The following is a 72,089-nucleotide window of genomic DNA, read 5'->3' on the forward strand; positions in this document are numbered from 1 at the left end:
TGACATAATTTCATTATTATTTTGAGTAGACTATATATACGATTTTAAATTTGAATATGCAAAAGTTCTTCACAAGGTACATTAAATCCAAATCAACAAAAACTTTTTTTTGGTGTTTGAAAACTGCATCTAGTTTTCGGTATATTCAATTATTTGATTTCATTGAATTAAAAGGTCTAAATCAGAAATGAACTGAGTTGTTGCTCAGTTGATCTGAGTCTCTTATACAGCTTGGGATCTATTTCATGTATTAGGGTCCTACAGCTATCGCTCATCATGCCTTCGATAGAAAATCCTTGTTAACTTGCCTTTCAATTTTCGCTGTATATTGGTGTCTTCTTGGTGTCCCTCCAGAAAAAATCAAGATATTAATACAAAATATGTATTTTGCGAGACATTAGAGCCCCACTATTGTGATAATTTTGCATCATATTGTTTATTACCTGCTGTTAATCGAGTGATTTGAGGCTTTGAAAGTTGTGAACAACATTTTGTAACGAAATTTTCGTCAGCCATTTGTTTTCGAATATTAAGTCAAACAAATATTTGTTCTTTGATTTTTGTGGATCACAAATTCAAAGATCACGGGTTTCGACTGATGATACGTCAAGATATTTATATTGTTCTATTTTTTTGCATTTATACCGACGACATTCACCGAGCAAAACTAGGAATCGTCTGCGTAATTTTTCGTTTGTCTCCATAATGTTGACACATAAAATGAAAAGTATAAATTTTCACCAAATGACCACTTGTACAGTTTTGTTCTGCAAGAGTTACAAAACACTTTTGGTTATCATAGCTTGTCAGTGTTTATAACAGCAAAACGTAAAAAAAGTACTGCAAATACCCATCTTTGATATCATTTGTCATGATGTTTCCACGTTTGCTGAGCGTATAACATTCACAAATGTAACATTAACATTTAGAATCGATTTTGCAATGTTATCTCTGCATTTTTACACGTTCCGAAATACAATAATACCCTAAAAACAAGTTACCAATGATGTATAATACAATTCTGTCAGTTGACAGCCGTTTTAAGAGCACAGTGCCGCCATCAAGCGCGACCTTCAAAACTAGAACCAATCTTGACACACGGAGTCAAGATCTTTAAGAATCATTGTTATCTACGGGTCCAAAAGTTGACCCAATTTTATTATCTTGTGTCGTGCTACTAACGTATCATATTTCATTTTATTCGGCAATATTATTAAAATAATACAATCATTTCTATACAGAAAGATGAATATCATTTCTTTCCCTACTTAACAAAAAGTCATGTATACATAATTGTTAAAGCTACTAAAGAGACCCACTCATCTAGATGCTTAATGCCTAACAAACAGCATTGGGCCTACCATAAAACCGATAAGCTACGCATTTCAATGAAGAACATTTAAGACTATGATTCCACTGCTAATTAAACGTTAAATAAACGGGATTATTTGCGAGGAAATCTCTTCCGAAATACAATTTTAATTAACTAATTAAACGGCATTAATACTCAGCGTCGTTGTTTTCTCAACATTATCGATGGAATTTGATTGGCCTTTTTATTATTATTTACTTAACAAAAATCTCAGTCTCTTATATTCATCAATCGAAACTTATCATTTTTCCACCATTATCGTGTTTATTGTCATGTGATTATCTACATTGTTAAGTGACGGATTACCATGTCCGTTAGAGGCCTCAACCTTGGCAACACGTTATTACTTTTGATAGAATTTTATTTATTAACATAGAGATATAGAAATGCTTTGAAAAGTTACTTTAGTTAATATATCTTGAATATATTTCTCGTAATGTAGCATTTAAGTTTTTACCAGTAAGAGAATTTAAGTGTTTATAAGAGGCGTTTTGTTTCTTTAATGTGTGGATATAAATTAGTAATCAGTACCTGATTGCAATTGACATGGATTATTATTTTGTAGTATCTAAAATTTCTTTTACCTTCGTATGATTTCATATTTTGGTAGAGAGAGAGAGAGAGAGGGATAGAGACAACAGTCAAGTGACGTTCATACCATGTTAATTCGAATCCCCTACTTACCGACTTGTTTGCAGAAAATTATACCCGCAAACAAAGTAGTGATGGAGAAATATCTTGAATAGCTGTTTCAGTATATCTTGAAAGCTCTATATGTAACATTAACTTTTACCCTTTAGCATAATTTGATAGTTTATGATGGTCACTTTGTTATTTTCTGTTGATGAGAAGATATAAAATAGTAACATAATCACTGATTAATGGTTATTGGCATGGATTATTACATTTTAGTATTTTAAATTCCCTTTACTTTATGGGGTTACTGTTTTTGATAGAGAAACAGCAGTTTTTCTATATTTAAAATATGTATAACATACACTATTGTAGCATCATATTATATTTTGATGCTAATTACAAGAAACAACGAGGTTTTAACGTGTAGCATAATATATGATTTTATACTAGCCATTTTTTGTGAATGTAAAGATATATAATAGTAATAACTGCTTAACATTTTTAAATTTGAAATTCCTTTTACGGTCATGTAGTTATTGTTTTTGACAGAAGGGCTACAGTTACCCCATGTTTGAAAAAACAATTTATGCCATGTACTATTGCAGCATCCTATTATATTCTGACGCTAGTTACCAGGAAAAACAAAATTTTAGCCTGTAGCTTAATTTAAGAATTTATGATTGCCACTTTGTTATTTTTTATAATTATGAAGATATGAAATAGTCTCCAAACTAATGATTATTGGTGTGGATTATTACCTTTTTTAGATTTTGAAATTCCCTTTACCTTCATGTGGTTGCTGTTTTTGGTGAGAGTTAACAGTTACCCCATATTTGAAAAAATCTATTCCATCCGTTATGGCTACATCATACGAGTATTATATCTTGATACTAATTAATAGGGACAACTTCAACACCACACTACATAAAAAATGAGCTCATCCCTATTCACGTTTCTCTTACTTTTTGACATTACTTTACTTTCCTACGTTACTTCCCCACATTCTTTACTCAAGTTATATATATTTTCTTCATAGGTCTTACTTATTTTATTCGATATATAAGTGAGATTTTCATCATCGCTATTTTGAGTGTATCCAAATATTTGTTAAAATAAATGTCATATTTGTATGTATGAGTTTGTATTTAATACCGTTTATCCGGAAAGACACTATAGCAGCCATCGTCCAATATAACAGCCAATGCACGTAATGAAAACGTATGATGTCAACACGACAACAATAAAATTATCACCATCAACAGTTAGAGATAAGGCCACAATATTTTGTAGGTTAGGGTTGTTTTATTATATTTGTATTGAACTTTTTTTCACACCACCTATGAGGTTGAGTTATAGGCGCGTTTTCTATGCAGTGGTAACCTCTGGTAACCTAATCCATCTAATTAACAATTTTATATCCAAGTAATCCATTTTACTTTCTTTAGATAGCATATTTCCTTTTTACGTCTGGTTCTTGTTTCTTTCGTTTCTGTATTTCCTTGTCATATCATTTTAATATTATTTTTAGAGTATCAGTTTTCAGGCCTATTACTAAAAAAAAGGAAATTAGTCTTTGTCCATCTACTTGTTGGGATTACCAATTTACTGTGATATGGGACATAACAAAATCTAATCAAATATGAATCTAACTTTTAACTTTTTTTATGAACTTTTGTTGTCTATACACTTTTTCATTACCGTACGGCCAAGACTAGCCCAATGCCCCATTTTGAGTTAACCATGTCTCGCCCAAATCAAAAACAAAAGACGCAAATTGAAATAATAAATTTTCCCTATATTTATTATATGCTGTTTAAAAATGTGTTCTTCTAAAGGCAATTTTTGAAAGTTAAAAAGGATTAGACCATTCCGTGGGTTATCTTTGCACTATTTAAATATTGAAAGTGTACCAAGGGATGACCTACATATCTCAAGGAGCTGCGTATCCCTATGTTTTCTATGAATACTTCTGAGAGTAACATATTTTTTCTCATAATAACAGTTTATATTTAATAGTATCAATACTTCGTCCCTACTCAAAATACTTGATTAAAGTCGTCAGTTTATAACTTCTAATTATTATCACTAATGCTTTGAAGAATTTTGTAGGCATTTGATGACAGGCTCGATCAGTACCAGCACAAACAGAATTTTCTCTCTCTTTTTAACGTTAACTAGTAAAATTAGAAGGAAAAATAGGCTCCAGGTTTAAAAGGAATTCTATATTTTTACAAACTGCATTTGGCATAGGCTGTTTGATTGGAAGGAATATACGAGTCTTTCCAAAACCTATATATTGTATAATATAGATGTCCTCATTGACAGAAGTCAGAAGTGTAGAAATATTTATTATATCGGTTGTTTAATTACTTTTACTTGGGTCGTCTCTATTGTTTCTGGTTATTCTTAGAGAGGGTAGTGGCGAACGCGATAGAGCGCGGAACATTTCCAAAGAAATATGGGAATTTAATGCAAAGAATCTGCAATTTCTAAGCCATTGACAAAGCGAGATCTTGGAGAAATTCAATCTAGGGAAACAGGGCCGAGTTTCGGATTTAAACAAAGCGTCTTTCCGACGTAGTCGGGAGTTTCGGGGGCCCACAATGAGGTTGCCTCCAACTTGGGCGACAGTTACGTATGTTATATGTATGCATAATGTATGTTTCGGAAGCAGTGCTAGGAGATAAACAGCGCCAGAATTTCGACAATTTGTTAGGACTTTTTTATTACGTTCTATTTGCGTAAGGGCGAGAAGTATTCAGTGGAATAAGGAGATTTCCCGAAAGATAGGTTGATATTCTTTGTTGTTTGTGACAATTTGGAACTATAAAAAAGTCGACATATCGTACTAAAATATCTATTCCGTTATATTCCCAACTCTGCAATTTTGACTTACACAATAACATATGGCGAAACGGTCCTTTTATTTTGATACTAAAATAAATATCATGGCATATAAAAAATATGCAAAAAAAACTAATATCGTTAAAAGGTTTATTATTCCGTTTATTGATCCCCGAATATTGCTCCATCATGTAAATTTATATCAACAATTTTCGTTTTATCTGTTGTTACATCCGAATAACAGATGAAAATTGAATCAACAAAAAATTGAAACAGATTTTTAGTAATGACATTTATGAACACTTCTACTTATAATTTTTATCAGGTTTGTAAGGTTCATGGATTTCTTGATTTCCCTTTGCAACCTGTTGACCTTATTGTTTGCCCTTTGTTGGTACATTTATTATGCGCTTCTTATTACTTGCCACTTATCAATTCTGCTCTATAGTGTATTAAAAACGGCCAATACATTTCATCAATATTTATGATGTCAGCAGGTTGGAATGTTGCTGCATCAACATTGACTTCTGGTTTAGAACATTTGCTAGTTCATAAAGTCTTATTATTATCATTTGTGTTTTAAATAATGACGAAATTTAACAATAGGTAGCCACAATACCAAAACAAATCGAATTTTATAAACTCCTTTGGTTACATGTTGCGATTAGACTGCTTTCTGTCTCTTTTTAACTAGTAAAATGAAAAGGAAAAAATCCACTCTGACTTTGTTCACAAAACTTCATATTTTTGCAAACTGTATTTGGAAATATATTCGACGTCATGTATGAGAGGTAGAGGGTTAATCATCCTAATTAACAATTGTATAACCAAGTAATGTATTTTACTTTCATTACAGAGCATATTTACATTTTACGTTTAGTTCTTGTTTCCTTCGTTGCAGTATTTCATTTTAAAGTAATTTTAATATCACTATATTTTTCTGAGCTTGTTTTATCACTACCAGTGTACATCTTTCTTTATATAACTAGATTTAATCACTGCATTCCCCCTAATGCATTTACCATGTCTGCAAAACAATATTCTTTCTCTCCTTATAAATTTTAAGCAAATGCTCATGTATATTCCGAACAATTACACACATATCAATGCAGATAAATATTTCATACTCTTCAATACGATTTCCTATACTTATCATGTATTATGTACTTACCTTTAGTTATTACACTCTCATCGCCCAGTTTTGGAAATTGTCAGCATTGAATCATAATCCCACACTCAGAAATATTCATTCAAGTGTATGACGAAGTTATTATTTATCAATTTATCTAACACTTATTCACAATTAAATTATTTGTCAATTTCTTCTTCGATGTGTTTGATCGAGTACATCCAAACCAAAGGTGTTATTAACTATTCCTGTTTCCAGCTTGAATTGTTTCTTCATCTCCGCAATGAATTATTAATAATTGTTATGATTAATAAGACCTAATCAATTGTTATTCCAACGTTTACCTCTTTGCATCAACTTTTGTTGTCTTAGCACTTATTTTTATTATCATTTTACCATGAGCGAACCAACGTTCTATTCTGAAATATCCATGCCTCATCTAAATACACAAATTGAAATAAGTATTTGTATTATGTTCATTGTACATTGTACAGTGTATTATTACAATAAATTTAATAACCTATTTAATCCAACAACAAACTGTTATAGCGAGCATCTGCGAAAGGAGACAGGATTTCCTATTTAGGATTGTTCATGTCCAATATTTCTTTTTTTTTTCCTCTGTAATATAAAGAATATTTACTCGAATTACCTACTAATCGTATAGATCTAAGCATGTTGTGTAAAAAGCAATTGATATCATTTGGTCTATCCCGATTTTCTTTATTCCTCACACATCTACAGTTGATACAGATTAATATATTAATTTTTCAATAAATTCATGGAACAATACCCAGTTTTATTTTCAACAGATTTACTAAACTGAAAAAACACTTTAACTGAATTAATACAGTTCTTTTTTTTCTAATACCAGATAGACTCTTACAAAGTAAGCACGATTTTGTCAACTGAAATGTTTCTTTAAAATTTTAGCATCACTATCAATAGAGAGCACTTATATAGAATAAAATCCCGTTACTCGATTTAAATTATAAAATAATTACGAGATGCCGGCAAAAATATCAATGAAATATATACCTTTTCACCTTACGTATCCATTAATAGTTAGTGACGCTACTATATTTCATAATAATATATAAAGCTAAAAGCTAATTTTAATATTGGTGTCCCTACTATCTACTACAAATATAAAGTTAAAGAATCGAAGCATTATATTATACTAAACCCTTTTGTTTCATGTTTTATTATAGCACCGAAACTCTGAATTTCATATTCTTCAAGGACGCTAACAAACAAGCAAAAACTGAAAATTAATAAGTGTCTCCTTCAGTCATACAATATAAGAGTTGCTAATAGAACTCCATTAAATAACGTTATATAGTTAAATGTCTTGTACGGCTTCAATGTTTGTACACTTTCTCTAATTTTCGCATTCATTTGAAATCGATTCCATTATCGTATTGGAGTAAAACTTTTTTGCTAAGAAATTAATTATATTTGAATATAATTACCTTGTATTAAGATATACCATATATATTTATATATTACATTATGTTATTCAGTTATTCAATAATAGGTAATACACTAGACATCTTGATGACTCGGGTTCACTGTTGTTTTGTATAGACTACATATATCAGTTTAATATTAGCGAACCTTCCGAGTGAAGGTGACGCGAAAAGGACGAGACTAGACGGCGGAAGCTTCACGCTCAAGTTTTGTCGCCTTTAATAAACGATTTGTAGTTCGCATCAAGGTATAGGCCCTCGGGGCCGGCCCGTTTGCCGAAAAGAAAATATATTGTGGAAGTTCGGATGGCAAACTGCGAAATAATGGTTGTCAAGTACACCCCAACAAGCGGGCGCGCCAACTCCGGAACCCTTTCTAAACAATGTGTTTCATAATTTATAGGAATCTATTCAGGCGCGGTCGGTGTGCGGCCTCTATTTAATTTTCATCATTGACAAAGTTGTGATTATTAGAGGCCATTTATTGGTATTTATTACAGTTTTGCTCGGAAATGTAAAGAAGATTAATTTCCCGAATGGTCGGAGGGTCGGGCCTCGTCTCGTTTTTATGCCGTCGATCGAAAAGAGATGGGCCGACCGCGTTGATAGGATACCGGTTTTTGCGTTAATGGTGATTTATGTAGTTAGAAAAATGGCGATTTTATATAATGGCACAATATTCTGTTTTTACCGGCTTAATAAATCGTTATTTCGCAGCAACCACGAGTTAATAATCGTTCTTCGTGTTTTATTCAGAATCTACTGGATGTACAAATACGTTTCCGTCGTTTAACAGAGTATGAGGCTTCCGTTAAGTGAGCAGTTCTAGTCTAGAAAACGACTTTTTCATAATTTCAAGGTTTAACCCCTTTTAAAACCGAGGATTTTTCGAAATTTCAATTATTTTCTGGAAAGGTGTTTGGTTGGAATTAAAAATGTTTCTGGATAACCATCAAATCTCAACAAGATTGTGCAAAATATATCGGCAAATTTTAGGAACCCCGGCCTAACACATAGATGGCGCTACTGGAATTAAATCCATACGTTTTTTAATTAGCCCTAACCCTCACAAGATGCGTGTATAAATTTGACAGCTGTCGAATCATTAGTTGGTGAATTATAACATTTTGACAATAACTTTTGTTATTGTGAGAAAAATGGATAAAATGGAATTTCGCGTGTTGATAAAATATTGCTTTTGAAGGGAAAAATAAAGTTGAAGCAAAAATTTGGCTTGATGCCGAGTTTCCGGACGCTGTCCCAGGAAAATGCACCATCAAGGATTGGTATGCTAAGTTTAGACGTGGTGAAATGAGCACCGACGACGGCGAACGCAGTGGACGGAAACATTTTAAAAAATCACAAAATGATTTCGAATTACCGTAAATTGAAATTGAATGAAATAGGAGACACTAGGGAAAACTAACAGTCGGCTGGCAAGGTTATGGCAAGTTTCCGGGTTTTTAGGATGCGCATAGAATAATTTTCATTGACTACCTTGAGAAACGAGGGACCATCAACGGCGACTATTACATAGCATTATTGAGCCGTTTAAACGACGAAATCGCCAAAAAACGGCCGCATTTGAAGAAAAAGAAAGTGCTGCTTCGTCAAGACAATGCACCGTGTCACAAATCAGTGACAACGATGGCAATAATCGATGAATTGGGCTTCGAATTGCTTCCTCATCTACCGTATTCTGCGTATCTGCCCCCCAGCTATTATTTCGTGTTCTCAGATATCAAAAGAATGCTTGTTCAAATAAATACACGTTTTCCGCCGTAACCAGAATATATTTGCTGAGATCTTGAAAAATTAGTGAGTTAGAAAGATAACGCTTCCTCCAGGATCAAAGCTTTTTCAAAATTCGAATTATTTTCGGGGATGTAGCTGTTTTAGTGACACGGCATCTAAAAGTGAGACTTGAAACCCGTTTTAACTACTTTTTTCGATATGTTTGACATTATATTTCAAGATCTATTCTTCTATCGTATCAAAGTCAAACAAAACATTTTTTTACTGGCTATTCATTTTCGATTTTTTTTAAATAATAAAATTCCCAATTTTTATAGCTTTATTTTGATACGTTAGAATCCAGATAGTTGCCATTAGTTGCAGATAATCATTCGCAAAATGATCTATCTGCCAAGTTAAAATAAAAAATGTAATTCCAAACAATTATGACGTCAAATTAAAATTCGTGCATCAAATTAGCAGATAGTTGGTTATAAAGTGAGCAAATAAATGAATTAATTAATTTTTTTCAAAACGAAACTATAAATGCCATATCTATTATCTAATTAGACACGGCACAGTGCAAATTTAAATAGAATCGCTAATATTAGAGTTTGTACGCCAGCTGTCATATTTCCCCCTCCTTTTTGGTCAAATTAGTTCTTTGGTCATTTTTGTTTTTGTCATTTACACATGGCTTATCTGAATATATTACATCATGTCAAGATACCAAAAATTTCATAGAATTGTGGATTATCTCAAAACATGAACATGCTCCAATTCTGAAAGGTAAGAGTAGGTAATTTAAAAGGTTTCGAAAAAAAATCACCTTCTCCTAGCTATAATATTACTAGAGTATTTTTTTTGTTATTTGTTTATTTAATATGACACTACACTGATGCCGCAAAATATTCTGAAGAGTCTAGGAACATAGTCGTTAATAAAAAGTATTTTTCGCACCTGCCTAGTTTTCAATTATTATTACTATAAATAAAATAACCAATTCAATCCAACAATAAACTGTTATAGCGAGCATCTGCAAAGGAGACAGGATTTCCTATTTGGGATTGTTTATGTACAATTTTTTTCTCTGTAATATAAAGAAGATTTACTCGAGTTGATAACTATCATTTGATCTCATTTTGTCTTTTTCTTTTTTGATCAAATTGAAACAGGTTAATAGCATAGCTTTTAGCATCACTATCAATTGAGAGCACTTATATAAAACAGAATCCAGTTACTCAATTTAAATTATACAATAATTGCGCGATGCCGGCAAAAATATCAATGATATATATACTTTTTCAACTTACATATCCATCAGTAGTTAGTGTATTTAGTGTATTTAGTTACTATATTCCATATTAATACATAACGCTAAACGCTAATTTTAATATTGGGTCTCTACTACCTACTACAAATATAAAGTTAAAGAATCAAAGCCTTATATTAATAATACTATACCCTTTTGTTTCATGTTTTATTATAGCACCGAAACTCTGAATTTCATATTCTTCAAGGACGCTAACAAACAAGCAAAAACTGAAAATTAATAAGTGTCTCCTTCAGTCATACAATATAAGGATTGTCAATAGAACTCAATTAAATAACATTATATAGTTAATTGTCTTGTACGGCTTCAAACTTTATACACTTTCTCTCATTTTCGTATTCGTTTGAAATCGATTCCATTATCATTTTGGAGTTAAACTTTTTTGCTAAGAAATTAATTATGTCTGAATATAATTATCTTGTATTAATATATACCATATATATTTATATATTACATTATGTTATTCAGTTATTCAGTGAAGAAAGGGTTTCATTTTAGTAGAAATTTTAATCAGGATCAAACCATTAATAAGAGATTTTTTTAGATATTTCTTATAGGTCAATATATAAAGTTACTAACAAATATTTGTATTGATGCGAATTCGAAAATAGTTTATATTTACAACCAGACCTATATTATAAAACACATCACAACAAAATCACTAATTGCATGTTATTGCAATCATCTTATAGTATTTGTTTTATTGTCTAAACAAATTATTCCATCCAATGTTGGATACGCTAGTGTATATTTAACATATTGCTATTACAGACTTTATTTGGAACTTTGTTTCGAATCTTGTTGTCTTTTTCTTTTTTTGAAATGATTATGTTACAAATCAACCCCCAAAAAACCTAGGCCATAATATTTCACAATCAGAGCGCCCTACCAGCTGAGAGTGGAAAAAGTCTGAATCCTATGGTTACAAAAAGCCTTATTCCTATGGTCAACACAGATATATAAAACAATCTCCAAAGGCGATGTCGTCACAGTGCTTAATCTTCTCATCTGCAGAAAAAGTAAATTGTCTCCGATGATTAAAGTTTTGCTTTACAAGCTGCTTATCACACCCATCATGTTATATGGATCTAACAATTTGGTATCGGTTTATCAGGCCGGAATTAGTGGAAAAGCTTCAGGTAGTGCAAAATAAACTTCTCAGGCAAACTCCGAATGCGCCATGGTTTGTCAGAAATACCCAACTTTATCGGAAAACTGACACCCCAGAAATAAGCGGTTCGTTTTCTGTTTATACAAGAAATTCCATGCAACCTTTGCTCTCTCCAACAATTCCCACATCAGATTCATGTCAGAGGCGTTCTCAGTCAGGTAGCCCCGAAGACTATCCCCCCAAAAAGCGGTTCTACAAGCCTCCAAAGGTTCTCATACCCCAAATAATGCGCCTTCACGGGCAATCCTCTCTTATAAATTGAGTTAACATCAGCAAGGAAACCTTTTCAGCTGGTAAATCAGGCCCAAAAAAAATTAAGCTAGCCCAAGGCAGGCGTGTCTAGCAAAAAGGAAGTCTTCTCGGCTCGTTGTCGAGTGTTCCGGATAATGGGGGTTCAGTTGTCCAGCCTAGTCGAAGCGTGTCAGAAGTTAGACCAGTTAGAGGACCTTTGGGGCTATAATATCTTTAAGAAGGCCAATGATCGTGGAATTTCCCACCATTCCTTAAAAGTTCGTAACGCATGCGTTCTATCGGCGTGAGAATTTCCTACTTGCAACATTCTTTCCCTATATCTACCAAGAACCCGAGTGAATAGCTTCAAGAACACGGTGCATCGAGAATGGGAGCTCGGGATTGGCTAAACAATTATTAGAATTAGAACTAAGAAGAACAACAGAATTAGACAGAATTGAAAAACAACAGAATTAGCGAGAATAATAGAACTGCAGCCAGAAGATACCAAAGAAAAGGAATTACAGAATCAGTCAAGGAACCTGTCAACAGTTAAAATAGTTTTAATCAGAGTTAGGAAGATATAAAAAGTATCAAGAATGGAAATCAAGAATCAAGAACAGTATATTTCTTATATGTCATGTATATAATCATCAGTTGGGTCCGATGACGAAATCAGTATTATTCTAAATCAGGCAGACGATTTAGTAAGTTATTTCCATCCGATTCATAACTCTTCAGAATTACGTATCGATTTAACATCTTTGCAACATCGTTTTCTCTTCTTAACAATTCAATCAATTATGTTTTTCATTTTTAAGCATGCATTAATTACACTTCACATCTGAAAAAATAGAGGATACATTAGTCTGGTTGTTTAAATACACTACGCTGGCGCGTGCGTCCCCACTGTTAGAAATATTTGATTAATCTTAGTGTTGCTTGGGGCGTCATGGGTGACTCTGTGTCTTAATTACAACCAAACTTCTGATATCGGAATAGTATTAGTCTTCAAGTCGTAAAATATCCTCTGTTTATTATCGGTATTTTTTTATTTTAAAAGGTAATGCTCATAAATTTTATATTAACCTATATAAATATATATATATATATATATATATATATATATATATATATATATATATATATATATATATATATATATATATAGTAAAAATGTCCTTTATAAACAGTAAGATAAGTAAGATAAAATTTTATAGGAAGTAAAAAAAATAAAACATAATATTAAATTTTTAATTATAAATTTAAGGATATTTACTACGAACTTTAACTACATAATGCCATAAACATTTACTTAAACTACCACATATTTAGATAATACAAATATATTATTTAATAACTTTCTTGTAGATACATTTCTTTATACTTGTCACACTATTTACTAATTAATTACAATGCAATAAAAGTGGCAATAAGGGTCTATATATAATGGAAAAAGAGCTTACCTACTAAAAAAAATACCACCATATTTAATGAAATCAAGATTCAACTACCTAAAAACTCAATGATGTTAATATTTTGTGTTTTTTTTTTGGTATATCATCATATCACCAATCATACAGTTGGAGGGAGTACAATACTTTCCCAAGTAACTAGTTTTTCTGGATTAATGGTATGCGATCTTGTCCCGTACTTTTGCAATGCCTATGAACTGTACGATTAATTGATATTACTTAAATATATAATTTTCTATTATTTGCAATGCCTATGAAGTGTACGATTAATTGATATTACTTAAATATGTAATTCTCTATTACCTTGTCAAAATTCAATGATGAGCGAGATTCTGAGATTCATAACGGCTACTTATACTTGCTTCAACTTTGAGTCTTATAGCATTCTTAACAAAAACGATAACTCTTCCTTTCCTTATCGTAGTCTACCTAAAATTCATTCTTAAGATAATAATTACATTCATACTTTTATGGAAATGACTAGCTTGACAATTACTCCTTATATAGTTGTATATTAAGCTTCTTGACTTCTTGTTCCCCGAAAAACTCTTTAAGCAATAATATTTTTTCTTTATCGTCCTGTACCTTCCAACTTTCAAAGTCTTACAAATTCTTACAATAAAGATTAGATTGTTTAACATCTGTATTATGGATTCGACAAAGATGCTGCCGAAGTTCAGTATGTCTAGATACTAAAATCATTATGTTGAGGACACAGAGAAGGCAGATGATCCTATTTGTCATCAGCTTTAGTTGTGTAGCAGTATGTCTTATTACAAATTTGACATATTAACTTACTTACACTACAAAATTTAACTAATTTAATTAATTTATCCTGTTTGTAACAACTGAAACTAAACTTACATTTCACTCTCCATTTTTGTAATCCTATTAAAATGCTAAAATGTTAAAGTAAAAGGCCTTCTTTTTAAGTAAAAAGAAACGCCAAAATACAACTTTATAAAAAGTCAAACGCTTAATAACTATTAAGTTGCTTAACTAAACAAATAAATGCCCAACGTTTAATTAGAGCAATAAGATACATCGCCAATTCTTTTGAGTGCTTGCCTTGCACTAAATACTAAAAAAAACATTCGACTCTATTACTATTTTTTGTTTTAGAACAAAATATAAGTTAAATTCGGAAAGTCCAGTTAAATATATTATTTTTCTAAAATAAAATACATCCTCAAAGCAAATAGCCTAGCTGTAAATTTACCAACATTGACTTTTAGCATTTCGGCTTGCGGTGAGTAAATTGCGCCGACGAATATACGAATAGATCCGAAAATAGCCGAATCTCCAGACCACGATGATTTTTAATGTATGCTAAAAATAATATTTGTTTGGACATAATAAAAGTGAAAAAGATAGTATAACCGATTGAAGATGAAATATTGTTTTATGTGTGGGTGTATATGCTGACTCAGAGATAAAATAATTTTATTTTCATATTACTTCCGAATATAAATTTAAAAGCTCTATATATAACATCCAATATTATATAGACCGTATTAGCGAACAGGAAAAATGACAGCGAGATTGAAACTTAATAAAGAAAACCGCCGCTTTTTCATGAAAAACTAATCAAATTCCATAACGTCCCCTCTACTGTATCAAATCGAATAAATCGCAAAACGTTGGTAATTTCATTCACAAATCGATGTAATAAATTAAGCGGCAAATGTTGCGACTCTTGGGGGACTTTTGGCTTGTTTTTGCAGCAGATAAAATCGCTCCGGGGTAGAAAGAGACGGCCGTATGAAGGAAATTGTGAAAAAATATTTAACGAAAGGAAAATACAAGGCGTAATCGTAACTTAATAAAAAATATATATAGATAGAAAAATGTTATGAAAAACTATTATTGCCCTTAACACGTTCGCTGCCAATCTGGGATCAAATACTCACCCGTTTTGAAGTTTTTTCTGATTACAACAATAAACTATTCCTAATAAGGTTTTTTAACGTTTGACTAATCTAGATTTTAAAATTTCTTGCCAAAAATTTATCTTTTTGTGTACATGGCGGAGCGTTATCCGCACTGAAGTCACTTTTTATTGCATAACGTGCGAGCGCGTGGCGTATTAAACAGAATAGAAAAATACATTGTTGATTAGAAGATATAATTTAATATGCCATGACAAAATTATATATATATAATTATATCTATATATAAATATATCTATATATATATATATATATATATATATATATATATATATATATATATAAATATGAATATATATATATATATATATATATATATATATATATATATATATATATATATATAGATTTATATACATATATATATATATATATAGATTTATATACATATATATATATATATATATATATATATATATATATATATATGTATATATATATGTATATATATATGTATATATAATAAATAGTACCTTTTCTTTTTATTGTGTAAATAACAATTTTTACATTGCTTTCTAATTACCTTTCCTGCTTTGTTCTCCTCTCCTATTTTCAAAACATGTTCGCAAAACTGATAATCGCTTTGGAAGTAGGTTTGGATGGAATCTTTAGTAACCTTTTTATAACAGACAAGCGAAAGTCTTAAATTGGAATACGATTGCCTGAATATTTATTGTAAAGTTGGGACACGTTTCATATCTATATATATATATATATATATATATATATATATATATATATATATATATATATATATATATATATATATATATATATATATATATATATATATATATATATATATATATATATATATATATATATATATATATATTTAAAGTTCCTACACAAATTTCAGCAGACTATGTTAGTTCGCAGCGACTTCAATCTGTTTTTGGTGCCCTTACATCCTGAACTCAGTTGCTTATGCTGGGAATCGACGGACTATGAGGGTTTTTCAAAACGTGGATGCGATCATTGAGCGCGTTAAATCAATCCTTTATAATGTTATAGCTTCAGCTGAAATATTTTTTCCAGAACTCCATTTAAGTACATTAAGGAAGACTTCCAGTAACTGCGAGATGGTTGCCAATCCAAAGTTAATCCGTTTTCTTGTTTACAGTGCAGATTTTCGGAATACAGTCCATGGCCATGGCCATAACAAATGTGTTGATGAATGTTTTTCGAGGAAAATAAATATATTCAGCACTTTTTCTAAAATCAGACTTCACAAGTGTTCTACATATTCTGGTACTTGTATACCATACATATATTTTTTTCAATATATAGATATGACAAGAGATTTTAAATTAAAATCTAAGGAAAATGTTAAATATAAAATAGCAATACTGGCGGTAAAATAAAGATAGTTTTATTGAAAATAAATATTGTCAGATATTTAGGTATTACAATTTTGTCACTTCCAGTAGTGTTAACACTATTGTCACTCCGCATATTTGTTAACCTCTGTAGACAAGTTTTGATACATCTAAAGTTATCGGAGTTCTGCGTTTTTCCAAATATAGGCAGTGTCTCCCAATCTAAGGGATGTATATAAAATGAATGAATAAGTATCTCTACAGCTGAGTTAGTAGTTAACTTCACTAAGAAATTTAACATATAGTACTCTTTAGTTGTACTAAAATATATGTTTAAAATAGTTGGACAAATCTAAAAATTCTAAATACATGATGCTAAAACTATGTCTGATGCACATGTGACTAAGATTGAAAACTTTTATAACTAAATTACAATTATCATTTGGAAAGAAGATAAAGGTGCTGACTCAAGAAAATGCGATGAGACGGCTTAATAAAATAGCCGTCATGATAAATGCCCCGTGGAAAACGAAAACATTGTCAAAACAAGATGATATACGGAGCAATAAAACCCGATTTTGCTCTTAAGAAATAAACAAAAAGTATTATATACCGAGTCAATAGCCAAGCTCTAATTCTTATCGATGGCATAGTTATAGAGGGATGTTTTTGTTTGGGCAGTTGTTATTTTTGGATTATATAAGAATTAATAGTTTATTTGTTATTTCTAGTGAACTTATCCGCCTACTTTTGATAAATAAGATTATATTAAGAGGATTATCTTGTTACGTAATTATTGTACTTTGGAACTTTTGCATAATTATGATATAAAACTTTGACACAGAATGTCCTTTCCTTCCTGTTATATTAATGTTTTTTCCTGAATTTGGTTTTTAATTAATTGTATTTCTTTAAGGTCACTTAGCATTGTTTATAACTATATTTGGTTTAATTATCTTTTAGATTCTCAATTTTTACTAACTAGTGTTCATCTAAACCGCCTAGTGCCTAATGCTTAACGTGGGCTCCGAACTACAGTTCTCGACATTAAACCTACCGACTGGCGAGTGACCAACTTAAAAATCATCCAAGAAGACATCTGGTTACTGGCGTGACTAGTATCGTTTTCCTTGTCGCGTTCTGCACTCCTACATTTTGGACAAACGCAAACATTAATTTACGAGCATGCCTCAGCAGGAATCGAACCCGCGAGTATCGGAATGGTAAGAGGACCATCCTGTCGCTTTTATCACTGCAACCAAGCCATCAATATACGTAATATTAGTCAGTTTTTGATTAAATTTTTGAAAGCAGCATTTAATTATTAGTAGTACCATAGGTGCAAAAAAATATCGATATATCGAAACATTATCAATAACTTTACGTACCTTTTTATTAAGTATAATGCCTTAAGTTTCTGGTATTTAATTTTAAAGGCTTATTTTAGATTATGATGTTTGGAGATGTAGTAATTTAAACTTCATAATACTTGTTGATTACTGAAATTTAATTTAAATAAGGTTTACTTAAATGTCATATATTAAATTATTATAGACTTATTAAATTGTGATCGACAGACTTTATTTACCGTAAAAAAATATAAAATGTAAAATTAAATTTTTGGTATTTAATTTTATAGTGTTTTTTTTTTCGATACTGTTTAAAATGTTTACATAATTATTAGGGATACCGAAAGAATATCGATTTTTTTTTGGTATCGATTTCGATGGTTTTCGAATATTGAACAATATTTCACATATTTCATATAAACTTAGTTTTTATGTTTAAGTAATCTGCCTACAAGCTAGAGGTAGATGAGTTAATTATTTAGAAAGATTAACACGGATTTCAAAACATCCTAAGGGTGTTAAAGTAGCTACCAAATTAATTCACTGGAAAGTGTTATACCTATATCGAGGTTTCTGTGCTCCTCAAGCAACAAACAAAGTTTTGTCCGCTATTCTAGTTAAAAAATAATGTGTTGTAGTGTTAGATTGTTAGCAAATTTTTATACGAAAGAAATCGGCTATATTAAGGGTATAGTAATGATTTTTGGGAATTTTTATGAAACCAGTCTACTCATCAGATAAATGTCTCGTTATTGTTACTTCTAAATTGATGTTAGTTAGCTACATCCAATGATTTCGAAAAGTATCAGAATATGTCATTATCGAAAGCATCCAAAGAGATATCGTTTTATTCACTGTGTTGCTCTTTTGCCACATCAATAATAATTTATGGAAATAATAGAAAATATTTCGATTCAACCTAAGTTGTACCAATGTTTATTTCTATTTGGTTCTCAAAACAATTACAATTACTTTTATACGCTGTATAACTAAGAAGTAAACACATATATTGGTCTTGTATACATTTATACTTACATATCTCAATATGCTAAATTGTTTACAAATATTTCCTATTTTTAACATGATAAAACATTTTATTGCAATATTAGTTTTTAATTAGTATTGTAATAGAACTGCCAATAAAATGATATTTGTTGTATCGAACAAACATCTCTAATGCTTTTTATCAAAACGTAAATTTTCATCGCCCCTACTCATTCAATCTACGCTAGCTGTGCCACAACATGCGCTTTTCTGAGCTACTCGAAACGTTCGAGAATCGGAATCATAATTTGCAATGCAAATATGTTTGATTTAAAGGTGTCTGGTGTTGCTTTGTTAACGTCGGCGAGGATAAACATCTCGGTCGCATTAAATAGCAAAATCAGGACGAATTTGCGCTCCTCAATTTGTCTAATTTTTGTACTCTGTTATATCATTGCCCCTACGAATGTTCTTGATTAGAATGTAGTAAGTTAATATTCTATTAATATATAGACTTTCATTCTAAGCAAAACTGATAAAAAGAATTAAATGTAATGCTTTGAACTAATAATATATGGTGCTTTAAAATATACTAGTAATCATATTATGGTCGAAATTCGACTACGATTTAATAAGTTAATCATGTTTTTCTCATAACAGAGTAAAGGGAACAATTTAATAATGATATGTTAATAATACTTGCTTTTACTAACTCAAATTCTATGAGATAGTTAGTGAACACACTTATTTAAATAACATTATAGTAAATCTTTTTTAAATTAAGCTTAAGTAATCAACAAAGTATTGTTAAGTTTAATATAGAATAGTAAGTCATATTTTATCAGAAAATTTTATTGCAAATTAAAAAAAAGGGAATTGAAAAGCACCATATTTTTATAGAGATTTTATTCAAATATGTTTAAATCAAGTCCATGTAGAAACATTTTTAATGGAAGTCCATAAACCATATTTAGATAAAGACTTGATATCATCTAATATTATTTGCAAAATGTCAAAAACCATATTTGTATATGTCATTCATGTATCTCAAGGCAAAATTTTCATCTTGCAGACCATCGTAGCACAATAAATGGTACAAACTAATGATATGTTACTAATAGTTGCTTTCACTATCTCAAGATCTATGAGATAGTGAACACATTTATTTAAATAACATTTAAGTAAATCTTTTTTAAATTATGCTTAAGTAATCAACAAACTATTGTTAAGTTTAATATAGAATAACAAGTCATATTCTATCAGAAAATTTTAGTGCAAATTAAATAAAAAAGAATTGAAATTCATCATATTTTTATAGAGATTTTATTCAAATATGTTTAAATCAAGTCCATGTAGAAACATTTTTAATGAAAGTCCTTAAAGCTTATTTATATAAAGACTTGATATCATCTAATACTACTTGCAAAATGTGAAAAACCATACTTGTATATGTCATTCATCTATCTCAAGGCAAAATTTTCATCTTGCAGACCATCATAGCATAGTAAAGTGTACAAACTATTGATATGTTACTAATAGTTGCTTTCACTCAAGATCTATGATATAGTTAGTGAACAAACTTATTTAAATAACATTTAAATAAATCTTATATAAATTAAGTAATTAAGTTTAAATTACTACGCCACTGAACATCATCATCAGTAAGATTATTTTCAGAACTGTATCAACTTCAGAGCATCAAATATCATACATGATCTTTCTAAGATCAAATAATAAAATATCATATAGTCACATATATTATTACATTAGCCGATAAACACCTTGTTATTTAACAATGCTTTAAAACGTTTACAAATTTACTGTTAGTAATAATAATAATTCCATCTGTTTGTCCATATGTTCGATCTGCGCAAATTATGTGAATTTAAATTTGAAAATTCAAAGCTTTAATGTAAGATTATATATTGACTGTAAAAGCAGTGTTAGGCAATTGAAATTGCTTTGCTAGTATTTGATCCAGTGTTGTAAAACCCTCCTAATAAGTGTTGACAGTAAGTACTCATTATTGTCCAAAAGTATAAAACCTTAATTACACAGGTCTACAAAATAATATAGAAAGTTGCTTACGGTGTGCTAGTTACTAAAACCTTTTTTTCCCTTTGTATAGTTTGTAAGATTCCTTTGAAGTGCCTCATAGTAGGCTTATATTATCGAGACGCTCAATTTTATTTCGAATTCATCTCTTGAATATCCTGGATCAATCGTTCAGCCTGTTTTTCGCTGACATCTTCCCAATTTTCCGGAATGTACTCGAGGTAGATATGAAATAAAATTACCGTCAAGATCACTAGGCAACCTTGAAATGTTGAAAAGTTGAAATGTTTTTAGGAACCTTTAGTCAATTTTTTTAAAAGGTTAATTGAAGTCCCCGGCCTACCATAGTAAAACACAGTTTTTTGGCAAAATTAGTTTTTTTTATTCAATATAATTCCTTTCAAGGGCGATCACTGATTATAGCGACCCTCGAACTTTTCGATACTATTTTTGTAGTACGATTTGTCTTTGCAAACTTGCCAGCCGACTGTTGCGTTTTCCCACGCTTTGGAGCGGGTTCATCATGTGCACTCCACTCGGATGACTGTCTGTTGGACTACGGAGTGAAAGCCATGTTTCATTCATTGTCACATATCGACGCAAAAAAATCGGGTTTGTTACGCTTGATCATCTCCAAACACTGCTCCGAATCATCAACTCGTCGTTATTTTTGGCCAAAAGTGAGCTCGCGCGGCATCCACTTTGCACAGAGCTTTTTCATACCCAAATATTCATGAATGATATGATATACATGTTCAGTTAATATCTTTAGAGTATCTTCTATTTCATTCAATTTCAATTGACGGTGATTCAAAATCATTTTGTGGATTTTTTAATGTTTTCGTCGGTAACAACCTCTTTTTATTCTCCCCACGTGTAAATTTGGCATACTAATCCTTAATGGTTGATTCTCTTGGGGAAGTGTCCAAAAACGAGTGTTTGCTTCAACTGTATTTTTTCCTTCAAAAAGCAATATTTTTTCAACACGCGAAATTCCTCTTTATCCATTCTTTTTAAGATAATAAAAGTTGCATTCACTCAAAATGCTATGAATCATAAACAAGTGATCCTATAGCTGTCAAATTTATACAGGCATCTTTTGACGGTTAAGGCTACCTAAAGAATATATGGATTTAATTCTAGCGCCATCTATGTATCAGGCCGGGGACATTTCCATTGACCTGTTATAGTTAGGGTCTTTTTGATTGACTAAAATGTTCTCTATGACCTCTTTAAAAGCAGTCCTCACTTTTTCTTGATAATTAGTCATGGTCGTGATGAACTGTGGGTCAGTCATAAGCCGCCTAATGTTTGGTTCACCGAAAGCACGTTCCTTCACCTTTGGTATTGATTTCAAAGATAAGCCAAAATCAAAACTTCAGTGTTGATGCAAGAAACCGATTCCTATCATCCCGGAGGTTTTCCCTTTAAAATACATAAGAATCAGTTAAAAATATTCAGCCATCTTTTTTTATTTTTTTATTGCAACCCTGTATTATCATAAATAGTTAATAAATGATGCTAAATCATTTACATTTAATTGTCATAGTGTCATTGTTCGTATTATTTAACATATAGTTCCATAAGAGTTGCCTCTATTATATTTACATCTTGAATGTTCTAAATTATCGATGGAATTTTGTATCACGTATCACGTATCATGTATCACGGAATGTAATATATTCATATTGTCATGATATAAAGAAGCCGATTGTCGAATGTACAGATCGTTTAATAGCTAAGACTTCTTTAGCTTCATCATAACTATAGCGCCTGATGACAACATGACGTTGGAAGTGTGAACAATCACCTGTGTTTGTTTAGTAGATCTGTATCTACAGCTAGATTAATAATTAACTGAATATTTTTTAATCAAATGTAATGAAAATAAAATGTTATTACTCAAAATTGTTAAAAAAATATACTAAAACGAAGAATAAGTAGCATGTGCGCGTACAAAATTCATTAACGATTATTTCTAAGAATTTCGCGGTCTCTTTTATTCCGAGAGAAACGAAAATGGATCAGTAATAAAAATTCCGCTTTTTCTTTCTCGACGAAGCTGTATTTTTTATATCTTGATTCTCTGGGTAGTTCGCCCCGGTCGACTAATTCAATTGGGGCGAATTTTTAAGAAGGGATATAAAAGTTTTATACTGTTTTTTTTTTGGCACCGGCTTATTTACGTGACTTTCAGTAGCCCTCGGAATCGCAAGCAAATATTTATTATGGAAAGGCGAGATATCTTACCACTATTTATAATGCAGGTATTGATAATGAATCTAATTATACAATATCTACTCTATTTCATGCACAATTAAACTTAGTAGGAAGACATCAGCCTATCACTTAAATTTCAAAAAAATATATTATCAAATTAATTATTCATGAACACATCGTTGTGGTGTCCGTCATGATAATGGACAAGGGTAGAACATTTATTGGCATATTCAATTATTCATGGCGACTAGCTCACGGAGTTTATTTTAAATTTGAGCTTAACTGGGAAGTTGATGAATAACTAAAATCTCCTCCCTAGGTGTAAGTTTGATCACTTTGGACTGTGTGTCAGTAAAAGCAATCTCTAATGTATAGTGAATGTTTTGCTTGTTGAATATGAATGTTTTGTATAGCACACTCAAATTTATAGGTGCAAATTGGTAAGTTTTTGTACAGTATGTTGAGTAAGTTTCCCAAAATAAAATTACAAGTTTATTTTTTGTTCTGTGCGCAAATTAATCCATAAAGGCATAATTCGTCTAATTAAAAGACTTATCTAAAAAGTAACTTAACTTAAGGCTACTAACTTGATAATATTCTATGTAGTTATAGATAATACAAAAATGGTTAGGATTAGTATTTTAAATGGTTTAGGTTACGAGTTTAGATAAGAGACATGGTGTCACTTGAGAATCTACTACTGTGAGCTTAATATTGATCAATAAACAATCGAGAATCTACCGCTTCGATAAGAGTGATTGCGTTGTACAGCTATGAGCGCTGATGATAGGCATTTTCTTTGCATTCACTGTTTGATAGCAAAATTACTTTGTGTTTCATACGGCTGTTGACTGTGTGTAGACGGTTAGAATGATGACTATAGTGATTTGAAGAATACATCTCTGATGCTTCTTATTCAGGTTCTTCTTGGTGGTATCGAAGATTGTGTTAATCATCCCTTTCTAGAAAAGTAAAGACTTATTCAGTGGTGAGTTTCTTATCCCGAAAAAAGAACGTACGCCTTTGAATTCCCAGAGATTCACTCAAGTTTTTCAAGATCAATTCAGTTCTTATCCAGTTATTGTCACAAATTGGACATTTTGGCGTTTGTACACCGATTATTATTATGCATTTTTTTTACTCTACATACCTCTCATCTTGCCACAAATCAGTTTTCGATTCGCATTTAATTAGTACATTTGGATATTATATAAATAGTCTACTAAATTAAAAGAATCATAATTGAAAATATGTATCTTTTAGAACTAATTAAACATGAACATGGAATAAATTGCGTCGCCATAATCACTGTAGTCATTCTTTGGGAGGGGTACAACATACTCCTCCATTGGATGGATTTGTTTAACCACTTAAGACATGCCTTAATTCAGAGTATAGTAGAGCCAGAATCTCAAAGAGAGCTAAAACTTGCAAATAAGCTGGGTGTTGGTAATGGACGTTGTCTCAAATACGTAATGAATTACAGAGTATTATAAATTATTGTACTAGTATGTAAATTACTAAAATTTTACTAATCTGACACATTTCTTATTTTTTATTTCTTGTCAATATAATTAATAGTTATTAAGTTAATATATTAGTGTTAATGAAATGTATGAACGAATAGTTAGTGATGCAATAAGATTTGAAGCTAGAGCTGAATATATCTTGTTTATTGATGTTGTAAATGTTAGCTGTGTTATAAACGTGAATTATACGATGTAAAATGACATTATTATTATAAGTCTCACCTTACCGTGTATATAAGAACAAAGTATCACAGTTCGCTACCTAATTGAAAGCACATTCTCTTAATATTTAGTAATAGTGGTTAGAAATTCGAATTGAATTAAATTCTCGATAGGATTACATTAAACGATCAAAATATACATAAAACAATTACTACAAAATGTTAAATCTAATATAAATAAATTACCAGGTCACATAAGTTACATTTGTCAATTCATTTTTATGTTATATGTTATATCGCATTACTGATACGGCAATAGCTACGGATACTGAGAGGTGTAACGAGTGAGACTGAGTAAGTGACGATTTGTTAGTTATCAATTTCTAATAGATAAAAACGAGTACAACAAGATTTGTATTTTAAACGCTTTCACATTTTATTAACTTATACACATATACTTTATAAACATATTTAGCAACAGTTAGGAATCAACAGCTGAATTTATAATATAGTATTTAAATACATATATGAATAAAAATATATTACATGCAAATATAAAGGAAGGACGATATATATATATATATATATATATATATATATATATATATATATATATATATATATATATATATATATATATATGAATTAATTTTTAGTTAAAGATAGTGATTTATATAATAATACAAATATAAATTAAGCAATTTGTTTATAATTTTTCTTCTCTATTAAGCATCCACGAGGCTGTTACAGGTTATTTCAAGCTTGACTTATCCGTATGAGATTGAATGAGAATATATTGTATTATTAACTGGAAAGTTACTGCAGGAACATGATATCAGGTATAAAAATAGAGAACTTTAGCGGTCATGGCTCTCTTGGTTCTCTTAGTTTCCGTGGATACAATAACGAGGTTCTTTCCTTCGTACTTCCTTCAATAAGGGATACAGGCTCACACATATTAATAATAAAACGTTTTTTTATTTTAGTACAATATTACATCAAGTTAAATCATATATTAGTAGTGTTGAATATTATAACAAAATAAGAACCCTCATAACAGTTAAATCTATGACACGGATCATGACACAACCATGGGCGCGATAAAATATTAAATTTCGCGTCAGGCTGATACGTCGACAATCTTTCCCTTGTTTCCTGTTCATGATTTACACCTTTTTCTGCCCCCTAAATTCACTGCGTCTGCCGTTTCTTGTCGGGTTACTGATGTGTGAGTCTGTAAAGAAACTTTGACGCTCAGTATTATATTTTATGTCGTCCTTTTAAATTTACGAACTTTTAACACTGTGTTAGAGCGCACAATATGGCCAACTTGGATGTTTCAGTTTAATGTCGGCGATGATGACATAGACATTTCTCGTCCACTTTTTCCTGTTTGTATTCGTATTTCTCTAGCAATCTATAATATTGGAAAAATAAGAAATTGTTAATTTAATTATCACTAAAAAATAAAAGCGTCAATAAACATTAGTTGTACAAATACAAGGTAAAGAAAGTCTCCCAATAACTTATGTCAACAGTCACAACATAAGTTTAAAAGAATATTTACCAACATAGAGTTTTTTCAATTCTTTTGGAGCTTGAAAAAATGCAAATTAAATAATTCTTAATGTTTTAGTTTTATACAGTTCTTTACTAATTCTAAATACTGATACATAAGTTACATTAATACATTTTTTAAGACAGAATCATCGCATGTTCCTGGAACTATTGGAATATCAAATTTGTATATGGAGATTTTTTCACTTGAAGATCACCTTAAAGTATAATCAAGTAATCCATTTTCCATAATTTAACTATCCTTGTGTCGTACATTTAAAAAGTTGTGTTGTTTGTGTAGCAAGTTATATATAAAGTTGGACAACCTCATATATTCTATATGATTTATTTGACAGCAAATGAATTATTTATTAGACTCGATATCATTTCGGTCTTTTTTTGTGTTTGGGACATACGCTATTGCCTGAATATGGTTGTTTTCTAGAGAAATAGTTTGAATATTTTATTTTTCTGACCGTTCCTAAATAAAGAAAGTCTGAATTGAAATGAAGTTGTTATGTACTTCTATATTAGTGGATTAAATTCTAGTTCTAAAATGGAAAGTATATTTAAATCAATGAAATGTTGAAATACCAGTGAGTATGTATGTTACGTTTATTATTTTGTTATTTTCCTTATATTAAAAGTAACAATGGGAATGGTTTACAATAAATCAGTGGTATTGAGACAAGATTCTATCCTGCAATTCCCCATAAAATTGCTCAGATCAAACAAACATTACAACAACTACATTATAGCCACCCTATTCGGTTATTATTATGTGTGCTATGAACCATGTTAACTATTCTAATACTAACTAATATATAACGATATATAATACTAACTAATTTTGTTAAAGCTGCTTAATATTCCAAAAAGACTCAGTTTTGAAACGAAAGGAGTAAAACCAGCTATAAATAAATTCGTTAGAAATTTAGGATGATTGAATTATTAAGTGTATTATTTCGAGATAATCAAATTTTATACAAAACCAGAACCAGAACATTCAAGAGTCGAAGTGGCTTATTTCACGAATTTGTTGTAAAAACAATGACGAACATTTTATTGAATTATCCATCAAGCTAAAATTTTATTAGAAATGATAACCTGTCAATTATAATCCAATAGCAAATATAATAATTATAATATTTTTATTCACAAATTATCACAGTTTTCATCAACTATGTTATCATAGACAATAGAAAAGAAGACTCGAAGCTTGAATTCATAGCGAGCTAATTTACGCAGGAGATTAAAACTTAATTATTGATAATTGAATTAGGAAGCACATTACTAATAAAATACAGAGTCTCCATTAGGAATATTTATATTTTATTATTGTAAATAAGCAAGAAATACATGATAAACTTTTAAAAAACCTCTGAAGTATTGATAAATACTTCTAGACAGCGTAGTTCTTCGTCAATTTTCATCTAGGTGTATATTCGAATAAAACTGCAGTTGCAACTAACCTAAAACAAAGACATTAAAGATTATTTTCCTAAAGAGTCCAAAGATTACTGTTTTATGCTTTCAATTTGTTCAATTTTTCAATTAAACGAGTGCCGAAGAATAGGCGGAAAGTATTTAGAGGTTTTATTATCTTATTTATTTCCATAATTATGTAAAATTTTTTTCTTTATGGTGACATGTCGAGACCATGTCGATTATTTAGCATTATGGTCAGGAATATTTTGCTTCGTTGTCGATATGGGTGATTTTTCTCTGGACATCAATTTAGATATATTGAAGGATATATGGGGATATCAGTGATAATGCCATCTATTATATGTAAAATTGTAAATTAATGATGCGATACATTTATGATGTTTATCACCTTCAACATATATATGTCCTATAACACTAGATCGCGTTACTGAAATTTTCTATTATTTAAACTAGCGCTGCGAAACTAGGAGTTTCAATTATTAATTATTTCTTTTTCTTTTTTTCCACAAATTTCTGAATTCGAAATAGCGTAATATTTATGTTTATTTGGTCAGGAGTATGATGAACGAAGGAAGTTGAATGGCATAACAATGGGACTGCAGTGCAGTCTCGTGACGTGTAGTATATATAAATAGTCGCTATTTGATCAAATACTTACTTTATTCTTACCTGTTATTTACAGGTTTGATAACTGACAAATATTTAATTTTTCGGATCACTCCTATAGGAATTGCGTATGTATATAGTTAGTAATATTTGTATCAGTTTTTCCGAACGTGTCTCGTAAAACCATTCATCTGCCAATTATCATCTATCGTTGCTTATATCAGAGTTTAAAGTTATTATATCATGGAATTTCTGTGTCATTGAAATTATTTAAATATCGGTATTGTGAATGGTTTAAGTTACTAGTTTAGATAATTAGACAGTGTGTCACTTGAGAATCTGCCGCTCGAGCTTAATATTGATTAATAAACTACCGAGAATCTATCGCTACGATGAGATGGATTACATTGTACGTTTTTGAGCATTGATGGTGGTTATTTTCTTATGCGTTTACTATGTGTACTTTGTTTAGGTAGCTCTTTTTTATGACAAATTTACTTTGTGCTTGATACGGCTGTTATTTACTGGTAAACACTGTAAAATGGCGACCATGGTGATTTGATGAATAGATGGCATTTTTCTCTGATGCTCCTGTTCAGATTGTTATTGGTGCTATCGAAGCTTGTATTAAACATCCCTTCTTTTTTCAGAGATTCACCTTCACAGGTTTTTAAAACCAAAGCAGTTCTCGTTTGGTTATTGTTACAAATTTGAGGTTTTGGCGTTTGCGCATTACCTAGAATACTTGCTGGGTAAAACCGAAAGCCTGCATATTATTTACACTCTATATGCGCTTCATCTTTTCCCAGATAAGCTATCGTTTCGTACCTAATCAATACTTTTCCTTGTTATGTAAATGAGTTATTAAGTTAGAGAAATCTAATCGAACTAACAGGTCAGTTGAAAAGTCCCCGGTCTGACACATAGATAGCGATACTAGAATTAAATCCATATGTTTTTTATTTAGCCCTAACCCTAAAAAGATGCGTGTATAAATTTGACAGCTGTCAGATCATTAGTTTGTGAATTATTGCATTTTGAGTGAAGTAACTTTTGTTATTGTGAAAAAATGGATAAAAAGGAATTTCGCGTGTTGATAGAATATCGATTTTGAAGGGAGAAAACACAGTTGAAGCAAAAATTTGGCTTGATTCCGAATTTCCGCACACTGCCCCAGGAATATCAATCATGAAATGAGCACCGAATACGGTGAACGCAGTGGATACATAAAACCGACGAAAAAATTTGAGAAATCCACAAAATGATCTTGAATGACCGTAAATTGAAATTGAATGAAATCAATCAAATCAAATCAAAACATCATATTATTCACGAATATTTGGGTGTGAGAAAGATCTGTGTAAAGTGATCAAGCGTAATAAACCCGAGAGTTCGCGTCGATATGTGACAATGGATGAAACATGGCTTCATGATTTCACACCGAAGTCCGATCGACAGTCATCCGAGTGGACTGCACACGATGAACCCACTCCAAAGCGTGGGAAAACGCAACAGTCGGCCGGCAAGGTTGTGGCGTCTGTATTTGGGGATGCACATGGAATAATTTTCATTGACTGCCTTGAAAAAGAAAGGACCATCAACAGCGACTATTACATAGCGTTTTTGAACCGTTTGAAAGACTAAATCGCCGAAAAACGGCCGCATTTGAAGAAAAAGAAAGTGCTGCTTCATCAAGACAATACACCTTGTCACAAATCAGTGAAAACGATGGCAAAATCCATGAATTGGGCCTCGAATTGCTTCCTCATCTACCGTATTCTTCAGATCTGGCCCGCAGCGACTATTTCCTGTTCCCAGATTTCAAAAGAATGCTGGCTGGGAAGAAATTTTCGTCGAATGACGAAGTGATCGCCGAAACTGAGGCCTATTTTGAAGCCAAGAACAAATCGAACTACAAAAATGGTATCGAAAAGTTGGAGGGTCGGTATAATCAGTGTATCACCATTAAAGGGATTAGGTTGAATAGGAAAACTAATTTTACCAAAAAAATCTCTTTTACTATGTATGGTCGCCGTCAATAAACCTGTTAATTAATCACAAAAAAAAAAGAATAAAAGTAACAATATATGACTAAAATATTGTAGCGTAGTCACAATCACTGTAATGATTCTTTGGGAGGACTTCAAATTGCAACTGCATGCAGTGCTTGTTTAACCAAAATGTTTTCGATCCATTGTTTATGACTAGAAGAGCAGAGCAAAGTAGAATAGAGCCAAAAAGAGGCCTAAAACTTGTTGATGATAGAAGTGATAGATAAATGGTTGTATTAAACTCTAACTTAATCTAATTTTACTATTACTATTAAGTGTAAAACACTTGGCTTATGAAATTATTAATTTCGGCTTCAGTGATTAATTAAGCTAATGGAACCCATGCTGTTCTCTGGTGAAAATTTATGTTACAATAATGTACCTTATCAGGCCGATCATTCCAGGTTTGTCAAACATTTCAACCCAACTCATAAATCACCGAAATAAATCAAGTCGTTTCTTTCCTCAAATCACGAAAAACGTGTTGGTTCGTGTCCTTACCGATTAGATCTTTGTTTTCCCATCAAGATGATCGTAAATTTTATTTATATTAGTCGCGTAAGCGCAGACCCAATTAGTTCAAATGAATAATTTTGTACGAATAGCAAAAAGGGGGGAAACAAACGAATATCCGTTGCTGTTAAGGTTTTTTTTTTCACTTTCACCCTGAAGAGTAAACATTCGTCGGCACTAACAAGCTCGTTGTTCGGGATAATGATGTTTTAGTTGGTGTTTCTTTTCGTTTAAGTATTCCCGAATGACTGGCTTTATGCGCACGCTAACGAAACGCATCTTCTTGTTACTTTAACACGTACACCGTTTTTGTCGTTATTTGTTCCTTCGCCGAAATAGGTTGAGTTTATGGTTAAATAAACCTTAATCAATCCAAAGTTGTTTTTTATGATATTATTATTACCAAGAGATAAATGTACAACAGTATTATTAATTTTGCTTTGGTCATCATCTTTAGATTTCTGTAAAATAATCATTAATAATTTTGTGGAGCTATTACATCTGCATCCACTGAAAAATCTGAGTTTATATAACTTTATTGTCAACTTCATATCTTTAAACCTGATTAAAAAGCCTCACTCATTAAATGCAATCTCAGTCTATGCCTTGAGAGAATATTTTGTTTTTGCTATTTTGACTCTCCGTCAGTATACCTTTCCATAGTTCAAATCCAGTCGTCAATATTCATTTCAACCATCCTGTTAGTCATCCAACTCTTCCTGAAATCGAATCTAACCTAGTTTCCTAATGGTTCTTGGCAGCTTAATAGTCATTTCTTTGACGCATCTAAATTATAAGATGTGAACGGGTGTAGAAAACAAAAACTATTAATTGACTTAAACGACTTCAAAAAAAGTAAGTTAACTACATAAGGAGGAGGTTCTATATTCGGCTACATATTTTTTTAATGTATGTTCGGCGATTTATCCGTCAAATAATAATAAACAAAAACCTTCTTTAGCATATCTACTACACGTATTTCATATTATACCATATTTGATTGGGAGTCAAACGAACGATCGAATTGTTAAATTAAAAACCGTTGTGTAAAATATGTAAATAGTCATTCTTTGACAAAATGCGTACTTCTATCGTTTTAAGTCAACACTTCAAATTAACTATTATCTTGAACAATAAGTTAACATGTGTTTGTCCTATAAGTAATATATAGATCTTTATAACTTTGAAACTAGTAGCAATTATAATGGAATGAAATGAACGCATTTCATTTAGTTGATATAATATTCAAACTTTTTCGTATTTTGGTGATATATTGTTTTAACCTCAATTAAAATAAATAATTAGAACTAATACAAAATCGGATTAAAATTCTTAATATACGTATTTGTGATTTAGTAAATTTGGTAATAAATTTGGAGAACTTATTTATAATAAAATTAATGTTATTTAATTTATTGTAATGTAAATATTATTCTTTTACAGGTATGCAACATTATGTTACGTGTAACTTTTGAAGAAATAACGGGTCCTTGCTAGGTAAGAAAATAACGCTTGAATTATCTATAATATGATATTTGTTCATACTAAGCATCTATTATAATATTTACCCACTAATTTCGCCTATTTCTGTATATAAAACTAAAATGCAACGTTGAGTTTGTTCTATTTAATTCATTGTGATGTCAGTTTGAACGTTTTATTTTTCAAAATACACTTCTCTGTCTCACATACTCCCCCCCCCCCCTCTCTCTCTCTCACTCACTCTCTCTCTCTCTTTGTTTCTCTCTATTTTTCTCTGTCTCTATGTTACTCTTATTTTATATGTTTTTCTCTTTCGAAAAAAAAAACTCGAAAATTGAAGAAATTCTTCAGATCCATTTGACTTTTTATTACTTTACTTTACTTTTTATTTAAAAATGAAAAAGTGATCTTTCAATTATGTAAATTATATATTTTTCAACTGGCAATTGGTAGATATTCATTTATCCATTTGGTAGATTTATATTTTTGTATACAATGACTTATACTATTTTATGTATAACTCCATTGTACATATTAGCATGTCATCATTCATTGATATTTTTTCATAGGTAAAAAATAAATCATTAATTGTCCGAAAAATGTTAGACAAGCATATAATAAAATCCTATTTTGTTCTTAACTCCATATTTAAACTAATATATTAAAGCAATCAAAACTAATTATTATATTAGGATGGATATACGTAATTACGTAATCATAATATATTATTTTAATCTAAATAATTTTATCATATAACATTTATATAAGGTTCATTATAGGTTTTATATAACTAAAATAATTGAATTATAATTAGCCTTACGAATTATCGACTGAAAACAGTCGAAACAGTCATAATCGCAAAATAGTCGAAACAGTCGATAGTCAAGAAGCTAGTCTAACTAGTCATATTTTCAGTCAAATGCATGGTTCGACTGTTTTTAACAATTCGTGATGTCAGACGAAGATGTACGAATCCTTTCCTGTATAAATTGTTATCGAGGAGAGGACGGAGATAGTTGCTTGGGGCGGTTAATTTTATATGTGGTTATATTTTCCAAAGGTTTTTTAAGCTAGACGGAGATGTATAAATTCTTTCACGAGCTAACTTTAAAAAAAAAACAAAAATCACTGCATACAATTAAAATAATAATACATAACATGTAATTTATCATTTAATTTTAAACGAAGTAGAATTACTTTTATATTTGAATGTTCTGTGGATCTGTAAAAAGGAATGGAATTTTTCTATGGAATACTCCACAAATGTTAAAACATTTGTATTTTAATGTGTTACTTGCTATTTTTAAATAATATACTATGATAAATATAGACGATACAATAGAACTTAAAAACCTAAAAACCGAAGGTGTGCAATAGCCATAAATACTATATAAAAATTAAACATACCATAGAAAAAAAAACTAATCCATGACTAAAATGATCCATAATTAAAAATGATCTGAATGAAATGATATAAATGCTTTATTTATTAATGAACGGAAATATTTTTTAACAGAAATCCAGAGAGTAATCGAAATATTACCCAATATTGCCATAAAAGGCAAAATATTTTACTATTTATTATTCCTAATATTAATCGTTTTACGCTATTACATTATCAATATTGAAAAATACTGTACCAAAATACTATAATATTAATATACAATATATTGTTATTTACAAGAAATCTACCAAAAAAATCATATAACTGTATACATTACATATTAATCTATGTAAGCATAAATTGGGTACATTTTTGTCAAGGTCGCGACTGGGACGACGGAGCCAGAACGTTAAAAATAAAATAAGTAAAACCAAAAATAGTAACTAAAAGTACAGGACTGAAACATTCGATAGTCAATTTCAGTCGATAGTTCCCAACACTAATTATAATATATATATATATATATATATATATATATATATATATATATATATATATATATATATATATATTATATATATTAATCACTGAAGCCGAAATTAACAATTTCATAAGCGAAGTGTTTTACACTTAATAGTAATAGTAAAATTTTACATAGTTAGAGTTTAATAAAACCATTTATCTATCACTTCTATCAACATTCACTTTATTAACAAGTTTTAGGTCTCTTTTTGGCTCTACTCTACTTTGCTCTGGTCTTCTAGTCATAAACATTGGATCGAAAACATTTTGGTCAAACAAGCGCTGCATGCAGTTGACATTGTGACTACGCTACAATATTTTAGTCATATATTTATTTTCGTCATATTTTATTTTAGTCACTTTTATTCTTTTTTTGTGCTTAATTAACACGGCAACCATAGTTAAACAGATTTTTTTGGTAAAATTAGTTTTCCTATTCAACCTAATTCCCTTTAAGGGGTTATAGTTCGATTTGTCGTTGGCTTCAAAATACATATTAATCTATGTAAGCATACATTGGGTACATTTTTGCCAAGGTCGCGACTGGGATGACGGAGCCAGAACGTTAAAAATAAATTAAGTAACACCAAAAATAGTAACTAAAAATACAACTAAAAACACAGGAATTACTAAACAGTCGATAGTCAATTTCAGTCGATAGTTCCCAACACTAATTATAGTATGTATATTATATATATATATATATATATATATATATGTGTTTTCGATTAGGTATTTCAATTATTTAAATTATTTAAATATATTGATTACATGCAATTCTATATACATGCTACATTACGTCATACCACTGCCACCACAAGTACTTTGGTGTATTGCTTTCACAATTTATAATGTTTTGTTTCTGTAATAACAGACATATTTAAAATTAACGGTATATTTGCACTCCTCACACATCAGATATATGTACATTAATAACTCGTATAATTGAAAATGCACAACGAATTAATTAATTGGAAAACTAATTTGATAGAATATAAAAAGTTTGGTTGGAAATATTGTGATCAAGAGAAACCGTAAAATTTAATTAATTTATCAGTTAAATTGATTTATGTTTAAGACAACGATTAGTCGTGTATGACATAATAGGCTTTATTGCTACATACGTAATAAACTATTAGATTGGTTAAGTTTTCCAAATTAAATTCCGTTAAAGTATTTACACCAACAATCACCTTATCAACTTAAATAGTCGTCTTCTAAAGTCGGTAAATCTACGCTGTCGTTTAGAAAACGAAAAATAACAGTTGAAAGCTCGCGTCGAGCGACTATTCAATTTACTGGAGTGATTCCGACGAAAACACAGTGGATAGTAAGGCCCGAAAAATCGATGAATAATCAGGATCGCGACAGTATGTCAGTTAAACGTCCCAAGATTAATTATCGGAAAGAAAACAACTTTTTGTCGGGGCGCTCGCTGCAAATAAAAACATGTTGATAAGTCCGGCCAAATTGTAGGCAGGGCATAGATGGATTAACCGCGGGTCAGACTAGATGGCTGGTTCTTTTTTATTTTCGGTTTATTGTGGACCTTTAACGAGTTTTCCTTCTTCGGCGCGGAATCATCAATAACTGCATCAAGCTAAAATGCGTATGTATACAACCAAAATAACAAGACGCAACGTCGCAATGCTGTCGTATCGACTTTGACTTTTAGTTCACATATAAGAACATTCTAAAGTAAATAAAATAATGGAACTAAAATAATGTTATAATTAAATATAATTCAATTTGACATTATCGTATATCTAACATACGATCTAATAAACGATACTATCGAGCTAAATTTCTTGGCGCGTCTTTTATGTAATCAGTCAGTATCCTCTGGAGGCCTAATCCACCTAATTTTATATCCAAGTAACGCATTTTATTTTCATTGGCGTCCCTATTTACATTTTGCTGTGTTCCCATCTCACGTTTTCTTGTCAAATATTTATAATTTGAATTCTCTTTATTTGTTTCTGTTACTATCTGTGTATATTTTTCTTACAAAATTCTAACGATTTCATCTATATCTTCTAAAAAACCATCTATATCTGAAAAAGAGGTAGCATCCATTCCCTTCTCATACATTTCAACTAAATGATCATGTATATTCTGAGTAATTACACACATATCTATGGACACAAATCTTATACATAGTACGTTTTCCTACAATTATCCTATATTAATTTATAAGCTGAGCTTTCGTTCTTATTATTCTGTTTTGATAATTGGCAGCATTGGGCTATACGCCCACATCAGGACCATGCTTAGTCATTATCCCTTTCTCAACCAGCATATCCATCTTAATAATAATAATTCTTCACCATCACACATGTCAGTTCGATAATATTAAAAATGCAATGATGAGGAGAAATGCCTAAGATTTAAGGACCATTTTATTTGTGCCACTTGATCTATAATATATTTTTTCAGGCCTATTTCTAAACTAAATTACTTAAAAGATAAACTAATAATATCGATAAATATAGCTTATGTTTACCAGTTGACAAATAGTCCTCCTGGAAAGAGCTGCAGATTCCTGAGTTTTCTGAGATTACCTCCCAGATTAACAGTTTCTTGGGGTATAATTGTATTTAACTATGCTTATATCGAAAATCTGTTTCTGGCTCTTACGATTTATTGTCAATCACAAATATTAAGCAGCGATTTCAAATTTATCAAAACAAGTAAAACACCAAAAGAACGTTTATCGGATTGTTATTGTTCGTATGTTGGTTTATTGGTATTTATTGAAGAATTTTGCAGACATTAAAAAACCAAGCGATTCAGTTACATGTTCCGGCGCACCTGAGAGCATTTTATTTATTTTTTATTAATTTAGAATCTGCAATTCACAATATATTCGGCGTCATGAAGACGAGATTGCAATATTATCAATTTTAATAATAATAATGTGCATTAGGATTTCAAATTGAAAACTATAGTTTTGTTTAAAATTTTAAAGCTACATTTATTAGTGGAAATAGTGGCCATTATTTTCCACAACCTTTCAACTAGTATGCGCTTTTCGCATTGACAAAATTCATCTTCTTTAGAGGTGATCGCCTATTTTTTATATTTTCAAAAACATGAATCTTCTGTTCAGCCAGACCGTGTGCCAATAGTTAATAATCCGAAGGAGGAATATCTAGAGAATATGGTGGCTTGGGCAAAATATCCCATTTTGGGGTTTCTCATAGTAGGGCGTAGGACCACCATATGTGGACTTAAGTTCCTGCGAAGTGACCTAATAACCAGAAGTTTGTGTAGCCTCCTAAGGCTACAATCCGCGTTACTTTAGTTGCTCAGCCTATGCAAGCTGCAAACGGAAACAAAGTTGTAATCAATGCTCACAAATAATTGTGCTACAGCCATAAGCTGTCCAGATGGAACAAAATCCGGGACCCAAAATTATGGGTAAGATAAAATAGTAAAGAGAGTAAGAGGGAATAATCTATGAGCGAACTCACCATTTAGTAAAACTTGTTAAGTAGGGCAGGATAAAATACGGTAGGAATGAACACAAAAAGAAAGGTACTAACTTTCAGCCTTCCGACTTCAAAGTTTTTACGGAATTCTATGTCAATAGTGTATTTATATATTTCTTATATTTGTATTTACATTCAACTGTCCTCTTGATGGTGTCGTCTGTAGTTCTAACCCAACCTTTTGTAAGCTTTCATTAATTGTACTTAGTAATACCAATATTTGGTACTAAAAGTGAGAAAGCAATAAAATAATATTTTGCGCTTTTGGTGAATCATATTTACCTTCTTGGAAAGTAATACACTTTTTGTTGTAATGTCGTCTATGCATCACTTCCAGTTAACGTTTTCGAATTCTTGATCGACTGAATTCAATATATTACATTTACAGTTCATTCTGTTACCATTGCCATGCTTTTTATTTGGTTTTTCCGTTATTTCCTGCGTACACTTTTCTTGTAAAATTTTTTCCTTACCTTGTTATTTAATCACTGCATTCTTTAGCGCAGTTCTTATCAACAGCAATATGACAATGACACATTTTCCCCTTGCAACCTTGCAAGCATCTGTGAAATCTGTCAAAGTAGTTCTCTAGGCGTCATACTTTTGGTGCTGTCTACTAAAAGGATCAGGGATGGTGGTGTTAATTATGTTCAAAAGTGCCCGATTACATGATAACATAAATGGCCCAAATATAATAATAACTAGATTATGTTCGGTGCCACTGGAAATAACACAAGTACTAGTGTAGCATAGCTTTCGTAAAAATTGGGTTTGGACTTGTGAATGGAGGGTTGTGCGACATGGGTGTATTTTATGTGATCGTTATCTATTTTTTATACAAAATTTTCAATATTTTTAATTCGATTTTTTTTCTATATTGGTTTTGTTTCTTCAGCATTGCATTATTTCAAACATTTGTTCCTCATTAAATATTATTTTAGTGCTGGAACAATGAACCTTAAATTTAATACTATTATTTCCATTTAATTTTCTTATCCAAATGTTATTTCTCTGACAATGTTTTAAATCCTTAAAGCTTTTGACATCACCCTCTAGTCATCAGCATTACGACTAGTTTTCTTTCGGCGCTATGTTTAAATCATAATATATTCCTTCGCTCGCTGTCTCCGTCATATTGGCAGACATTTTGATTTGAAAGGTTTTGGGCAGCTTCGATCGGATACCGTCGTTATTTGTTCTTTCTCAATTACCATAACGTATGTGACTACGGATTAGCTACAGAGCAGCTCTAGAAGATAGGTACCGATTGCAGTCACCGTAGACACGTCATGCATTCGCCGAGTTACCACAATTGCCAACGTCTCGCCATCGAAGAAAATAAGCTACCACGTTGTTGATTACGGGAGCTCTGTCCGAAGAATAGCTTGTTTTCAAGGTCGTCGATAGACCACATTCAAGTGCCAAAGCGACGATGAAGCAACGGTATCTGTAAGACCGAAAGAGATCACAACCGTACCAACCACAATCCTTTTAATTTAACATATCCAAATGTTTAAAACACTTTTCATGTATAATTTTTTTTGTTGTTTAAAATATGTGTATGTAAAATTCTGGCAGGGGAGTATTGTAGCGATCTTGAGGCATATCGAATTTTACATCGTGGAGTAACGGTCAACAAAGTACCCATAAATATACTCCCAGATGTTGAACACGGGCGGGGTGCCAGCAGCGACAATTAGAACACGATAACGAATAGGTGGCAATCCCGAGACGTTTATCTGGGAGGTTATTGAAGAGTGTTTCGATCATTCAGTAACCGACCATCGTTTGGTTTAGACGTGCCACCATCGACTGCCCAAGCCTCGTCTCCAGATAACACCGCTGCCATCCGTTTTATCTATTTTGTATTTTCTACATTTTTTATATTGCCAATAAATAACGGTCACATTATGTAAACACTACTGTTTTATTTCGTTTTACCTCCATTCACCGAGCCATATCGTTTACCCTAAATTATAATTATGATTTATAGGTTTTCCTTGAAAGATTTACGTATGTTTCTCATAAACATCAGAAGAAATATAAATAAAAGAAGCAGAAGTTCCTGCAGAAGAAATAATATTCAATAATAACCAAAGCTATATTTATAAAATTAAATCTTGAATTCCCATTAATTAATATTCACTGGTTTCCAATAAGCATCTCAACAAATTACTTAACTGTTAGCGAACACACTTCTATAAGTCAATAGTCAAAATCAAGGAACTGTTCGTGTTTCTCTTAAGATCAACTATTGTCGTCCTACTAGCGAAGGCGCATAAACTATTTTCGGTACCTTTCCGCCCGACTAAAAACTGAAACACAAAGACGCGTCAGCTGATTATTTCCAAACAGCAATTAACCGAATTTCCCGACGGCGTTGGCAAAAAGCAAAGTTTGTTCCGATCCCGGCGACTGTTACGCCTCGTTTGCGACTAAATTTTCTCTTTGATCGCTTTTGTATATGATACTAACTTTGAACTATAAGCGATAGACCGGTTCACGGCTTTAGAACGAATTAAACCTAAATTGATCTCAACGCGTCCGACTTTTAATTATATAAAACGGAATTTCATTTAGATATCACTCGATGAAGATATTAATTAACAAACGTTTAGTCTTTGTCATATTTTGTCTTAGTTTTTGAAGTCACATCATTATATTTTGTTATTAAGGAGTTATTCAATGTTACTACTTATTAAAATTTCATTATTATAAGTTCTCTAACTTAATATTAAAGGGTTTACTTATTATGAGTTGGAATTAATTCGTAGCGTTTTATAATTTATCATTGAAGGAATTACTAAATAATGTATCAAATAACCTTTTTGGACAACTGCCAGTAAGTTGTCATTAAAATATTAAAATAGTCAGAACGTTTTGTTTTTGTTAATCAATTTATTCTATTCTTGATCACTGATATTTGGCTGTTGGGACGTCCACAAAACAACCACTTTTAAAACGAGTAAATCACTTCACATCTTTGCTCGCCCATAAAAAATTTAACTAAAAAATAGTGACTTCCTTTCAAGCACAACTAAATACTTTTTTCATAGTAAAAATAATGAAGTATTATATAAAAAATGAGCGTATGTATGTATTGTTATCACTTATTCTTTAACCAAGGAAAATATAATAAAATTTATTATAGTTCAATATACCATTTATTGCAAAATGTCACGGAAAAATTTCAACAGCTAATAATATTCATATCCTGTATCATTTCATTCGGTTCTCTTATTCGGCCTCTTTCATCTATTCATTCAGTTCAGTTTATACTTCAGTTTTGAGTCCTTGTTAATTTGCGAAGGTTTCGAATTCTCTTCGTGTTATTTATAGTATTATTATTATTGGTAGCATATTTGTGTAATTTGATCTTTTTTAAAACTCAAGCTCTGTTTTTGCTACTTTTGCATTTATATTATGCCAACTACTATTCTGCATATATGAAGAATTTAACATTATTCTTTTATAGTCGCCATATTTTGACTTTATCTATTCTAATTAAGTTTTATAGTATTTTTGGTATAGACTGAAAGACTCGATTAAATATGTCGTAAATAACATTTCGGCAAAATTACATACAATATTTTATGGTTAAAATATTTCATACTGATCATGTATAGATTGTGTGGAGCTTGATATTTTTTGACACATGATGGGAAATATCTATGAGCCGCTCCAAGTATTTATTAGTCGCAGCTGTTATTATTAATCCTTTCTCTGGATTCATGCCTTTTATTCGTTCCAAGAACCTTTGTAACTGATATCTAGCAAGCTACCCACGACGTGCGATCTTCATTATAATATTGACGATATTTTCTTTGAGTTATATTCTTTCGTTTTGAGTTCTTCGACTGTTATCTATTTATTTTCTATATTGATAGCAAATAAGTGTAATATTCACTGCAGCAGTATGGACCATATGAGCTCTTATCATAACCGCAGTTCATCTAAGGCAAAATTTTGTGAGGATCATCGAAAATCGATTACTATTTCGGTAAATATGATAAATGATGCTGAGCATAATCTATAGTATTTCCAAAGTAGCAGCGAATTTACGTTATCAAAACTGATGACGTCACAACGTCGCAATCAACGTTGGTTTTTAGTTTATTTAAACTCTGACATATAACCAAATACTAATACTAGTCATTTCGATATGAGTATATTTATCGTTATTTTCTTTTGTTACTACCTCAGAGCGATGAAAAGTGAGAATGAATGCTTTTGCCATATCATCTGTTTTCCTCTCAAGCATTCCAACCAAACCCTTTTATATTTTTTACTATTATATATATTTTAAATTATTACACATATATCTGCGAACACAAATCTTACCAATAATATGGTTTTCTACAATTATCCTTTTTTAATTATAAACACATCTTTACCTGTTTCCGCTCTCTGTTCACTTACTGTTTTGTCACTGACAGAATCACTTTTCAATTGAATTACTGAATATGTCACTTTATAACCCATCGAACACTTGTTCATAATTCATCATCATTTGTCAATTTATTGCTCTGTGTGCTTAATGGAGTTCCTTCAAGCCAAAGGAGTTATAGTAGACGATATTGATTTCCACAAGGCGAAAGAGTTCTTCATTGTATACCTTTCTTGACCAACATGTCCCTTATAATAATTCTTTGCTACCCTCCATAGTAATTCGATTATCAGGATTAAATATATAATAATACGAAAGAAGGTGTAATGTTTTGTAACTATATTGTTCTGACATCTGACTTACAATGCCTCTTTCTTTAATTCTGTTCCTAAACAAGTAAATTTCATGAAGCATAAACATTTAATTGATATTTATCTAGTGAGAATATAATTCTTTAATAAGTTATTATTATTAATTACAAAAATTCTTATTTGTTTGTAAAGAATAAAGCGCACTTGATTATACTTGATCCTATTACATTCTTATTTCCCGTTCATAACGCGTATTTCTTATATTGTGTTTCTTTGTATTTTAGAACAAATGTTGGAAAACCAACTAATTTAAAACTTTCATTTCCCCTTTTTTTCACTAATTAATTTTTTAAGAAAAATAATCCGGAATTGGAACCATTTAATAGAAACGAAAACTTTCACGCCTTCATCAATGGATCGCGGTATTTCCTCATCTTTTCATTCGTCTCTTCACACTGAAATATAAAGCTACCCCTGGCCGATTATTTCCGAGCAGCAATTAACAAAATTTCCCGACGGCGTTTGCAAAAAGCAAAGTTTGCCTCGGTTCTGGTGACAGTCTCGCCTCGTTTACGTCCAAATTTCTCTTTGATCGTGAATGTGTATGACACAAATTTTAAACTATAAGCGATAGACCGGCCTCAAGCAACTTAATAAATTACACATAAATTAAAAATAACATTTACCTATAGTCTATTCAAGGTTTTATTAGTAATGCGTCATGGATATTTGTGACGTCGAAACATTGCAATGTTGCCGCATCAACTCTGAGTTTTAGTTCACTTTGGCTTTAACATACAACAAAATACTAATCTAAATAAAATCATAGAACAAAAATGTCAAATATAATTTATTTTAACATTATAGTATGTCTGAAAACTACAGTTACTTATACAGCCACAATAATTTATATGTAAGAGTTAAAACTTCTTAACACTATTGCATTAAAGAATTTTGCATACGTCTGACAAACGAACGACAATTTTTAAATGACAGGTGACAAATTTCAAATCGCTCCTTAATTCTGCCTCCTTTAAAATGATATTGTTAATTGCATGGTGATGTATTCAGTAATTATTTTTTTCCTTTTCTTTTTTTATAGTGTTACAGTACATGAAGGAATATATACATCTCGTACTATTTTCAATATAAAATACGAAATAGTATTTACTAATTTTTTGACTATCGACTGTTCTATTTTCAGTCGATAGATTCCAACGCTGGCCAATATCATCGCTATCCTCTTTTCTGATTTACCATGATTTAAAAGGTTCTCTTAAATTGTACACAGATTGTCGCATCTTAGTCAAATTACTTCACTTCTAACGCTATTTTTTACATGCAGAATTTGTCCTTAACATCTCATTCGAAAGATTTGGCTCAGTTAAAGACTACGTCATACTGTAATAACGTCTAAGCCTCGGAGTCATACAGAAGTATTGGCAAAAATAAGCATTCTAAAAAGCCGGATTAGGGCCTTAGCGGTCAATATTTTGACCATTTTTCCATTGATTCTATCGTCATATGGCTGTGTAATGTGAACATGGAGAAACTTAGATGCCCTAACATCTGTATTAGGGAATATAGCGCTATCATCAGTGAACATCAGAACACTCTTGTCTGTTTTAAAATATTTTGCACATAATTTAACAAGACATTTTTATTTTAAAGCATCCTCCGAACGCAATTTTATATTTTTTATTAAGCTATTACTATTCTGACTCAATAACGGATAAAATTAATTTGCCTTACTTCGGATATCTTTTCTTGGGTCGTTTTGATCGTTTAAGCTCAATTGAGATGCAATAAAATCGAGTAGAATCTCGGTTCTACTTTGTAATAGCTTATTAAAACAAGCGAACTGTAATTCCAGTAGCTACATTCCAAAATGGAAGAAAATTCGTTTTATCTAATCAGCGGTTCTATTCAGCAAATGTATATCTTATTTAAATAAATAGCTAACATTAATATTTTCTAATGATGAAGTAAACATATATTGATTAAAAAATAACAATTATTAGTTTGGTCATATTTCTAACTCAGAGTAAAGCGTGCGTAACAAAATATTTAGATAAGTTATATAAAATTATCAACCATTTCCAGTAAATAATGCTTCGCTTGTTGTGTTCTTTATAGGCGGATGCTAAATAAAACTAGTATAATGCATGGATGAAATATCACGTTAGAATTTAATTTTCTAACATTTAGTGGTTGATTTTTCTTAAGGTTCCCTGAGCTTTTCAATGTTTTCTTTTATTTATCTTTAGGTATTTCACTACTGCTATATTTACACATATTTGAATCTCTCTGAAGAAGAATTTGAGGCTCTAACTAAGCTCTCACACTCATTAATTAACTATTTCAATTTATGAAATTGATAGTTTTTGTAAGTATTCCAATATCCTTATACGGCATAAATGCCCATATACTTAAATCAGTTTAAGATTGAAGTATGTTCCGGAGTGCTCTAAGGTGGCACAAATAATTATGCTCAAAATACCTGACAAACCTGCAGAACAAGTCAAATATTACAGACCTATTTCGCTGCTACCTGCAATATCAAAAGTATTTGAGAAACTAATATTTAAACGTGTTAAAAATGTTGTAATAATACCAGACTTCCAATTTGGTTGTGGAAATCACCACTCAACAATCGATCAAGTGCACAGAGGCAGGCACACTAGTGCAGTAGAAAACCAACAAATGGCAGTCAACAAAATCTACAACACGGAAGATTGGAAAATACAACTTAAAAGCTCCAAAGCTATTCATGTTAATTTTGCATTGCAGCGAAATGATAAAAACTGAGTTATATCACTCAATGGATGGCCGATTCCTCAAGCAGAATCAGCTAAATACCTTGGCATCCATCTTGATGGCAAACTAAATTGGAAACATCATGTTAGACAAAAAGTAAAACACATTAGAGCCAAAATAAAACAACCGGTTAGTTGGAAGATACTCTCAACTTGATCTAAAATCAAAGAGGTTGATTTATCAGATAATCATAAAACCAATTTGGACCTATGGGGTGCAAATATCGGGCTACACCAAAAATTCAAATCAACTAGTCATCCAACGCTCTCAAAACAAAATTCTTCGATTAACTACCAATGCCTATCGCTACGTAATCAACGAAGAACTGCACGATGACCTTGAAATGACATAAGGTGTATATATTTAGTGTAAACTAAGTTATTATAACTTTATAATTGAGGAATATGTATTGATGTATTTATCTCGCACTCGTCTTGCTTGTGAATTAATCACAAATTAAGTACAAATGAAATATAATATTAAATTAATTTATAATTAAGATTGTACTAAGCATGTTTAACAAAGATATTGCCATAGAAACGTATATTGAAATTTGCACATAATGTTTATAGATTTTGTAGATACATATGATACAGGCACAAAGCCCAACCATGTAATTGTAGGAGGGATATTTTGACATTTTTATTCATTAAGGTATCAGAGATAACGCACATATGTTAAAAATTATATGGGATACTTCAATCAGTGTGAATGAACAAATGTCTATAACAATATTTAATAAGAAGAAACATGAAAAATCGTCCTTTGATAATTCTGATAATTTTTCTCATGCACAAAAATTGTTAGGAATGTTTCAAACAATTTGTTTTATTAAAAATACTGCTGTTTGCTGACATGAAATATGGTTGAGATTTTTTTGTTACATTTTTAAGACCCAAAGTGACTGATGCGTTCAAAATGCATGTTTTGCATTTGCTAAATAGGAGTGGAAAAGGTACTACAAAAATTGGTACCATGGAGGTAATTGTTAGCGAAGATATTTTGAAAAAGTATATATTTAATTTCAGTCATCAGTATTTGTTTATTCATTATTCACCGACTTCGAAAAAGGAGGAGGTTCTCTGTTCGGCTGTATATATTATTTTTGTAATGTATGTTCGTTGATTTCTCCATCAATAGTGGACCGGTTTTAAAAATTCTTTGCCCTTCCGAGGTGGTCCCATTGGAACCAAATCAGGATCTGTTGTGGGGAAGGGATGGAAATCGAGCGAAACGCTCAAATTTCAAAGGCTCGTACAAATTTTTCGCACGCTTTTTGTTTAAAACAATCAGATATTCGTATATAATGTTATCGCTGAGCTGATGCACCTAGGCTAGATAGCGGGCCCGGGTCCTGAAACATTCCTTATTTTCAATCATTGTTGCTTCATTGCTATTTTTCCACATACGGGCTTCACCTCTACTTGGCCTACCCATTGTAATATACTTGTGGCGTTACTGGGATCATTTTCCTTGTCGGATTTTACACACTTGCCTAGAACATTCACAAAGTTTAAACAATCACAAACATAAATTTACGACCATGCCCCAGCAGGATTCGAACCCGCGGCTATCGCAATAGTAGGAGTAGCGTCCTATCGCCTTTACCACTTGAGCCGGCTAACTGCGTTATTTATTGAGTAAATATCTAACATTAAAAAGAGAAAAATAAAATTAAAAAAAAATTAACCAGATGAGACCGAAGCAAACAACTAAAAATAAATAAGGAACTCACTAAAAATAAAAAAAATAAACTTCCGAACGGCGACGAACCCAAATAATACAAAAATATTAATATAATTTTGTGACATACACAAAAAATTAAATTACCAACAAAATAAATCTATATTAATATAAATATCTGGGTTCGGCACCGACTTCAAAGTAATCGGTTAGTAGTAGTTAAAATAATATTGTAAATAGATAAAAAGGTATAGGTCGGTATTAAGCTAAATTGTGTGTATATAGTAGAATATAAGATACATGTAGTCGATAGGTTAAATAAGGTTTTTGTTTATTTTTATTACAAGGATTATTAGGTACATATTTTATTTAAAATGTTTTTTTTGTGTTAGAAATTTAAGTTTGATTATTTTTTCAATTTTTGGTGAGTTTCTTATTTATTTTTTGAAGTCGGTTCAGTTTTTTTCTTAAAAATATTTTTTAAATCGTAACTATAAATTGCAACCCTCAAATACTTATTATATCATTATGAGACAGTTGAGATTAACTAAGAATGATGAAAGTTCCATTTTTGTAATATACCAAAAGAAACCACATAAGGATTTTTATATTCTTTAAAGTACTTGTTACAAAAAAAAAATGAAAGACATGTTTCTAAATCACATCTACGCGCGTGTTGGTAATAAAGTGACAAACAAATGATTATAAACAGCCACAACAATGCCTACTTTTTTGTTGGTAAATTTCCTGTTTATCTTCGTTTATGTCCCCGGTTACATTGATGGTATTACTTTGAGAACATACCGTCTATCAAAGCGGGTCTCTCGAAAATATTCATTCCAATGGCTGCGCGTCACTTCAGATAACGACGAACCGTTCCCATCTAATCTTAACGGCCAACTACACGCGTCGTTATATATCCATTACGGCGCAATACCATAAAAGTGGGAAAATCTCGCGGGTTTGCGACAAAAGCTCTCCAGAAACGTGCCGTTTCTCTACCCCCCTCGCCCCCTCCCCCCCCCCCTCACTCGACACGAATTGCCCGATGACAATGATTCAGCCTCCACTATCTGTTTTCCATTGTACGATTTAAAAGGTTCCATTTGGATTTGGAGAGTTCCGTGAAGGAGTCGTTAGTTGACGTCGAATGCGAAATTAACGAAAAACAATAGTGCTGACTGGTGAGAATGGAAGAGATATTCAATTGGCAATTCAGCTAGGGGTTGATGTAATGTTATGTCATGATGGAGATCTGACCGATTTTATAACAAAATGATCATTCATATCATCCATCAGGTCATTCTAAATACTAAATAAAGTATATATTTATTACGAAAATATATTACGTGTATTACGAATATATATATATATATATATATATATATATATATATATATATATATATATATATATATATATAGTACTTCAAATGCATATATAATCGAAGAACTTAAAAGTACTATTAATTATACAGCCACAATAATGTATAGGTTGAAGTTGTTTTATCAAATCCCCAGAAATCCCCTGAAGGCGTAATCCACCTAATTAACAATCATATATCTTGAGTAATGTATTTTACATGAATTAGAAAGCATATTTACCTTTTACGTTTAGTTCTTGTTTCGTTCGATGCAATGTTTCCTTGTAATTCATTTTGATATTACAGTATTTCTCCTTAGTTTGTTCTGTTACTACCTGTATACATCTTTCCTGACAAACTAGATTTAATCATATGCATTCTCCTTAATTATTTTGCCATATCTGGAAAACAGTTTTATTTTTCTACTCCATAACACAATTTCCTACAGTTAGAGCATATCAATTATATTCTGGCCTTTAGTTGTTTCCTTTTTCATCACCCTGTGTTGGTAATTGTCAGCATTTTGAATCATAAACCAATATTCATAAATTTTTATTCAATTACTGTCACTTGTAGAATCACTGCGTAATCGTACGTTAGTTGGAATTACCAAGCTGTTTATTTCCAATTTATTAAAAACTTGGTCACGATCCACCATTTCTCAATTTCTTCTTCAATATGTCTAATCGAGCTCATCCAAACCGAAAGTATTGTCTAGTGTTATTGTTACTTCTTCTTATAAATCCAGACAGTTCTGGTTTGAATATCCCCCTCGAATGTCCTGAATGTCTATTGTAATACCCCATATCAAATCAATTGGATTAAATATGCAATCATAGGGAGGAAGACGTAATATTCTGTAGCCATAACGATCAGCAATCTGATCTATAGTGTAAAAGATACATCAAGCTTATTTCTAAAATAGTAAATTACATAAAATGCATTTAAATATTTCATTTATATTTACCAAGTAACAATTTCAGATAGTTCATTCTTTAACATTGTTTCTTCAAAACTTATTTTATATACTTTTGTAGCGACCTTGAGGCATGTCGAATTTTACATCGTGGAATAACGGTCTACCAAATACCGAGAAATATAATCCCAGATGTTGAACACGGACGGGGGTGCCAGCAGCGCCAACTAGAACCCGACAACGAATAGCTGGCGGCAACCCCGAGACGTTTATCTGGGATGTTATTGAAGGGTATTTCAATTCATTCAGTACTCGACTAGCGTTTGGTTTAGACGTGCTACCATCGACTGCCCAAGCCTTGTCTCTAGGTAACACCGCTGCCAACCGTTTTATCTAATTGTATTTTTCACCACCTCTTCTTATGGACTTTTTCTCCTCTTTCTCTTCTTTCACCGTATGGTGCATTGTACATAACAATAACTGATGGTTCTGGAACTGGAAGTTCTTTAAAAGTTGATTTACAAACCACCGCAAAAACAAGTTATGGTTAATTTCTCCATTGTAGTCGCCCTTGGACTTAGAGGGAAACACTAATTGTGCACCAGGAATAAAACCATTTCTCTTTCCATCTTCTCATCAGTGTAGCTGCTACACGCTAAAAAATATTTTCAATATAAACCGCGGCAATAAATATTTAACAGAAAACATGCTTACCTCTCTTAATACAGCCTACTAGCAAGAAGTCACTTTGCCGTTGAAGAACTTTGCAGACGTTTGACAAACGGGCAACTTTTTCTGGCTCTCTTTTTAAATAGTACAAAATGAGAAGGAAAACTATTGTTTTGAATAGACTATATATCTTACGTAATACGGCTCTGACAATCCAGCCATCTAGACTAAAACTACCGAAATGGTGAACAAATGACACGGAGTGGTCTGTTTTCTAGTAGATGAGAACCCTCAGAATCGCTTTGTATCGCCTTTCAATCGCCGTCGCTTGTTTTCTAAACCCTTTCACATATTGTAACCTATATACATTTTTGTTATGATATGTCAACGGTTTAAAACGACAACTTTTAGTTTACTTCAAAAACTATTTTATTTCACAAAAGAAACGGAGACACAAAAAGACACTGAGGGTTTAAGTTTGTTAAAACATAAATCAAACTCCTATCTCTAAACGCCTCAGTCATGACACCATTCAATTTTAACATGAACACATGGCCTTGTTCCTTCAAACACACTTAGTCAGCCTCTTGTACACCTGTCTGGTATCGCCTGTAGCTTCGTCCGTCACCGAGCCTTGAACGATCTTCTGAATACCAATGTTTTTACCAAAATTTTCATGCTATACCCTTTATGACATGATTTTCCATGTTTTGGTGATTCCAAATTCCTATAGTCTACGATTGAGAAACTGAGTTACTGCAACCCGATTTTGGTGACCATACACCATGAGCTGCAAGGCAGTATTTCGACGAACATTCCTCATCAATGTTTTCAGAAACACAGACACAGGCACGATAAAACATATTACACAGAAATGTTTAATTGAAAATTTATGTTTTATCATATATTATGATGATTAGTGTTTTAAATATATATCAAATGATTTAATTTGGCAACAGCTCAGAAAACAACAAGGAAACCTCATTATAACTTTTTTAAATTAAGTATTAGTTAATCAGTTATAGTTACAGTTATGCTATATTTTAACACTACCCTGGTACAAAACCGATATCCCAAGCAACAGGTGTCGGGCAAACGCCATTCGTGTTCACCGTTAGATAATAGTTTAGCATAAACAAACAAATTAAATATGCATTTATGTACGCATAATGGTGCAGTTAAGACTTGTTGATACATTTGTAATGCTACTATATTGCGGATTTCACACCATATATAAACATACTAAATATTTTGTCACTATATAACTCGTTCATATTATTAAATTATTTTATAACGCTGTTTCAGTTGTGTAGAATGTATTTTATGCTGTTATTTTTGATGAAGTTATTGGAGCTACACCTATGAATATTATTAAATTGTTTGCACTACATTTAAAAGGCATAGCTTTTGATTGTTCATTTATTCATTTATCGTTATAATTTCATTTAAATATCTTCAGATCTATATGTAATAGTTTTTTTTCTATTATTTCTCTTTATGTGAAGTGAGTTGCTGATCCACTAATGATCCAAAAATGATGCTTAACATCGTAAATCTAAGACTATGGCTTAAATTCGATAATATTTCGAAATTTTTCAGCATGATATAACAGTTTTCCATTAAGCATTATTGAGTTATGATTTTTAAAATGGCTAATCATGGAGCGTTAAAATTGCATTTTCGACATTCATTAATTTTGTTATTTGATTTGAATAAATCTTCTGTGAATCCCACGAACGTTTGGGGACTCATCGTGCTGTTTCGTGTATCGTGCTGTGTAGTAGTGTTTCATAAGAAAAATGGCCTGGATAATAAAAGAATTTCGATTACAATTAATTGTACGAATTTTTGGACTTAAACCCAGCGCGAGCTTTCAACAAACGTTCAAGCAGTTTAGCAGTTGATAAATCAACTGTTTCCAGACGTTTGGACAACACATAGATTGAATGAAAATGCTATTTTCGTATGTTTGGAAAAAAGAGTCTTCTACGATATAATAACTGACGAACACAAGTGTTAGGTGTGTAGGGTAATCTAACTATCATCCGCAAGGATACTGAAGAGCAATATTCATGGCTATTGTTTTCCAATGAAAAAAGAATATAGGATCCGACATATATTTGATGTTGTATCACTGCTGCCAGTAACATCTAAGGTTTTTGAAAAACTCCTGTTGAAAAGAATAACCGATCATAGAGAGAAAAAACCTAATACCAACAGACTAGTTTGGATTTATTAACAAGCCTTCTACAATTAACCAGGTCCACAGAATAACAGATGTTATTGAAAAAGCCTATGAAAGTAAAAAGGTATGCTCAGCTATATTCTTGGATGTAGCACAAGCCTTCGATAAGGTTTGGCATGAAGGCCTTGTTTATAAACTACAGAAAATGCTACCAAAACAACACATCGACTATTAAAATCATACGTTACAACCAGAATGTTTAGAGTCAAACAAGAAGATGCTTACTCTGCAATAAAATAAGTTAAAGTAGTGTACCACAAGGAAGTTTACTGCTTCCAATGCTTTATCTACTCTACACTTGTGATATATCACAAATGGAGAATGTTATGATGGTTACATTTGCTGATGATCCTGCGATTATAGCTGTCGGAGACAATAGTGAAGAAGACAAACGAAAATTACAACAAGCAGTTGACAATATAAATAATTGGACACAAGCTTGGAAAATATGAATTAATGAAAGTAAATCTGTACATGTGCAGTTATTGGTGCTTACCAATAACATTAAATAATACTCATTGATAAATAATAATCATTCCATATAGCAACAACACTAAATATCTCGGAATGAATCTTGATAACATAATGGAACATGTAAAGAAGAAAATAAAAGAGCTGGAATTGAAATATAGGAAAATGTATTGGCTAATTAGAAGAAAATTACAATTATCAGTACTTAATAAAATGGTATTATATAGGCAAATACTGAAACCTATATGGATTTACGGAATTCAATTATGGGGATGTTCTGTAAAGAGCAACATTAATAAAATAAAAATTTTCAGAACAAAGTCCTTAGAACTATTGTGGGCGCACCCAAATACTATAGGACTGGTTACCTACATCGAGACCTTCAGATATCCACAGTCACTCAAGAAATCATGAAGGAAAGACTCCATTCGTATGAGAATATTGAAGTATTGCAGCTATTGCATACCACCAGAACAGGACACACACTCAAAAGTATCAAACCATCTGATCTTGTGTAGTATTGTGTAGTGAGGTGCATTTAATAAAAAACACAGCAATGACATGTATAAACATTATTTCACCAGACACTGAGGTAGGGCCAATAGGTCCTCCTATTCATATACCTAGATTTAAGTTATCATAAACGTAAACATAGGAGAAATTGTAGATTAGACGGAAACGACTAGTAACAATGTAATAATTAAATAATAAAAAATATGTATTAATTGCAGTAACAAATATCGGTATATTAAAAGCGCTGCAAACGTGTCATGAGTTTTAATAACCAATAAAGTAAGTTTAAATTACTACATCATAGGACTTTATAACAAAAGTATCATGAGTAAGATTATTTTCAGAACTCCAACAACTTTAGAGCATCAAATTTCTGATGTTAGTATATATGATTTTTATTTACTTTTATGTTATAATCAAAAACATCGAATATAAATGAAGTAATGCATATTTGTGTATTAATTGGAAGAAAAACGAATAAAATTAACATACTTATTAGATGGACTATTGACTTGTAGTATATAAAAATATAATTTAATTTATATAAATGCATTAATTTAAATTATATATTATAAACTGATATAAAACATATATTAAAAACAATACATTTAATATAATAAAAGAATAATTTCTTTACCTATAATTTTAATTAAAATTAATTCCTTGTCTACTTATTTATTCCACTATTCAATCTTTAAAACATTAGCTGTCATATTTTATCATATGATTTTGCGTAATATTTTGGAGTCTTATCACTATAGACCTTCTAAACAGATCACAGATGATTCTTATTATTCAGGAATTTTGTTAATCTATATTAGGATGAAATTTTCGCATATATCGTGTTTTTCTTTCACAACTGAGTATACCCTCCGATAAGGAGGACACGTCTATACTTCTCTTAATTAAATTAAATCAAAAATACCACAACTCTTTAATAATTCCAACGTTATGGGAATGATCAGAAATTATACAAAATCTTAAACAACGCCGCTTAAAATAAATAAAATCATTTAATAATATCTTAACTCACCCATCTTCCGTGTTAATATCGTTTCAAATTAAAAATGTAATGATTAGTCTTCCGACTGTCCTGTCTCTGCCGGCATTTTGCAGTACAAGGCTGCCCAATGTACGTCACAACGTAGTACTACAGGTCCGTAGTCGATTTATGTGCAACAGAAACGGCGAAACGTTGACGCACAGCGGGTTGGCCAAGTCCTATGAAAATAGAGCCTAAACTATATGTTTATGTATTATGTGTCATCGATCTGGCGGCTAGTCCTGGTTGCTTGATTTGGGTGTATTTCGTTCTAGTGGAATTTATTTATTTGTAGGGCATAATATACAACACTTTTAGGCCTAAAAATTCTTCCTCCATATAGGCTTTAACCGTGACAAAAATCTATCGGTGCTTCCTCTTTTTTTCAAAAAGGGAGGCGAAATCTTCGCTAAGCCGATTAATATACAAAAACACGCAAAATGATTTATGTATTCATTAAAATCAGCTTTTTCAAGAAACAAAACGATAACAACCCGAAGCTTTTCAAACCACGTTTTCCCGACTAAACCAATAAAAGTCGTCGTTAAAGTCCGAAAAACTGGGACAGTATAGCCCATCTAACGACAAAAAGCCGTGGATTTTCATCATTTACCCTCTCCTAGGCGCGTCTGGTGTTTACATATCGCATGTCACAATGGCGCCGTCCCAAACGACGGACACTCCTTTGTGTCCAGGGACGATTTCCGACAAGCAGCGGTATTATTTTACGTTTTACAACGATATCCACGTGGTAGTAATGGAGGAAATGCGCCCGGTCTTTTGTAAGCGCAGTAATTATTTCTACGCCGCAATTAACCGAAATTATACCGTTAAAGTAAACTTTCCGTGTTAACTTTGTATACGGAAATCTTCGGACAAAACGTATATGTGGATATTGGCCGCGTTTGCTTAGAGATTTTATTAATGCAGAACGGGTGACGTTCATCTTCGGTTACATTGTTACAATGTACACGTATATATATATATATATAGTTTATACGCCCAAATTGAGTTTCCTTTGCTAATATTTTACTATACTAAATTTTATTCTCTTCGTCAACTGCATTATTACAAAAATAATGTATCCGTCATGCTATAATTGTGATATTTGATATGAGAAATATATTATAATAACATTTCGTAATGTTATTTGGATATTGGTAACGTTGCAGTACTTGAATCTAATTTGAAAAGGACATGAGCAGTTGATGCGATTAAGATACGTGTTAAGCGAAAACATTGATGAAGACCATCTGGTCATGCATCAACAACAAAGGCAAAAGGTCAGTCCATGGATCTTAGCTAATGCTCTGTTTTTGGTTTAAAAATGCTGCTAAAACCTAATGAAATCATCAATGGAGATGGCTGTCGACTAGAAATGATGTGTTTGAGCCCAGCACTGCGTGAAAAACGACCGGCATACAAACAGTCTAATTCAACATTCGAGCATTATCGACCACATGTCGCAAACATTGTTCCTTTTGATTACTGCTTGTTCCAAAATGTGAGTCGTGAAATGTCTGAGCAGCGCTTCACTTTTTATGAAGGATTCATCGGTAGTCTCTTAAGATACCTCGTTATTTCGAGTTGGATTCTGTAAATTTTCTGAAAAACAGGGAAAAGTAGTGGCTAGCGATGGACAATACTTTATGCCAACTTTTCATGTTAAACTTTCAAATGAATAAATACTTTAAAAATAATTAATAGACCTATATAAACATTCCCAGAAATACCTACAATTTGTTGAAATAAAGCCACAGTTAGTTGAAAAAAAAAACTAATATTGCTATGTTATAGTGGTGGTGATTATATTTTTTCCAGAAATAATTTGAATTTCTTCCGGGTAGGTCTAGGAATTTGTCGCTGGCCTTATGTTAATTCGCACTACGCACTTCTGACAGATGCATTCCTGTTCTAATGCCTACACGGTTATAAGTGTAAAGTTTATACAAAATACGCTGATAAGAAAATTATCTGCAAAATCAACAAATTTATATGTTACAAATTTGATTTTTAATTCTTCTCTTGTAGTACTCAAGAAAAATATTCCAATTTTAACGACCTCCTAGATTAAATTATTGATTAATAATTCATAATGAAGTAATTACATTAATTTATGCCTTAAGTAAATGTATTATGTATATTGGTATTCTAATTAAGAAAACCATTCCAAATTTCATATAGGAAAAATAATAATAAGTATAATTTATATTATAAAACTACATTAACCTTATACAGTTTTATACAGGTTGTACAATCGCTATATTCCAAAGAATTTTGGCTGATTGCTGTCTTCCAAATCTAAATTTTATGTTTCCATTGGTGTACAGATTTATTATTGTTTTTGCAATTTTAAATATAACAAGTCTTCGCGTTATTTATTTAACTTCTAACGTTTTCCACATTATGCTGTAGACTTTTAATTTTGAAAATCTTTTGTTATATATCTGCGATTTAAAATGAAGTTATTTTAGTTCTGTAAAAAACCCCAAAAAATCAGCACTTATCTATTTAGAAACCTAATCCAATTGGAAACAACGCTTTTACATTTACTACTATTGAATTATCCAGTGTATACAGGTTCTAATCATGGAGTGCGCAAAAGGGCCACTCACTCCTTAGGTTGCTTGATTTGAAGAGATCTACCGCGGAATCTCATCAAATATTTCTAGAAATTTACGGCAATATTGCTCCATCATATCACAACGATCGGTTTTGGTTTCATGTATTTAAAGTTTTCGAAGAATTCAAAGATAATGAATTGCTAGACCATTTGGGGGAAATCAATTGAAACTCTTAAACAACTTTCAAGCAGCATAGCTGAATTGAAGAAGTAGCTGAATCTTTTTCCATGCAGCCAATGATATTCTAAAGGATATAAAATGGCTACCACGGGAATTGGCTGAAAATAGCATTTCGATCTGCTTCAACATCACGGTTTCATTGCCTGTGATACAAAAAGGTAAAAAAAGAGCAGAGTTGGTTCTACTATGAGAAACCAAAGCAATATGTCACAGCTTACTTCAAGAGAAGCAATATCATCGATAAGGAACGAAGATAGAAGCTCCGGACCGCGATGATTTTTAATATATACTAATATATTCACGACCATAAGTCTTGCTCTGCTTATGGTGGGATTAACAAAGTGTAATGTATTGCAAGCGGCTAAAAATCGAATGAAACTCTTACTGCACATAGCTATCGTGGTCTTTTGAAAAAACAGGGCGATGTATTGTGGCAAGCAAGACCAGAAGCAGAGTAACGTACGCAAAGTCATCCTCTGTCATAGCAACGGATTTATCCGAACTGTTCTCTACGATATTTAATATCTTATATCGACTACTAAAAATAAACATATAAATAGCACGCTATGTATTACTGTTTATAAAACCATTATTGCCAAAGATCATTTCTATTTCGGTCATTCCACTTACTGTCAATAACAGGCTTAGAAATCGCCTTCGCTAAAACCCGAAAACAATTCAACAAAATCCGCCGATAAAGAACTCTGCCTCCCTCTTCCTCTCTCTCACTCTCTGCTGCCGACCTCTTTGCCCTACCTCGAAGGCCGGAAAATAATATTTTCCTGGTAAACACTTTTATGGGTCGCTTTTTTCGATTTTATTTCTTTATTTTCACTGCGAACTGGAACAAAACGAGCAGTGTTCGATCGATTTTAAACTAGAAATATGAAGTTTTAAACATTAAAAGTTCGAGGTGGATAATACGAGAGTTCTCGTTTATTTTAAATTCGATCGAGATAAAATTTATCCAAATAGTGTATTTTAATACTTTCAGATAGAATGTAATTTAATATTGTGGCTATCGGGACAGTTGGATTTAAAATATGTTATGGCTACTTAATAATATAATATTAGTTCAGTACATTGAGGTTAGTTATTAGATCTCTATTTTTGTGAGTGTCATTCTTACATTTTTACGTCCAAGTTTATTTTCATATATACATTATTATACTTTCAAAGTCCTGTTTTTTTTAAATCTGTAATAATAAGCTAGTATTTCAAAGTGTAGTGCTGTTTATTTATTATTGCACTAAGAAGAATTGGTAATAATATTTTCATATTATCAAATTTCTTCAATAGCTACTGAAATATTTTGGATTGTTAACAAAAACGTCATGTTTTTAATATACTTCAAAGACCTAAGTAAGAGGTGTTGGTACATTTCTTTACTGGAGTTTTAATAATTAGTAAAACAACTAAAATAATGAACAGGAGGATCTAAAAGAAGCTTACATAGATATGGTAGATTCTTCATTACTCTGTTATTATTCATAACACCATATGTGTTTGGAAAAGCAAATATTCAATATTATAGATTTATCTGTTGATGAAAACAACACATTGCTCGATTTGAATGAATACAAAATAATATCGAAGTTTTTTTGCTCATTATGCACGGTATCACCATGTTATCGGAAAGATGACATGAGAAGATGATGATATTCTAGCCATTTTTCTCAATAAATGTCAATCAATAAAATGAAAAATGATCAATCTACTTTGATCGTTTTGTCAGCATCTAATTTTGTTGAAATACGTTGAGTTTGAATGCATATAAAATAATATTTATCTACTTTACTCTTACTCTGTATGAAAATAGACCAAATATAGTCATCTATTTTCATTTAATTTAGATTATATAACAAATTACTTCTAAAAGTAAATACTTGTTATGCATAAATATAGCATAAATGTCATTTCAATTAACACTACCTTGTAACAAAATGAGTTAACAGGCAACATGCTTACATTTGTGTACCTTATATCTGTCAACATAACGAAAATGGTGATTCTCTTTTTAAAGTTTAGGGTAAATGATATGGACTCAGTGAATGGATGTAAAAACGCAATGAAACAGTGGTGTTTACATTATGTGACTATTATTTATTGGCAATATAAAAAATGTAGAAGATACAAAATAGATAAAGCGGATGGCAGCGGTGTTAATATAGGGACTTCAATAACATCCCAGATAAACGTCTCGAGGTTGCCAGCTATTCGTTATGGTGTTCTAGTTGTCGCTACTGGCACCCCGCCCGTGTTCAACATCCGGAATTATATTTCTGGGTACAAGGTCGCTATAATACTCCTCTGCCAGGATTTTACATGCAAATATTTAAAACAACAACAAAAAAAGATGCATGAAAAGAGTTTTAAACATTTGGATATGCTAAATCAAAACGGTTGTGGTTGGTACGGTCGCGATGGTACCATCTGTTGGATGATGGCTGTTGATATCTTTCGATCCTACAGATACCGTTGCTTCATCGTCGCTTTAGCACTTGAATGTGGTCTATCGACGACGTTGAAAACAAGCTTTTTTTGGACAGGGTTCCCGTAATCGACGCTGAGGGAGGTGCGCTTGTTCGACGACGTGGTAGCTTATTTTCTTCAATGACGAGACGTTGCCAATTCTGGTACCTTGGCGAAGACATGACGTGTCTACGCTGACTGCAATCGGTACCTAGCTTCTGGAGCTGCTCTATGACTAATCCGTAGTCACATACGTTACGGTAATTGAGAAAAATCAAATAACGACGGTATCCGACCGAAGCTGCCTAAAGCCTTTCAAATCAAAATGTCTGCCAATATGACGGGGACGGCGAGCGAAGGAAGACATTATGATTTAAACATAGCGCCGAAAGAAATGTTTAGTCGAGACGCAGATGATTAAACAGTGATGTAAAAATCTCTAAGAGTTCAAAAGGTTGTGAAAGAAATACAATTTGGACAAAAATTTTTTTAAAAATTGAAATGGAAATAATGAAATGAAATTTAGGGTTCATTGTTCCAGCACTAAAATAAAATTTAATGAGGAGCAAATGTTTGAATAAATCTAATGTTGAAAGATCAAAGGTAAAATCGAAAACGAATCGAATTAAAAATATTGAAAAAAAAATAAGGGCAACGTAAAATACACCATGTTGCACATACCCTCCATTCACGGGTCCAAACCCAATTTTGCGAAAGATCACGTCGGGGTCGCCAATTTAGGGTAAGTTGTATGGCTCGGTGAATGAAGGTAAAACGAAATGAAACAGTAGAGTTTCTATTATGTGACCGTTATTTATTGGCAATATAAAAAATGTAGAAAATACAAAATAGATAAAACGGATGGCAGCGGTGTTACCTGGAGACGAGGCTTGGGCAGTCGATGGGGGCACGTCTAAACCAAAACAAACTGAAAAAAAAGTTACTGAAAGATCGAAATACTCTTCAATAACATCCCGGATAAACGTCTCGGGGTTGCCAGCTATTCGTTATCATGTTCTAGTTGTCGCCGCTGGCACCCCGCTCGTGTTGAACATCTGGACTTATATTTCTGGGTATTTTGTAGACCATTATTCCACGATGTAAAATTCGACATGCCTCAAGGTCGCTACAAAAGCAATAGAAAAGCACAAGTGACCATCAAGAAGGGTAACAAATCTGCAGCAGACTGGGACTGTACGTATTAATAAAGTTGGCCATCGCAAAAGATGTTAGTAATAGGATTTAGATTTTTGATTCAATTATCACCACGTCTTGTGATCAGACTCCAATTGTGGCGTTCTATATTTAATCTATATTTCATTATACATAAGCTCTTCCAGTACATCCTATAACTTTCTTACTATTATCGTATAATTTCTTTTTAGCGGCTTTATTGTCCCGCTCGTATATACACTTGCATACGATCATATTTTAATTAGAACTTAAAAAACGTAAATATGCAGTATATAGAGTTATAAGTACTTCGTTAAGTAGTGTATAAGTTTTATTTCAGATTCTGGAAGATACATTATCTAATAAACAAATTAGATGAATTTTCTTATTTCGTTTATTATTTTTTCATAAAACTGATAAACACTAATAACTAATTTACAACACGATTGTAAAGGATATTTCTTAAGTGCACAAGGCCAAATTTTTGTGTCGGTTTCAAAAACAAAATCAAACATGCGGAAAAGAAGTATATCAACCAGCTACAATTTCAAAAAAAAGGTGGATTATTTCGTCACGCACTATGAATATAGGGACTTAACAAGTGCAATAATTAAAATACTAAAGGAACAATATGTCGGAACAATTGGCAGGCCGCATCATCATTTATACCGGAACAGACAGCCTAATCTGGCCAACCGTGTGCCGATTGTCTCGCAACAACAGCCGCTAAATCCTTCCCGTACGGAAATGATATATCCTTCGGCGTCCATCTTGCCCGACCGCTAACGACCTGTGTTTAATGACGTCACCGCCGCCGTCATTTGTCACCCCGGCCCACCGTTCCATTAACGAGAACGAAAATGGCCGTGGGCCAGCGAAATGGGGCATCGTCTGCGCCGAAAACAATGAACCACCAGGTCCTGGGGCCAGGCTTGGGTGCGGCCCTCGGTCTCGCCAACGACATCAAGTTAAAAGGATTAGTTTTTTTTAATTACGATCATTTATTTTCTTCAAGGAGTGTAGCGGGGTAAAAAATATTTAAAATGGAATGTTCTAATTTTTTAAAATTGATACAGATAGTGATGCATACCCTACCAGTTTGTATGATAATACATTCATACTATTAGAATTGTTTTTTGATTCAACCGGTATAGATTTCTTAACATGTTGGGATAAATGACAATTTCACGTGTTTACTTTGTGTCATCAACTCATCAATATATATATATATATATATATATATATATATATATATATATAAACAGTCGAAACAATCGATAGTCGCAATTGCACGGTTCGACTGGTTTTTTCCAGAAGATGTACGAATTCTTGTCTGTATAAAATGTGAGATAGGAAAGGACGGAGATAAATGCTTGGAGCAGTTAATCTTAAAGGTCATTATATTCTCCAATGTTAGTATAAGCGAGACAGAGATGTATATATATTCATTCACTTGATAACTTTAAAAAAGAGAAGAAACAAAATTACAAATTTCTATTATCATGTAATAAATAATATAATTTTAAAAGAAGTAGGATTAATTTTATACTGAATGTTCTGTGGATGTGTAAAAAGGAATGGAATAATAACACCACAAATGTTTTATTGTGTTCTCATATATTAATTGCAATTTTTAAATAACATAGCATAATAAATATAAATAGTACAATATAACTTAAATAAAACGTAAGAACTAATGATTTTCAAAAACCATAACTACTAAATAAAATGTAAACGTATACCTAATCATTGAAAAATCAATCCATGATGAACCTAAAAATGATCGTACAATAACTACCAGACCCTTTTTAAATAAATGTTTTATTTATTTTTGAACAGAAATATTTTTGAATTACTGTGAATATTATCATGTTCAACTTTTCTCCCGTGAGGCGGTTTCTTCGATCGTTAATTATTTTCTCAGATTTTGAAAAATAGATAAGATTTTGAGTATAGAGGAATATTTTACGTGTAACTGATATAGTTCAGGTAGTTTCATTTTATGGGTTTGCTAAAAATCCAATAGGTTTTCTAAACGCCCAATAAATGGAATTTCCAAATACTGCTAAATCTGTAAAGTTGCTACATTACTTGGAATAATTTCTTCTTTCATTCTAGCCATTTTCTATCAAAATATTTGCAGATGTCAATACATCCTCGGTCAGTAGTTTTGTCTTGAATTTCGAATTGCGAAACTATATTTGTATTTTTTAAAGTTAGTATGGAATATACGTCTTTTGTGATAACTTTTTGTATCACCTCAGCATTATTTGCAATACCAAATCCTGCTTTTTTAAATCTAGGATCAAAAAATGTGGATTTCCTGCATATCGTATTCATTGCCAGTTTTTTATTGATGACATCTAATAGACAATTTTGTCATTTTTTCCCCATTCACTTGTTAAAATCCTGGATTTGGTGGAATTTTGCAGTCCTCTTATTAACCATATAATTAAAGACATCTTTGTTGGGATATCTTTCACCAGATAACTCTGTGATCATTAATTCAATGGGTTTTAAAAGTTGAACACATTCTGTTAAGATAATCCATTCGTTAACAAATAAAAACTGTGGTGCTATTCTTAATTTCCAACAAAATATGAAAGTAGAGATTTCCTATCAGAAAATGTATTTATTACAAATATTTAATATACTTTATTCACCTCTTTATCGTTAATATTTTTAAAAGAAATTTAACAACTGTTACTGTAAAAAAAACTCTTCAAATCTTTTGAATCTATGCAATTTCTGAAACACTTGGAACCTAATTTTAGTTTTCAAGATTTTAGAAAAAAAGTTTCGACAAAAAGAGTCTTGGACAAAAATCGTGAAAGTTTATCAAAAAAGTATTACCTATTATACCAGTCCAAAGTATTACCTATGATGCCAGTCAAAGTATCTTACTATTTATCATTTACAATTTAAATTTTTTTCCCTCGAAAACTAGCGTTCCAAAATGCTGCTATATTAATTTACAATATATAGTTATTCACAAACAAACTACAAGAAAAAACATAAAAGCATATATATTACATATAAATCTATTAAGCATAAATTCGGCGCATTACTTTCAAGGTCGCGGCTAGGACGGAAGGCCAGAACGTTAAAAATCAGTCGAATGAATTATTAGAACCGAAAATAGTAACTAAAAGTAAACGACTGAAACAGTCGAGAGTAAATAGTAATAAAATCAGTCGGACCGAAAATAGCGACTGAAAACAGTTACCAGTAAAAACAGTCGAACTAAAAATATCGACTGAAATAGTCGATAGTCGATTTCAGTCGATTGTTCCCAACACTAATATATACATATATAAAGCCAAACTGAACTAAAACCAAGAATATATATAGATATATATATATATATATATATATATATATATATATATATATATATATATACATATATATCCTTGTTTGGTTTTTTCCTTTACTGTTCCAGAGACATAAGATATATTTATGGAAGAGATCTATGGAGGATTCTTAGAAACCCTGATATTAATGCAAATAATTTTTTTCGAAATTTTATTGTATTACATTTTGTCAGTTACATACTCTTTCTAAACAAATAACTGCAAATTGTACAGATGATATCGATGTATATCCATCGAAACACTAGAAGAACCATAATTCATCAGCCTATTCATTGACTTAAACGCTATATAATTCTGACTGCTATCCGAAAATAATAAATCTGAACCATTTATATATTGTTAGAAACCTCAAAAGAAAGCAAGGAAAAAATATCCCGATGTCATTGGTGAAAAGGGTGTGTGGCTTAGTTTCGGCATTTAGTAGGGTATAATAATAAATTTCGGTCACCAATTTAGTATATAAAATACTCGTTGGGGATTTATGAATAGGGATAAATGTAAAAGAGAAGGAATTTTAACGAGCAGTTTACACGAGAGCCAAAGTTTCTTAATTTGAAATCGGTTATTTTATTACTAGGGATATGTTTCGTCGTTTTCAATTCTTCTTCGTTAAACACGTCGCTTATTATACCTCTTACCTAACAGAACTTTTTGTTTAACGACTTCAAATTATCTCTACAAAGATAAATGAGTGGTTGTGTGGTTCAGAATGACTATAATTTAAGATCTCGTTCTTAACTAAGCGTATATCTTTGTCAGTTATGTTATTCATTATAATAATTACAAAAAAAGCAATAATATGAAGTTAGGTATCTATAATAAATAATAATAAGGTATTTGTATTTTAGCACAGGTATCTTTAAAGCGCCGAAGAGGAAAAAAATAAATCACAATAATTTTATAATCATACAGTAAATAATATCTGACGCAATTGTAAAATAATTTTAACCGATTTTAAAAATATTGTCAAACAAATAGATATAATTTATGATAATCCACTTGCCTGTTCGTGAATTGTGTGTGAAAATAAAATTTTAATGCTATTATTCTTGCGGACCTAACTACTTAGATAATAAAAATTTAACTTCTTAGGCAATTTTTTAGAACCAAAATTAATCAATTATAGTGCAAATTTGTTCTAAGAAATATAACATGGTGTACAGAAAGTGAAATAATGAGGCATCATGTTCCTTTCAAGAATTTTCCGACTGTTATTTAAAAAATAGATTGGTCATGTAAAAAATCGCAAATTTTCTCAGTATTGGTTTTACCTATATGTATATAAACTGTTTTTTAGGGACAGTATCACATAATTTGATATCGTGAACCTATTTTTTCCTTTTTACCAGCAAATGGGCGATAGTTGTTTCGTAAAGTTAATCAATATTTGAATAGTATCAAGTTCCATTCCATTTTTAAAATTATGCTTATAAAAGTGGCATATTTTGGCTAAGTATCTAATTCTATATGTTGTGGCATAAAACTACTTGATCAAGACAGTTTCGATTTTTTTTTCGTTTATGATCTATTAGTAATAATGGAACTCAAAAATATACGTACATGCCTCAACATTTAAGTTAAAATGATATTAACTCTGTAGGCCAAGGTACCTTTTACAGAGGCAAGACAATATCTTATGGCACACTTAGCAACTTCATGAGGATTGATTTATTATATTGTGTATCTGGTCTTTAAGTTATCCGCTTTATTGTGTTCTTAGATTTCATCATTTCAATAACGTGACAGTAATTTTACTGATATTTTTAAAAAAATATAAATTTTAAACCTTCTCAATGGATAATACGTAATGATTTTCAGGATAAAGTGTTATAATTATTATGTTATGAATATGAATGGTAACTGTAATACATATTTTTAGATCAAATTCGTTATTGGAATTATAATATTGGAATGGAATAATTGAATTTGTAGATAGAACTACAATAGATGAATGTATATATACTTTACTGCATATGTATTTAAAAAAATATAAATATGTGTAAATTTAGTTTATTATTTCAACCTTATTTATAAATAAGGTTTGGCATCAGTGGTTAGTCGCGTGATGCCATGGTATCACGTAAGTCATGCGTGTGGTAAAGTCTGGTTAAGAACCTAAGAACCAATCAAACACCTATACAACAAATGCTTTTCTTTACGGGTGCCTAGAAAGCATATTTAAGCTAAACAATTATGTTGATCACAATTAATGATGATCACTGTACCATCTGGTTATTGGATGATGCTAAACTTTTCACTAGAGACATCTATTGAGTTTTTTTATTAGTATTACTTACATTACTCTATGAACGTAACCTATGTAGTTTTCTGGTCAACATCAGTAGAACAAAATGACATATAGTCTATTCAAAGTTTTTTTGTGCATACGTCATCAAATGTTTGTATTGCCTGCCGCAGTTCGTAAATTTGTTTTTGAATCAGATAATATTTTCCTTCTTGTTTCTAGTTAAAAAGAGACACAATGCTGTCTGATTAGTTCGAATACGTAAATGAATGAGCATGTTGAAGTCGTCCGGTTGTCAGACGTATGCAATAGTAATTCTTGAAAACAATAGTGATAACTCTACCCTATAAACTATTGTGGTTGTATAATTAGCTGTAGTTTTTAGATGTACTATAATGTTAACATAAATGCTATTTGATCACATTTTTATCCAATTATTTTACTTAGATTAGAATTTTGTTGTATGTCAAAGCTAATCTGAACTAAAACTCGAGAATTGATGCGGCAACATGACATTATAAATTTAAATGACGTATATATAAAATTACTTTGGACAGACTATATGTATCAAATCATGATAAATATATTACAAAAATTAGAAAATAATTATCGACATACCTCGTATGCTATGAAAACAAATGAATGTAACATACTTTAAATTTATATTTAATATCCACGAACTAAATGATCAGCCCAGCTCCTAGAACATATATATTTAAATAAATGAATACAAATTCTGAAAATTTAGCTTTTTTGTCTCAATAGTTGTAGTTTGATCCTGGTAAAATAACTAAATTTCTAGTACGCCCCACATCTCAATTCCTTTATGTAAAGCTGCTAAATATTATATAACAAAATAATAGAACTGCATTACTTATTCATAATTTTATACTCATTTTGGCCAGTGTAAACGAAATTATCGTCACTTTGGGAGTTCGTGCTGCTACGGTCTCTCGAATGTGCAGGTCTTTTGTAGCGAAAAATATGAATAAATTTGTCAATGCACGAGATCTAGCTTTCGGTTGGCGACAACCGTTGCAGACCAGATGGCGTTGATGTTAGATCTATGCTGAACCTAATAGACGTCATTCGTATTCTCTCGTATGTTTTCTTCTTCTCTTCGTTGACATATGCCCTGATCTGTAGTTAATGAAGTGGGAACAATCTTGATATTTTCGTTACAAAAAAATACTCCTATAAATAGTTTTAAAGTGTTTTTTTTTAGTTTTTAGTTTTAGTTTTAAAGTTTTATATATATATATATATATATATATATATATATAAAACTTTCCGCAAATTTTATTTACAAGGTACACATTCAGACATTTTCAGCGCTCTGATCGATCATTTTGAGCGATCTTCTGTATAAAATATTATTTTAATTAATTAGTCTTATTCTAAAGTCTACATATGTCCAGTAATCAGATCAGGTCGTGTTAAACGTTTTAGTTTACGCACTTCACTATCACGTCGCATATTTAGCTAATCAGCTAAATATTAGCGAGCACATTGGGATGCACTGACACTCTTTCGATGTACTTCACACAAACACATGGAATGGAAACGAGCATCAACATATAACTATGAAAATAATTGAATGAAAGATATATAATACTGCATATTTGTACACGAGTGCCGCAAAAAAGCTACAAGCTAATTGTCAGATCCTTTGTATTATAGGGAACAGTTCATTTTTAACCGACTTCGAAAAAGGAAGAGGTTCTATGTTCGGCTGTATATATTTTTTTAAATGTATGTTCACCGATATTTTCGTAAATTTTGGACCGATTTTCAAAATTCTTTTTTTATTCGAAAGAGTGCACTACCCAGATGATCCTGTTGGAACCAAATCAGGATTTGCCGGCCGGAAGGGGGGAATCAATGGAAACACTCAACTTTCAAAGGCACGTAAAAGTCTCCACATATTTTTTATCTAAAATAATCAGCTATTTAGGTATAATGTTATTACTGAGCTGATGCGATAGAAAATCGGAAGTCGTTCATTACAAAAGACATTCAATTTGCTTTTTAACCACTAACCGTAGCATATAAGACTTCGTAGAAATATTGTACACAATTGCCTCTATGGTATAATTGCAGCGTTTAGCTCCCAAAGTTGCGGGTTCGTTTCCTAGCGGGGACAATAACTTTTTGTTGCTGCTTAGTTAGAACATTTATGAAATCATCTAGGCTAGGTAGCGGATCCCGGGGCCTGAAGCGCTCCTTATTTTCATTCATTATTCCTTTATTCCTATCTTTCCTCATACCGGCTACACCTTTACTTGGCCTACCCACTGTAATATTAAATAAACTATCTGCGCAATTTAGTGAGTAAATATCTAACACTAAAAAGAGAAAAATAAGTTATTTTTAAGAAATAAATTGAATCGACTTAAAAAATAATTAAGAAACTCACTAAAAATTAAAAAATAATCAAACTTACATTTTTGACATTAAAAACATTTTAAAATAAAATAGATGCATAATAATTGCTGTTACTGAAAACTGTATAAAAATAACCAAAAACCTTGTTAAACCTATCTACTATACGTATATTATATTCTACTATATACACACAATTTAGCTTAATACCTACCTAAACCTAGTTATCTATTTAGAGTACTATTTTAACTACTACCAACTCATGGTACCAAATTACCAACTACCAAAAGAAATATACTGGTTATTTGGAAGAAAATTTAAATTATCCATACATAAATAGTTGTTGTACGATCAAATTATGTGGACCTATAAAATTCAATTATGGGGATGTTTTGCGAAAAGTAATATAAACATAATACAAGTATTTATAATGCTGGGAATGCACCCAGATACTATAAAAACAGTTAGTCACATCGAGATCTTCAAGAGATTCCTACTGTCATAGAGGTCAATAAGACATGAGGAGACTTCATTTCTGGGTATCACCAAGTGCTGCAACTCTAGGATAACACTGAACTAGGACGCAGACTCAAAGGAACTAAACCGTATGATGTTTTGTATATGTGTAGTGAAGTGTACTAAATGGTAAAAGTACTGAAAAGTGCCACAAATTTTTATTTTATTTTATTAGAGAATAAGTAAAGGCTTAATTGAAGACAAATTGTGAGTTTGTCGGCAATTTTTATGTTGCATAATATTATAGAAAAATTTAATTGGTGTATTTGATGATGGACGATTAACACAAATTACTCAGTTTATATCTTTTTTTTTCAATTATACCTCACGCCAAAGTTAAATGAAGTTTTCAGTAGAACTAACCGAATCAGCTTGGCGTAAAATAGATAAATTTTAACATCGTTACAAGGTAATGAAACTTTTATAACTCAAATTTAACTTAAAACCGTTTATAGAGAAATCGAGTTTTGTGTTATTTTCTGTTTGCTTAAAAGTTTCCTCGGTCATTATCTGTACGAAATTTATCTTTCTCGTTTAATTATAAATGTTTGCAATTAATTTTAATGATACACTTTGAAATATACATGAGTTATTTATAACGACTCTATTATTAAGACGCAGTATAAGAGAAATAACATCTCGAATAACATTATATTATAATTAGGTTATTGCATGTATTATGATAATTTTTTCACTTTAAAATTGAAACATTGTTGAAACATAAATTAATCAATGCATTTTCCACAAGTTTTTCGCATTCCCAACGTGGGACAAAAGTCCCTCTACCATTTTGATTGCCTATAATTTTGCTCAAAGAAAGGAAGTTTGATTTTCATAAAAAGTTTATATACTCTTTACATTTTTTTTTTCCGTTATAATTGTATCGGCTAAATGGTGACCGCGATTCGCTATGAGAATTTCGGCTTTTTAAGGCATTTTTCATGCCATCCTGCAACATCTGGCTTATAAACTTTTGATTTTAAAAAACCCCATAGGAAAAGTCTGGTGCTGTTAAATTCTGAAATTTGCCTGACCATGCTAAATCGCCACTTGGCGAATTTAGTCTTCGTTGAAAAGCATCATTCAATAATTGAATTGTTGAACGAGCTGTATGTGCTTTGGCCCCATCTTTCAGAAACCAGATGTCCTCTAGTTCTTGCTCTTCCATTTCATGCACAAGAAAATTTTTAATCATGTGTTGATACCGTTCAGAAGTAACAGTAACTGCAACACCTTAGTCATACCACACCATATGGTTGCTTTTAGAGGATGCAATGATGTTTTATGGTTTAATTGAGGATTCTGTGATCCCCAAAACCGACTATTCTATTTAATGAAAAATCTTCAATTTCACCAGACAGTCATTAGGATTATATTATCGTATTCAACTCGTTGATCAGGATCTCTCGGTAACAATTTTTAGACTAACTGAATTTTGTAGGGGAAAATTTCAAATTAGCTTTCAAAATTCGCCTTAAACAACGTGTAGAAATGTGTGACTTGGAACCATGTCTCCGAATTGATGTTTCTGGAAACTCTGCAACACTATTGCGACGCGCACCAGAGCCACATTTTCTGCGTTACAAAACATCCGTTGTCTTCCAGATTCTCCTCTCGATAAATTGTGGTTTTGTGAGGCACCGGACGATAAAGATATGTTTGACGCAATTTCCACTGAGTGGCAATAATGGAACGATTATTTTCAATAAATATTGTCACTATATCTGCTCGATCTTCTGGCATATATTTATCCACAATAAAATGTTGACGTCTACACAATACAATGGTTAAATCGAAACTGAGCTAAACGTCACATAACCAAGATGGCGCGTAATCAAAATGATAGCGGTACTTTTTTCTTACATGTTGTCTATCAACATGGAGATGATGTCTAAAGAACGATGTTGCTTTGACAAAAATCAACCATCTATAAAATAACAACAGTTTCATTCCGTTTTAGCAGCTCGTTATATACTACATCTTGCTAATCCCTCCGTATACACAACAAGACTTTATAGCCATGGATATTCATTTTTAGCTATAGTCGTTCTGGGCTCATCCTACCAGGCTATTTGCGCTTGGAATAGTCGAAGTAGATTTACTTGTTATGGCATGTTGGAGTTTACCTCAGAAAAATATTCATGCGTGGCAAGCAATGAAACCGCGATGCTGATGTGATTCAAAATGGTTTTCGACGATTTTTGACTGTTTGAATTTTTGGTCCTCTAGGCTGTTGTTTGTCACTGACATCACTCTCATCACTTTTATATAATTGAGAAGAAAAATGACTATCGGGTTTTGATCGCATTTCCATAAGTGTCCAAGTAACGAAGTATTTGATGAGCTAACGCAACAGGTTTCTGCAAATAAAACAAAAAATTTATGAATGTTAAAAATGCAGTTTTATTAAAACAAACATGGAATTATTAACATTTTTATATACTGAATAACTCTATTTTAATCATGGCAATAACAAGTGACAAATATTAAAAATACTTTTTAAAATTAAAATAGTTTTAACTAAAAAAATTGAACCGAACTTCAAAAAATAAGGATACTCTAAAAAGTAAATAGGGAACTCTCTAAACAACAAAAAGTGCTTAAACTTGGATTTTTAACACAAGAAAAACATTTTAAAATAAACTATGTACCTAATAATCGTTGTAATAAATAAATAAAATAAACTAAAAA

Source organism: Rhynchophorus ferrugineus, unplaced genomic scaffold (assembly GCF_030347505.1).
Source record: "Rhynchophorus ferrugineus isolate W39M unplaced genomic scaffold, kcgeb_rfMv2 rfM3, whole genome shotgun sequence".
In the NCBI taxonomy this organism is placed as follows: domain Eukaryota; kingdom Metazoa; phylum Arthropoda; class Insecta; order Coleoptera; family Curculionidae; genus Rhynchophorus; species Rhynchophorus ferrugineus.